This window comes from Phoenix dactylifera, chromosome 5 (assembly GCF_051530095.1).
Source record: "Phoenix dactylifera cultivar Ajwa chromosome 5, Ajwa_hap1_PhDact_Kaust_v1.1, whole genome shotgun sequence".
NCBI classification, from domain to species: Eukaryota; Viridiplantae; Streptophyta; class Magnoliopsida; order Arecales; family Arecaceae; genus Phoenix; species Phoenix dactylifera.
In genome coordinates, this window is record NC_143194.1 from 8,170,195 (window position 1) to 8,240,485 (window position 70,291).

Here is a 70,291-nt window from a genome sequence, read left to right on the forward strand (position 1 = left end):
GAGTCTATCCACAAGAGTCTTGAAAAAGAAGATCTTCTAATCCACAAAAGACTAAAAGAAGAAGATGGGAAGATCCATAAGAGACTTGAAGAAGGACTCTTCTAACCAGTACTTTAGAAGCTATCACTGGCTTAAAAATAGGCTAGGCTAGGGACTTATCAGATAACCAAAAAGTTTTCTTCCATCAAGAAAACTACTTTTAGGCATTACTAGAGATAGTTGGTAGTTATCTACCATCCAAAGTTTTCTAACTAAACCATCTATGTGGGCCACATAGAAACTAATCTAATAATTTGGGTTCCTTGGCCCGCATAAGTACCCAAAATCTACCCAGATGATGTGGAACTAAACATATGTTCGCATGGGTCCCCACAACAATACATGATAGAACATTGATCGATGAAGTAATTCAAGCATTGGGGTTCTATGATTTAGTAGCATGTCCAGACCATAGTAAAAAGAGCTACGCCAACTAAAGTATACTTTGATAGTAGATATACAAAAACTTCTATGAACTATTCTTGTATCATGTCTTGATCATAATCTTTCGGCTCTACAATTAGGTATAAAAGGTGTAGTTTGCGAATATGTCATCCTAAATTAGTCGATTTACTAGCGATATGCGGTCCACAGCTATTTTTTTTGCTGATACCATCAATTCAACCCAACAAAGCAGAGGTGAAACTGTTTGATGTATGAAGTGGCTGATAGGAGGAAGGATAGTGGGACGTGAAAATCAGCTCTTTCTATCAAGTCTTTGAGGCAGGTTGATAATATTAAGCCCTTCCTTTTGAGCATTGCTCGGGTCAAGAATAAAAAAGAAGCCCTTGTTGGTATAATTTGCCTCTAATGCTCAATAAAGACAAAGAAGGGAGTTTTTCGCCAATCCATGCATCAAACTCCTTCGCTCTCCCCACAAAGCCATCATGCGCTCTTCAATCAATTTGCCCTTCTAATTTCTTCCTCTTTTCACATGCCAACACAACCGTCCATCTTCCTGCATCAAGCGGTCCAACAGGCATTTCCTTAATCGACGGACGGAAAAATTCCCATGTGGCAGAAAAAAAAATAAATAAGTCGACCAGATTGCGATATCTTTAACTTGATTTTTCGCCGCCTTCTTTCCAAAATCTTGCGAGTGCCAGAAGACGATAGGATGGTGCCTCTGTTCTTTCCTAGGGCTTTTAGATTGCCAATTTCGCATCGTTCCGATCGGATCTCTGGGTTTTGAAGTTTTCTTCGTATGATTTCTTCGCCGGAATCATGAGAGCTCGCCTGGTGGTATTCCCGATCAGAGGGAGGAACTGGTGCTTCACCCGATCCCTGGACTCCGTCTCCGGCCCCGAATCCTCGTCGCCGCCTCCTGCATTGAAGGATCTCTGGAGAAAGATCTCCTCCCATGGCCGTCCGGTGCAGGAGAAAGCTGAGATCGTCGTCGACTTCGGAGCAGATAAAGTCCGGTTCTTGATCGATGAATTCGATGTTATTCGAGTTCCACAGGAATGATGATATTGTTATGTCGTTTCCTCTTTGATTGTTTTCAGATGAATAGAGCTTGGATTGGTCTCGAGAAGGCTCCTTCTGGGACATTCAAGAGTAAAATCCACAGGTGTGATCTTATTTCCTGTTTGATTGATGGGAAAGAAATGGTTTTCAGAATTCATTTGGAGATTTGGTTGCATTGCAGTCTGGGATTGCGGCTGTTGTCGCGAGTGAAGCCGTCTGAAATATTCCTGAAGTCAGTTTCCAAGGACATTACAAAGGTTGAAATTACTTACCCCTCGAGGTAAGGATTCTCAAGTTTTGTAGAACCGAACTTTGACCTCCTGTTTTTCTCTTTTTCCCATTATTCTAGAATCAGTTTTTTTCTGATATGCGAGTGATGATATGTTTATAAGAATGTTTGAGTGAGAGACTATTGAAATAGCTAAAAGTTCAAATGCGTGGTGCATTTGCTGGCTAAAGCAACCTATATCTGGTATCTAGTTACAGCAATGGACAATCATGCTATTGCTGCAGTGGTGCTTAAAACCATCTGTTATATGTTTTCAACAACGATCTATCATTGTGATAATGTGTAGAAAGCAATTTTTTTTTTGAGCAAAGAAAAATAGAACCAATGAGAGGAATTTATGTAGTCTACCCTAAAGTTGGCAATGCCTGCCTCTAAAGATGCTAAGAGGATCCAGAGTGAAGCAAGTCTACTTAAAGCTCCTATACAGTTATTTCTTCTCTTTGAATAATGGAACCCTTTCCATTGAAATAAATTAACTCTTTCCTTATCAAAGAGTACAAGGGAATGCAGATTTTCGGAATAACTTATAAATCATATGGCTGATGTATGAAAACTTCTCAGAACAAGCTGGAGTGAAATTCCTTTTTTCCTTTACCACAATTTAGTCATCTTATATCACTGCAATTCTCTCACATCGCTGCCTATCTCAATGCTTAGTTTCTTGTCATTAAGGGCGTGTGTGGTGTTGCTTTTTCTTTATAAGAAGAGAAGGAGAAGTTAGAAGCTAGGTTTTTTCTTGCTTCTCCAAAAAAACTCTTTTTTAACTTTGCTGCTTTTAGAAGCACTTTTCAGATAATGTTACCAAATGCTTATTTTCTGTAGGCAGTGCATTTTTTCCTAGCAGTGATGCCTCTTCATTGGCTTTGTATGCACATTTTCATCTTGCCCTTTGGCAATCATTATATTTTCTTCACCGGAGATGTAACTTTAACATTAGCTAGTCTTTCTAGAATCTCCTACAGAGACATATATGCTTATGAAAAGTTTATGAACCTTAGCTTCTGACACGACATAAATATGGATCTAATGACCTGAATGATTTAAATGAGTCTGGTTCTTGGTCAGATTTGAGAGAGAGCCAGCAGTGAGTCATCTCTTCTTTTGGTGACCAACAACTACTCACCTTTGCTATGTTGATTCTTTTCTTTGCTTGATGTTGCCTCCCTTTTGCTTTCAAATACCATTTGTGTACCTTTGATTCTTCCAACTCCACCTATAGCCTCAAACCTACAAGCCTCAGATGGCAAAGAGCCTTCAGGAAAAATGATTTGATAAATTCTAAAACATGCCTGACTTGCTTAGTATCTGCACAAGTCCAAATCTTTTTGTCTTGGTAATTTCTCAAACCACATTATTTCCTGTTAGAAATTTCCTAACTTTGTAGGGTTTGAATATCTAATGTAGCCCGTACTAGGAGTCAAGCAAATGATGAACTTAAGTGAAGGGCCATACTTGAGAATGATATCCTTTGAGAAATCTGCTAATCTTTTATCTTGATATAGCTCTGATGGAATTAAATGATCAATTCAAGTATTTAATTATCTCGTACCATGAAATATCAAAGCCATTTGAGCTCTTATGTCCAGAGGTATCTGTCTTCTAAAAGAACATGGTATATATTTGAAGCAAAAAACTGTTGCCATCTTCTACATTCAAGTCTGCTCTTTTCAATTTTATTATTACCACGCTTGAGTATTATCAGTCCCCTGCACTTTTGCAAACTTATCCAGAATATTTACTCCTATTAATTGAGAAGTCAATCGATTGAACTACTACTTGCAGCAAGGAAGTCCTAAAAATTTTGCCATGGTTTGAGACTGACTTTTCATTTGTTGTATTGCACAATATAGTTGCACGAGGTAAATTTAGATGACCTTTGTTGGCTTCAATGCGTCTCTCCCTAATCATAGTTTCTGTTAGATGCAGATTCTTTTGCTTACCTAGCAACACCATGTGTTATCTGTATCTCTCACACTCTTCATTTCCATAGATTGGATGATGTAGGACTACTTAGGGTTGGCCTACAATGGCTTGGAAGGATCTTAGGGGTGGCACCAATTGAAAAATAAGTCAACCTATTATCTTGTTTCATGTTCACAGAAATCAGGGAAAAAATGTGTCTCCTATTAATTCGGATAAAACCAGTGGACCAAAAAATTCTGATTTTGTTTGGATAATTTGTAATGACCCTCGATACAAATTTCTCAGGGTTTTAGGTGTAAAAAGAAGGTTCTCTTATTATAGTCACCGCTCAGGCCAAAGAAGTAGATTTCAGCAGAAAATGTGAATAAAGTGATAGCCAACAATCCTAGAGAGCTGCAATAAGATATCTAGAATTAAGCCTTAAATTAGATGGCCAAGGATTTAGATTTAAATATGGTATAACATATTGATCAGATTAGTCTCAAGCATGGTCGGTGAAACTATCCCGAACTGCCTGATTCGGGGCGTCTCGAGCTGTGAGAGAGAGCGAGGGAGGGAGGAAGAAGGAGAAGAAGGTGGAGGCCGGTCGGCGGAGGCCAGGGAGCCGTTGCGCAGAGGAAGCAGAGGCCGGGGAGCCGTGGAAGAAGGGCTCCACCTCCGGTCTTCTGTTTCGTTCGAAACAAGGTCTCCAAGGAGGCTCTTTTTATTTTTGTGATTTTTAATTGAAAGTCGGCAAACCCATTGCCGATTTCACATTTTTTTTAAATGCCCCTCCTCCGTGCGGTGGCTCTCCGACCCTTCGCTGGCTCTCCACTGCCCTCCCCCGGCCTCCCCCTTCTCTCTCTCTTTTCCTCTCTTCTGTTGTCCCTCTCCACTGACCTGTGCCGCCGGGCAACCAGTTCGGGGCCTGTTATCGGCATAGCAGACACTGGTCCCAAGAGATAAATAAAGAGCAGCAAATAAAGAAGAAACAATGGAAGGCCTAGAGAGATAAATCAACCACTGTGAATTTAAAAGAATAGGAGAAAGAAGAAAAGGTTAAAGAGAGAAGAATGGAAGGGTAGCCAAACCAGGCTCAAAGGATATTTTTCTATTGTTGTCAAGAGATAACCAGCATACAATACCCTCTTTTTTTTGTCCAACTACATCCCTTTCTAATGAACCCAACAAGCCCAACATATTTCCTAACTGGAGTCTTTAAATACTTATATGATAACGTGGACTTTGACAAGAAAATAAAAGCTAAATAATAGAGATCTATCAGTGTTAGTGATACTGTTGTGTTAATGGTGCCACAAACAGTAACCTTTTTTTCCCTCAAGTTTACTCCAATTACTTAAAGACTGAGATCATAGGACTCAAAGCTTGATTGAATCTAAACCATTCTTCACCTGTTCTGCTACAATCGGTTTCCTGGATGCAAATATTTGCTGGTTTCGGGACCAAAATACCTTCCCATCTTTATCGAGTGATTGGAGCCCTCCATTGCATGATCTCATAAGTTGATTCTTTCGCTTGTTACAACCTCATTGGGATGCAACAAGTGATCCTACATGCTGGTTTCGAGATCAAAATACCTTCCCATTGTTCTGATTGAGCCATTGGAACCCTCCATTGCTTGAAAACTCGATTTTCATTCCTTCCTCAGCTAATATTTTGGCCCACTACAACCTCGCTTGGCATGCAACGATCAATCCTCAGCCACTGCTGGTTCTGGGACCAAAATACCTTCCCATCATTCTGATTGTGCAATTGGAGCCCTCCACTGTGTGAAAACTTGAGTTGCCTACTCCAGAGCCGATTCTTTCACCTACTACGATCTCGTTGTCTTGCAACAAGTGATCTTCAACCAATATATATATATATATATATATATATATATATATATATATATATATATATATATATATATATATATTTTGTGCTGAAGACGGAAGTATCATACAACACGTGTACGGATACAGCCAAAAAAATAAAAGGCAAAACATCTCGGAGAGCACTCGGCAACTCTGCCTCGCCCACCACTATTCCATCACTTGAATTTTGATTTATCTACTTTGAATCAACTGCTTGAATATTTACTGCTGTCAGTCTTCTCAGGAATTTGTTAACACTTATAGTGGATCGCCACAAGGTCAATGTGTATGTGCATGACCCACAAAGAATAATATCTCCAACTCTAAAAGTATTAGTGAACTGGAGCTTCCCTAGTATTCGCACTGTTTTGTTTAGCAACAAGAGGTACGCGGACGGCTCTCCCTCCCTTTCTCTCTGTCCTTCTCCTGCTGTCTGTGGGGAAAAAAAAACTCTTAAAAGTATTGAGAAACCTTTACACTAGTGACTAGATTTCAGAAGAGAAATAGTAAGTTTGTAATGTTGATTTCATGCCTAAAGCATGGAAGCTTGAAATATTGCTACACTTGGTTTTACCTCTTGTAGAATAATATGTAAATATTCTTTACAAAGCAATCCTTATCAAATTCTATAGTATTGAGTAAATCATCCAAATCCTCTTTCCTTTCTAGGACAACTCTCAAGTTAAAATTTTGTGCATAAAGAAACTTGCATTTTGAATTTCAGATTGATGAACTGAATGGGGGGGATTTGCTTTCAGCTGCCTTCAATTTTGAGAATTTCTTATGGGAGGCAAATGTTGTTTACTTTTCTACCTTAGGAAGAGCCATGAGCCTCTTGAGACATCCCTCTTACTCCATTTGCATATCCCTATTTTTCCGACATTTGAATATCCTGTCCAACAAGTAATGGTCTTTATGTCACTTCTATTTTTCTTCTTTTAAATCATTTTCATTTTCTTTCAGTTTTAGACAATCCTGTGACTTCATACATCTTATTTTTCCCCAAAAAACTGCAGTTTAAATCCCCGTCTTGTACGGCGAAGATTACGACACATAGCTATGAGGTAATGGATTTCTTATACATTGACAATTTCCACACTTTTTGAACACTTTGCATCTCACTTGAACTCTGTTACCTTTCTTTTCATGATAACTCGGGTACCAGGGGATCTGCAATTCACAAGAGATATTTTTATAGTTCAGTTTTCTTGCTTCCATTTACAACCATTTTAGCTGTAAGTATATGAATAAGCACAGATCTTTGTCATTCAGATTCTTCTCTATCATATTTGAAGTATCCTGCAAATTCATGATAGTGTCAAGATATTATATAGGTTATGCTGTATATTTCATCATCATATTGCGGTTTTTATTACCACAAACCTTCTTCTCATATTAGTATATACTGTTAGACTTTTACAATCCATATGCTCCTCAATGCTAAGAATGTTCAACTAACTTGATTTTGATGTTAATCCATGTTTCACAAACATTTATGCATATATTTGAAGGATCTTCCCTTTTCCCTATCACCAGTATCTGTGATATGGCATTTAGAATGTGCTACTATCCAATATACCAAGAGTTGGAAGAGTTACAATTTTTAACTTTTGAGATATCTCACTGCTGAGGACCAGAGGTGTGGAAATGGATTTCGCAAGAACATGCCTTCCCAAATGTCTTGTGCATAGAAATAATAAAGAAACAGGTGGATAGTTAATTGCCAACCATTCTCACCTACTTCCTACAGGGAATTTATAAGTTTATGTTAGAAATCTCTCTAGTTTAAAGGTAATTATTGGTTCAAGCTTGTCTAAATGGTGGTCTGAGCAAAAGTTCAGATCCTTAAAGGTGCCACTGGATAATGAAAAGAGCAAAGATTTTAACCTACTCAGCTAAAGCTAGATGGAGTGTAAACCTTGTGTCCATATTCTTGACTTTTATGTGATTGTTTAGAATGCGTTATTTCCTATTTGTAATTTGCCATTTTCAGGGATCTTTCTTTTTTTCTCAGTTGTGGGCTTGCACGAGTCCATTGGGGAATTTCTATCTCTTGGAATGATTATAGTTGAAAGATTCCGATTATCAATACAATAATAGAAAAGGATTGATCTCATGCTAAGATTGTAAGTGGGTGCTGCTTATTTTGCAATTTGGAGAACAACATGGTGAGTTTTAGGTATCACTATCATTATGATAGAAAGTAAGAATCAGTAGAAATTGTTGTAATATTTAGATCCAACTGAAATCCATTTGTAAAGAACCTCAATAAAAGTGGTTGTTAGATGGGCGCTAGACTTGGAGATTACGTGAGCCAAAGTGAATCACTTGTGCTTATATTTATCAAATGGAGTATGAATCTGTAGGTCAAATGAATCATTAATTGCATTCTGTTAAAATCCCTTATATCTTTCATAAATATTTGCACGCTAGTAAATGGTTGAGATGAGGTGATGACTTGTCATTAGATAGAATTTAGAGGCTTTTCATGTGAGAGGTATGAACATTAGAATTTGAAAGTTTCCTCAAATCAAAATGGAAAAGAGGTACCTTTTCTCTATTCTTTCGTGATTGTATTTCGTATGGACTCCACTAAACCAAGTTACGGTAACATGTGTTATGCATCCTAATCTTTATGATTTGTGCAAAACAGCATTGTACTTTGTGATCCTCACTAATTCTTCAATGTCTGAATGCTTTGCCTTACAATTCTGCAATTCCAAACAACAATGAGTGCAATATGTGCATCTAAGATGATCCTCTTTTTCAGGGTTTGCAATTGGTTTTGGTTTTAAACAGGTCAAATGAAATTCATGTTTTGGCTGGTTTGTCCACAAAATATTTAAAAAATTTAATAGGAAAAGAAAATATGAGAAAAAAAATATAAACAAGTCAAAAAAAAAGTAGACATCCTTTCAAAGCACAGCATATTATTTGAAATCTGGATATCATTTTGGTGCCTTCATGTTTGAAACTGTATATGTGTCTATATATATATGAGTTGCATGCATGTGTGTATTTTGCGTAGAAAGTTTACATAACTATTTTAAATATAAAGATCGAATATAAATTTTCCACATCATCTTAAGTAATATATCATTTTATTTTTTGATGAGAATTTTACACAAAGTTTGAAATATCTATTAGGTCAAAGCTATAGGGTGGCTAAGCCTATATGAAAATATTTGCTTTTAAACAACCACAAAATGTTTCAAGTTTGATCATGGAAAAATGCTTTTAAAAATAGGAGAAAATGGAGAAATGACAAAAGATTATTGTGAATTGCTTGTGTGTAAAATAAACTTGGCCTACAACTAAGTTTTGAAATTCCAAAATTAACTCCAATATCAGATCGGTTCCTACCAAAACTGAAAATTTAAGTGTTTTGGTTAAGTTTCGACTGAAGTTCTAATGGTGCTATTCATGGTACACATACCTCACCACGGTCTGCTGTGCTGGTATCGGGCACCGTACCGGTTACCTGGCGGCACGAGTCAGTACGGGCCCGCGCTGTGCCGTCTCGGGCTTGCACCGACACAGGAGCCGGTGGAGGGCCGACTTCACTTAAAAATTATAAATTTTCTTAGCGGTTGGACCCCTGTTTCGAATGAAATAGGGACCCAGCTGCGGCCTCCGCTGGCCTCCCTGCCTCTCCCTCTCTCTCCCTCCGCCGCTCGCTCTCTCTTTTTTTCTCTTTCCTTCTCTTTCTTCCCCTCCGACGACGTCATCTCGGTCTTTTTGCCGGAGCCGTCCTAGTCCGCCGCCAGTATAGCTCAGGATGCTCTGAACCGGGCGGTTTGGGACTGTTCTGCTGACCTTATGCCTCACTTTATATGGCCTCATGTATGACCCTCAAGGAGAGCCCCACCCCGAGGTGTGAGGTGTGAAGAGCCTTAATTATGTCTATTTGAACTGAATAGTGGTTTTTCTCTTCGAGCCTTTTTTATCATGTAGTATTTTCATCATTAATATGTGAATGTTCCTTTACTTATCATACGGCAGACACACACATAAGCACAAATATTTCCAGTAAAATGCAATGGTAAATGGTTGTGTTTCTGGTTCTAATTTCATATCATCATTTTCATTCTTTCCAGGTTTTACCATTGCCAAACATACCTTTTTTCTGGATCTTGTTCCGTGCATATTCTCATTGGAGAGCTCTCAAGGTACCCTGAGCAGTCTGGTTAAATAGTGGAAATTAAATTTGCGTATATTTATGTTTTGTTTTTATAATGAAGCATGGTAGTTACTGCAACCTATTATGCAACTGCTTTGTTCTTTGTTATATCTTTGCTTAATTTAGATGGCCTGAAATGTGTAATTGTTGTTTTTTGCTATTTAACATAACAGCTCACTCATGTCTTATGTTAGCGACCTGCTGTTTTGGGGGGTTGTTTGACTGTCTGGATAAGATAAGAATGCTGTTGCATTACTTGGTAATGAGTGTTTAATATGTTTACTAGTCCAACTATACTTTGTTATCCATGTGCAATGGCCTTAACTAATATAAATTAAGAGAGATGTTCTGTAATTTTCGTTGGGTAATCTCACATTATTGGTGGTTACTGTCCCCTTATTTTTCTGAGATGTCATATATCTTCTGTAAGCTGCTAGATTGAACTTTTGATAAAGCAACTGTTGAACGTGCCTGATAACTCAGGAAGAATATGATATTGTAGGTGAAATATTGAGTTGGATACAAGGGATCAAAACTTTCAGATAGTGCACACCCTTTTTTTTCAGGTGGGGTTGTCTCTGTTATTGTTGGGTTACATTGCTTACAGACCAACTAACAAGAAAAAAGAGGGAAAAAAAGAATCTGAAGCTGTTATTTATTTGTATCTGGTTGAAGGAAAGTTTTAAGGGATTTCGAAGTTTTCTTTGGAATATACTTGATTGCTATATATAAAGAAACCACATAAGCTCCTTATATGAAAGAGATGTTGCTTTAGGTGATAGCATTGCCCTTACTCGTGTTAATTGTTTGCCAATGAGATGGCCGATAAGTTTCTGCCAGAGAGCAGATTGAGCATGATGAAAGGCATGGGCCACCTGTACTATTGCCAAAGGACTTGGGCATAATGACTCTTGTTCATGACTTTTGCATCTATTTCTTCTTACTAAAGCAATACATTTCCTAAGGAAAAATTGTGCACTTCAATTGACACTTTGTCATGTTTGGAGGCTTGGTATTGGTTTTGAGATTATAAAAACTGCAGCCTTTGGCATGTTACAATTTCAGTGATATTGTATCTTGGCATTTATGTAACCCAATTAACAGAACCATTGTTGTTCCTTTCCAATTTTTCGTTGTTCTTATCTGCTCTTAATTATTGCCAACTCTTCCACTAGTTTGTTTGTTGCTCTCTCTCATACTTATTCATATCTTCTCATACTTATTCATGTCTTGGTCTCTTCTGGACACTATTTACTTTTATGATTCAATGCTTTCTCTGTTATTCTTTTCTTACAGTTGTCTTTTTTTATTATTATTTTCAGGGAAGTGAGAGGCTCCTATTACTAGTTTCGGACTGTTCAAGGTCATGGAGTTTGCTTAGGGGCAATGGGAAGGAAAATGGGTCTATGAAGGATTCCAATTGTAGTCCAGACAATGAGGATTCCAATTGTAGTCCAGACAATGCTCCTGAGTCTCCATGGGTGAGCATGCCCTTTTCATTTCATATTCATCAATGCAACCTTGCCCTCTCTTGTTAATAAACTAAGAACTGAGTCAAAGTGATTGTTTAAAGAAGCTTGTGGAAAAATGGTACTTCTATCATTCCTGAGGGCCAATATCCGGTTTTCCTTAAAAACTTCTTCCTCCTTTTTTTCTTTAGGCAAATTTATTTCCAACATTTCATTCAGTTTTTAATTGGTGAAAATATTTGGATTTATGAATTCATTAGTTTTCCATCTGCGGATTATTGGGGACTGAGAAATTTGCAAATTCTGTGTCATTTTGGACTTTGATTCATCTGACAATTATGTGGCTACTTGCAAAGGCTAGGTAATTGGGGCTAAGTGCTACTCAAAGAAACTAAGTTCACAAAGCTTATTTTTCTTTATTTTGACCTAAGTAACTTGAAATCATCTTGGACCCAAGACCTTAATATTATGAAACTTAACTGATTACTTGATGAGATACATATATCCCAGAATTACTCAGATATTAAAAAATTTAAAGAGTTCAATGTATTTCTATTTTAAAACTGCTCTCAGTTTCTCGAGTAAAAATTTTTTTCTGGACCTCGGGAATGTTATAGTTGTGCTGCCACCTTAGCCAAAATCTCTGTCAAGGTTTATAGTTGTTTGTTTACGTAGTTATGAAGTCTCTTGGTAGTTTAACCAACCTTTTAAATTTGTTGATTGCAAGACATGTTAGCAATATTTTGGAGAAAAAAAAACAGCAGGATATAGCTATGTTTTAAGGACATCATTAAAGTCCGAGAGCCTCACCACACATGCTGCATCATGTTAATCTAATACCAACAAATCTTATAATTTCAGATTTTCCCACACAAGTATGCACTTTTTAAAAAAACAAATTTTGCAAAAACAGCTCACTTTTTCTTCATTGTAGCAGCTTCAGGCTACTTTTTTTTCACAGGAGCGGCTCAGTTTTAAAATTTTTGGCCTCCTTTGCCCCTTGTGTTAGTGGATACAGGCAGCCGACATGTTTGATGCACATGAGTAACAATAATATTAAGCAGAAAAAAACCAATAGAGAGGGAGAAGGAGTAACAAAACCATGCTCGCTCTCTCTCTCTCTCTCTCTGGAATTCCCAGCATCTAGGCATTCAAGAATCCTAATTTCTAGAATTTTTTATTTAATTTTTTTTTTAAATATTTCTTTCTTTCTCCTCTCATGTTATTAGTGTAGAAAGGCAGTCACCTGATATGTTTAGGCAGTAGCCAATATACATATTTTCATAATGCATGCTTCAGGCTACTTTTCCTTTTTTCAGAAAAATGTTCCAGTTTTAAAATTTTTGGTCACATTTGCACCTTTTGTTAGTTGATACACTCAAGTGGCATATTCAAGGAGTAGTGAATATACATATCTCCATAGCGCATGCACATACTTTCTATACTGAATGCACATAATTGTTGAGAGCGCAATGCATATTCGTGGGCTAGTGCATATTCGTGGGCTAGTGCATCCTTGGCATCGGGGGCAAAAGCATCGAAAAGTCCCACAATTGGTCTTGTCAAGGGCATGCTTGGTTAGCTTGAAAGTGCTAAAAGTCATTTTTATAAAATGAACTTTCAACACGGAATCATTTGATGGGGAAAGTGGAATCCAAAAGTCACTTTGAGGGCTAAAGTGACTTTTGGCCACTTTAATTACCAACAATATTATTATATTAGAATATATAATATCTTTATTTTTATCTTATATTATAAATTTTATTAATTATAAATTTGCTATTAATAATTATTATGAATTACATTATTCATATTTGTTTTTATTCTCATTATTTTTGTTATATTATACTGAGAATCATCAATGATACTTTTATATTAAATTCTTATGATATATATTACTAGTTTAAAATATTATAACAGTTTGTTATTGTATTATATTATATAATTATTATATTATAACAATTAAATTATTACAAATTATTATACTATTATTAATTATATTATTAGTAATTATTTTTATTTTAATAATAATTAGTTTTTGAACTGTTATTATATTACTTATACATTGGGAAAAATAATAATAAAATAACATTGTTTTATAGGTTTTTTGCATACATATCCTCCTAAATATTAAAATTTGCATCAATATCTTTCCAAAATTGATATTTGCATATATACCTTTATAAAATATTTGTTTTGTGTGTATGCTCTTCATTTTTTTTTTATATATACTCATACCATCTAACGCTGTTAAGAAATCAGCGGTTTAAAATTAAAAATAACTGAAATACCCTTAATGGGTAGATATGCAAAAAGAAATATTTGATAAGGGTATATATGCAAATAACACTTTGCGAGGGTATTTATGTAGTTTCATATATTTAGAAGGGTTTACATGCAAAAAAATCTAATTTTATTTTTTTCTATTTCAACCTGTTTTAATACTCGGATTTGTCTAATGCCTGTTCCTCAATATTTTTCATGAAAATATTATTTTAAAAAAAGATTGGTTCAACAATTAGATAACAAAAAGAGTTATGGAAGTTTCTTTTTTTGGTTGAAAATGGAAGTTCTTTCACTAATCATGGGATTATTCTACTTTATTCTTTATTTATAACAACTATTATATCTTATTTCATCGAAACATAGCTTATAATATTTATCGTTATAGATGCATATATGAAGACATACATTAGAATATAGAAAATGATTAGAATCTCTTAAAGACACATGATAGATTGCAATGATCAAGTTTTCTTGCTATTGCTATGCTCATGGGTGGAAGAACGATATCAATCATCCCCTTCAGACTTATTAACAATCTTCGCGGCCATGTAATAGAATGTCGCCCCTTACGTTGTGTACCTTAAGCCACTTTTCTTTGGAGCTTCAATTTTCTGGAAGAAGAAAAGATCTAGTATATGGGGCCCATCTTGTCACAGTAATTTTAAATTAGCCACCAGCCTGTATATGAGAAATTTTCCAACTCTAAAAGATAAACATTGCAAATCTCATACACTAAAAGATAAATATTGCAAATCTCTCACAACACTTTTCTTTAAATAATTCATAAAACTAAAAGCAGGACATGACCATCTTTATGTAAAAAAGATACAATGAAGGGTTGTCTATGGTAGAGAAGGGAGTCGAGGGATGGTTTGATTCCGGACAGAGAAGTGAAAGAGAGGGTCGAGAAAGATTGAAAAATTTCTCAAAGGAGTTAGGGATATTAGCAAGGTCCGCCGTACCGGTACCGGTCGGCGTACCGGTGGCGGTCCGGACCGGTACGAAACCAGTCCCATACCGGTCCATACCGGTGGCGTACCAGTCCGAACCGGTCCCGTGCCGGTCCGAACCGGTCCCTGCCGGTTCTTCAACAATAAACTACCGGTACCGGATTCCACGTTGATCCGGTACCGGTCCCAGGCCGGACTGGTACGTACTGGTATGGCAGACCATGGATATTAGTTTTCAGTGAGACCTGTTAACCTGTTACCTGCTTCAGAAATAAAAAAAAAACTTTCATAATTTTAATTAATTTTTAATTTAAATAAATATGATTTTGGCTGATTACGTTAGCTGAGTGGCTATGTCAAAGGTATTCATACAAAGATTGTGTTTGTGAGGGCATGCACGTAAATATCAATTTAGAGGGTATTCATACAAATTTCAATATTTAGAAGGCTATTTATGCAAAAATCTAAAGATTTTTTTGTGTGTATACTTTCCTAAATATATAAAATTGCATGAATATCCTCCAAACTTGCCATTTGCATGTATACCCTTATAAACATTTCTTTTTGCATGTTTACTTATTAATGGTATTTTAGTCATCTCAATTTTAAATCGCTAACTTCTTAATGGCGTTAGATGGTATCAGTGCATACACACATAAAAAAAAGAAGAGTATACATACAAAATAAGTATTTGATGAAGATATACATGCAAATATCAATTTTGGGAGGGTATTCATGCAAATTTCAATATTTAGGAGGGTATGTACGCAAAAACCCTTGTTTTATTCAGTCAGCACATGATTACATTCATATGTGATATATTAAATAATATTATTTAAATATCTATAAAATAAATCATAACAAAATAAAAATATTCTATATGTGCTAGTAGTGACTTTTTTTATCAGATAACCAAACACCCAAAGTGATAAGTGCAGTTCAGTAATCGTCACTTTGTCGACAAACTAAACAGCAAAAGTGCCCACTTTTTCAAAGTGTACTTTCAGAAAGTAGCAAGTGCCTAAAAGTCACTTTTGCTTCGCTTACATAACCAAACATGTCCTAAAGAGAAGTGAGCTAAATCTACAAAATCAAAACTAGGCTGGACCTTTTCCTTATGATTCCCTTCTAAAAATGTTATTCAGTTATCTTTTATTAATTCTTTTTAGTGCCCTGTCCGTAATATTTAAAGATTCCGAAGAATTTCTTTAGTTTTATTAAGAATTCTCAGTTAACAAATTTTTATGAGGTTTTTTTTTTTGGGATCAAAGCATCTTGATCTTTATGTGCAATTTTGCAATGCACCTAATTTCTGTTAAAACACACATGCATGCATATAAAATAGCCAGTGTTTTAGAATCTAAAGCTTTATAGCTTTGTTGAATGCACTTCATTTTGAAAGAACATATGAAATATGGAAATAACACACATATAAAGTTACCTGGCATTTGTGCTGTCTCCTTGATGTAGATTTCTGAAAAAACACAATATTGAATTTTATTGTTGATTTTACTTTGGTTCGTTTATTTGACATGAGAGTGTAAGTCTGTTAGCTCTTATCTGTCTCCCTGTTTTGATTAAATATGTTCTTCTTTGCAAAAGGTTTTAAAGCCTTCTGATGACCTCGAGAGACTTGTTCAGAGAGATCCTGAGGATGGTGTCAGTTGTTGCACAATCTCCAGCATCTGCAAGGAATATGATCTGGACAAGAAGGATGTATTAAAGTTCAAGGAGTTTCTGTAGTTTGTTTCTCAGACACACTGAAGCTGAACCCAAGTTTGAGCCTACATGTTTAGTTGCCTAACACCTAACACCTATTCCATCGAAGACCAAGCCAACGACGTGATAGGACCAAGAGAGTCGGTATAGAAGATGCATGTGCTGGGACAGGCTCAATGATGAAATTTTGATTACATGAAAATGTTCATTGTAGTTGTAAGATCAAATAAGACAGTTACTTTTCTTTTCTTTTCTTAATTTTTCCCTTTATTCATACTTTTTAGTTTAGAAACTATTGGGAGGTTCTGCAAAATATTTTCTTCTTGTAATAAACCTTTTTCTAAAACATTTCATTGGGAAGTGATTAAATTTCATGATCTTTTTGTAGGCAATGAGCATCACTTTTTTGCTTGTGGCACTTAACAATTAATACCAGGTAATCCTTGATTGAGGTCAAAGTTGAAAAAAGCAATAAAATGGCACTCCATGGACTTGCAGAGTGCTGCCTTGTAGTTACCATGGAGAAAATATCTGACGATATATAAATTACATCAAATGGTTTTGAAATATTCCAGCTATGACATGCAAGTGTACAATTTCATGGGTGTTGTTGCACGTTTGACAAAATTGTGGCATAACAAATTCAAACTGTCATATCATACTAATTGTACGATAAGTTCTCCAAAGAAAAATTGTTAGAAGTGATCCTTTCTTTTTTGTTTTTTTGTTTTTTTTAAATGTTCAGAGGCACATCAATTCGTCTAGCCAATGGCAGCTGTAGTGTATCTCTCCAGAAGTGACTGAATATTTCTCTTGGGACAGAAGACACATTTACTTTCTTCAAGAGAACTGTAACGCTTTATTTTCACATGCTATTCTGTTTTGGTAGCAAAAAGTATATTCCATTTTGAAGCCTTCAGAATTAATTGGTTCATGCCTTTTTATCAAGGATAATACGGACTAATTTCTCATGGTGAGACTTCGGCCTTTTTTTAGATTTATGCTCATGCTTGAGGTGTAAAAATAAAGCGGTCCTTTTCTGCTGTCTTGAGAAAAGAGGATCTGGGGCTTATTATGGCTGCTTCGTTGCATAACCTGAACTTGACTAAATTAGGCTCGATATATTAATAAATCTTTTGAACCCAATAATCCAATTGAATGATCAAGTCAGACCTAGATTATAGTTAAGCAATCTTATCAGTATACTTTGTATAACTACAAAGTTATTATATAATTGGTTGATATGGTCTATTGTCATCTTTAAAATCATATTTCTAAGTTATAATGCGAACTCTAGAGTGTTACGGTGTTACTCCATCCGCAAATTCTGAAATAAGAATACGTTTGGGGCATCCTGTAGCCCATCACCTGAAGCCACCATTGACGACAGCAGCCAGCATCCACCGCCTTAACTCACCCGCGCACCGGCATCTTCTCAAAGTTTGGGAACGGACGCTAGTCCCCACAAAATAACCCGCCCCAAGCCATCAATCGGGTCGGACGTTTGAATCCTACCGAGACTTCGGGATCGACACGACACCCTAAACCGACCCGTTTGTAGTACGTCTTTCAAAACGCAGGCTCCTTCACCATGGTACAGTTGGAACGGGGCTAAGTTTGACGAAAATGACCCAAGTTCGAAACATGTGGGCATCGATCAAATATGAAAATCAAATACCTTCTATCCGATTTGTCCGATGAAGTTGCTATTCGGTAAGCCGGTACCGAAATGGCGCTAGATGATGTACTCACATATGGACCCATGGGTCGGAAAGGGCATGCGGAAATTTGCGACCCACATCGAACATTTTCTAGTAGAAGGAGGACCAATGGAAGCTGCTATGCGGATGGGTTAGTCCCAAGATTTTTTTTCAAAAAAAAAAAAAAAAAAAAAAAAAAGAGGGGGGCAGGCTCCTCGACTCCTCTCCCCGGCCCTCTCGCCATCCATCTCCAGCTGAGCTCGTGCTCTGGTTGGATTCCAAATTTCTCTTTCGCGATTCAGAGCTCCGGATTAGTTTCCTCATGGGAACCCGCGCGCTTCCCAACCTCAGATCATCCCTCCCCTCTCCTCCTCCACCGGCGCCATCCCCTCTCAGAAACGACCGGTGGAGGATCTCTCCATTCCCCTCCTCAACAAGGCCTTCAAGTACACCCCCACCCCCCCTTCTCTCTTTGTGGGTGTATGTATGTGTGACGGCATTTGAAATATTTATGAGTCTTTGCACTCGCAGGACGTCTTCCCCCTATCAATTGTGCTGTCCGCTTCCGCCCCTGCATCGACATCCACAAGGTTTTTCTCATCTGCTTTCGCTGCTCGTCCTACTGATCATCTTTGACCCGCTTATTGTAACTATAAGGCTGGACTTGTCATCAGGGGAAGGTGAAGCAGATAGTTGGCTCCACACTCCGAGACTCGACGGAGGATGCCTCTTTGATTACCAATTTCGAATCCGACAAGTCACCGGAGGAATTCGCAAGCTTGTACAAGCAGGACGGGCTGATTGGCGGTCATGTCATAATGCTCGGCGCCGATGCTGCAAGCCAATCTGCAGCCAGACAAGCATTGCGAGCTTATCCCGGTAACTTGCTCTTAAAGTTGAGATGTTTTCTTCCTCACGTTCCATTTGTTTAGCCAGCTTCTTCTTTCTTTTTTTTCTTCTTTCATCGATTGCAAGGGATCGCTAAGTGTTAGTAGAATGTCTCACTTCGTACAAGATTGATATCTGTTGTTTTGTTATGCACCTTATTCGTTAAATAGTGTCAAATTGATCCATGGACCCTTGTAGTAACACAGCTTAATCCGATTAAATGTTGATCTTCTGTTAAGTGTTGTAGAGATTGTCATCACTCTCTGATTGTGGTCTTTATTCGTTCTTTCCTATCTTCAAGTTAACAGGGAATTCGAGATAAAATTGATGGTTTATGTCCTCTTGCGATAAGCTATAGCTACTGAATCCAGAAAATAGAACTAATTGCTCAGGGGAGCCATTAATGGCAATTTCTCATGTATATATGTTTATCTCTAGTTTCTATTAAAACGTGAATGTATAATGTTGCTGGGTTTGGTATGTGTCTGTAATACTTTTGAACTTACATATTGTACTCTACCATTTTAATTCTCACTGTGAGGTATTGTAACTTCAGGTGGTTTGCAAGTCGGGGGTGGGATCAACTCGGAGAATGCCATGAGTTATCTCGAAGAAGGGGCTAGTCATGTGATTGTAACATCGGTATATGGTTTATGTAACTTTGACATCATAGTCATCATTTTCATGTACAATGATATTAATCTTATCTTTTGTATCTTTCTCTTTTTTTTGGTCCTTATGAGAGTGTCAAGCTTAATCGCTTAAAGAGTGTGTCAACCTAGGGTTAATAGAAACGACACCTCATCAATTTATATTCTTGTCATGTAGTTTAATCACAGTAAAGGCAAAGAAAAACCTTATTTGTGTTCGAATCTTTATCTGTTGTGTAACATATATACTGATCAAAATTAAACAAAGTTGGAAAAATCAATCTTGAGACCCTGATTCCTAGCAAATGAATTAGAATATAAAGCCTGTTGATATGGAAGGATATGTTCCTTAATTTTTGTAGTGATTTCCATTGTTCATCCACATATCATGAGTTGATGTATCATTTAATAATTTGTTTTGACATCAGGCTGGTGGTCTTTTTGAAATATCTTAATATGACATCATCTATTGTTTATGTTGCAGTATGTTTTCAGTGATGGACAAATGGACCTTGAACGGCTTAAACATCTTGTTCATATGATTGGAAAGCAAAGGCTCATCTTGGATCTTAGTTGTAGAAAGAAGGTAATGTACAAGATTTACATTTGGCGCATGATATTTGTAATGGATTTTATCCCTTTGTTACTTATTGCCCACTTTTTTGCATGCATGAATCATTTGAACTTGGTGGTATAAATTTAATAGCAAGCTGTGTGATCCGTCAGTTGCATCTAGAACTTGACTTGTGCAAGGTTTTTAAGTAATTTTGTTTCTTATCTTTCTTGTTGGATGTGGCACCATAGGTTCAAGTATAAAGGTGCAGATAGGGGCCTCTAAACTCTGAGATTTCATGATCAGGAGTCAATCCTCCTTTTTGTCTGGTCAATTTCTTCTGCTCTGATTGACCATGCCTCCAACAGTCACTTCCATGCACCGTCATTTGATTGCTTTATCATTGCATATGCATCATTCTTCATTTGGAGCTTCTATTAATGAGGTTGATTGTAGGTGTTCATAGAATCAAAATATCATCTTTGATGGTTTCTTGTTACATAGACACCAAAATTAAATGATGTATTGTTTTTCAACCAAGTTCCATCTATTTACTGAAGTTAGCTTCTGAGTACGGTTTATGCTTTAACTAAATGGACACTTTCTGAAGCAAAATTGATTCTTTGGCTAAAATAATTGAGAACAAAAAACACAGAGGAAATCAGGAAAAATAGTAAAGAGACCCGTAACACTAATTATGTACAAAATGTGTCATCTGACTGGTGAATTAGGTTGCTATTTGTATATCCTTCTGATAATGCATCAATTAGTCTTTTCAGTACTGACAAGACAGTCTTGTTATTGTGTTCATGATTCGAAAATTGTCATTTTTCTTTGCAATTTATCTGCAGCACTCATGAGGAGTAGCTCATAGAAATTGATCTTTTTTTGTCTATTTATTGTTTTACATTCTTGTCACACTCCTAATACCTGTTATGAGAGGGCTAAATAGTATATCTTTTAGCAGAAATGCTTCCACTATAAACAACTAGTTATGAGTAGGTTTAATGGAGGCCCTTTTTCCCAGAGTGAATACCTTTAGTTGCTGCATGTGTCAGTTTTTAGCTCATCTCTGGTGTGCAGAAAGGGAAGTATGCTATTGTCACTGATAGATGGCAAAAGTTCAGCGATGTGTTTCTAGATGAGCAGACTTTGGAATTTCTTGCCACCTACGCAGATGAATTTTTAGTTCATGGAGTTGATGTTGAGGGAAAAAGGTGATTCTCTCCTCCTTTTGTTTCTTTTTCTTACCATGAAGTTATTTATTTGTTTAGGGTAAAAATTTTTCTGTTAAATGGCTTTTGCTCTTGACGACTCCTGTTATGCGGTGATTTGTCTGGGAACTGTTAGGTAAAAGCCAAAGTACTTATTTAGATGTTGTCGTTTCTGATGACAGTGCTATGTGCCCAACCTTGTTAACACAATTCTCAATATTTTAAAATGACTGCACACAGCTGATGGGTGGCTGGGGGATTGCCAGCACCTAGCCAGGTGTGTAAATGAGTGTCCAGAACCCAGGTGGTCAAAGATAATATATAAAAAATATACAGGAGAAACCTAAATAAATAATTAGAATTTGACAAATTAAAAGATATTATATCAGCAGGAGGTATCAACTTGGAAACATTTCATACTAATTTAATAATCAATTCATTTTCCATTGTCAAATGCAATGCGAAACATTCAGGCGGGAGCCTAGGTGGGAAGTCTAGGCAGCCAAAATGTCCAACTTTTAGACTGCTAACTGGTCCTCAAAAGAATGGTCTTTAAGGTAGTTTTTTGTTTGGTTGCTTTGAATACTTATTTTTCTCTAATACAACACCGATCAAGGGCTGTATGTGCTGGCCTCTCTTTACTTCCATCAAGGTTTCTGTATGTATATTTTAGTTCTTGGATCTCTCCACCTAGACATTCAATTTTAGTTGCACTGACCCACCTGCAATAGATTTCAATCACTTTGATGAAACTTACTAGTTTTATTAATTCACTCATTTTTTTAACTCTGTTCTTCTAACATTAACCACATGCTCACCTCAGTATTCTCACCTCTACTATGCAAGCATAATGTTTGTACCTTTGTATAGCTCAACATTTTGGCCATACAGCATATATGCTGTCATTTGAACTTAATGCTTTCATATCAATTAGTGTGGCCATTGTCTCATTTCCATTTCTTTTCCCACAAAAATCACTTTTTCCAATTCTTTTTTATTTCAATTTAGTTCCTTTTGTTTCTTATATTTCCTTAAGATATTTTAGCATCCACATGTTCTTGTCTAGTCAGTGAAAAAATATGTGATTTATACATAATGGGAACCATGGGGCCTCATGCAGATTACTTGTAAATGCATTTATTCAAGTTTAAAGAGATTGACTGCTTGAGGTTGATCATTCATATCAGTGGAGTCAAGAGTCACCAGTCTCTCCACAACCAGTTTCACATGCTATTTTACTTTCTCCTTCATCTGTTTGATGTTTTCCTTGCAACTTTCTACTATGTCATCCTTCTTTCAAGCCCAACATATTACTCTTTTAGAAGATCAACATATGCTCTGTTCAAAATAAAAGGAACTGATAGTCCCTTTTTTCAGTCCATTTTTCTACGACCCTCTTCCATTACTTAATATATGCCTGTATTTGTGTGTGAGAAAAAACCAGTGCAATTTTACATTTGCTTCTTTTTAAGATCAGTATAATACAAGTGCAATAATTGGAAACATTTCTTATTTCAAAATGCTGTTGAAAACACTGCCTAACCAAACCAACTTAGTTGCTCACATAAAATGGCATACCTCTTATGGTATTCAATTTGGTCGCTGTACTTCTTGCTTTTTCTTGTTTTTTCAATTATTAGCTTTCTTCATCTTGGTCATGCAAAGTGACCTGTGAACCACATTTGCTTTCTGCTTTTTTTTTTTTTTTGCTTTTTTGCCTCGTTAACCACTTTCGCCATGATATTCCTCTTCAATATGTCTTGGAAATATCCTCTTGACTCTTATTGGAACTGGCATGAGGCATTGGTATTCTATGGTAACCATGCTAAAACGGTAGTGGTAGCTTTTCTTTAAATATTCATCACTTTTGATACCAATTGTCCTTATTGTTATTGCATTGAAGTAATCCATCTTGCTTATTTGCCTTTACCTCATTATTAATTATTCTTTTCCTCAAAACTAGCATCCAACCTCTTAAAATAACATGAACAGCTCCACTCTTAGATTTTCTTACTACTGTTTCACATCTTATTATGCTCTTCAGTATTGAAGCCTTATATGTTTCCTTGTGTATTTGTGTCAGATTGACAGTTCCTCTAATTCATTTCTTTGAGACCTCAGCATGTTACTATTGGTTTCTTATACATGTCTTTTTAGAGTTTCCAAAAACTTTTGGTTCAACTTTGAATACAAATACAATTTTTTCATCTAAAGTCCACATTATGTACAGTGCCTTGACTAACTTGTATGTTCTTGACCACTAACAAGTGCCTCCTTTTTCCTCCTTAAATGCCAGTGCATATTCTTGAGCTTCTTCTGGTCTCTTTCTTTCATCTTTCTTTTCCCCTTTTCTTTATTGTATATTCTTGGTTTATGTATGCATAGGTAAACTGCTATTTTGCAAATTGTTTTGTCTCTTTTTTCCTTTTTTGCCTACTAATTTGCAGTCCTCATGAGGATTATGATAAACTCCCTAGTCAGTATCTTAAGCTATCAGTAGCAATAGCAATACCAATACCAATTGCATGCTTCAATTTTTTTACTTTTAGAGGTACGTATCCAAGTTAAACGTACCCTGCACTCTGCCATAAAGGCCTCTCAAGCCTGAGCTGTTGACAATAAGAGAAGCATCAGAATTCAGATATCAAATCTGATTATTCCTTAGAATCATCAGGAAGGACATTGGCATTAGTAGTTTGTTTTTTAGCCTCTTCCATATTACAAGCAGGATTGGCACCATTGGCGTCATTAATTGTGTTAATTTCCTTCTTTCACCCGAGAGGCTTTTTTGCGGAATTCTGGTCACCAATTGCCCATGCCTTCTCCTCATAAGAAGCTTCTTGAGAGTCTTTCTTCTCTTCTGACGGACATGGTGATTCAAGGGAGCTCTTTTTTTGATCTTTCATTTTGTTTTTATATAGGTAAAAGGCTCTCCGAAACTTGCATCTTTTGTTGTGGAAAGGAACATGCTCAGGGCATAAAATGTGCCCTCTTTTCTCACTCTGGTATCTTCTGTACTGTTCTGGGCTTCTAATTTTAGATGTATTGGTGCACCAGTTATATCCATTTTCCCCAATCGGACCTGCACTTTTTGCAGAAATCTGGATTGGCAATATTAAAACCTGGTAAGATATTTGGCACAAAAATTGCTGTTATCATTAATTTGGCATTTTATAAGGGCCAGGTGACTTCTTATTTCACGATACTGAATATAAATTGTAATAATTCACTCATAGGGAACACTAAACTAGTAGCTTAATATAAATTGTAATAATTCACACATAGGAAACACCAAACTAGTAGCTTAAATGAGCTAGTACTGGTTTTAGGTAGAAATCTTCATTTTTTACTTATACTAATCATCCTTGTTTTCTAATTCATTCTTTGAATCACCATTAAAAGTGATCATTTCTTTGTCTAAACCTGTCATAGACTCGAGTTTGTAAAGATCGTAATCTAACTCTGTGATTGACAATCACTTATGTAAGTTAAATTGGACTGTCGAGGATACCTTGAAATCTATTACATAGGTCTTGCATCCTAATTTACCATATTGTGTCTTATTGCAGGCTAGGAATTGATGAGGAGCTTGTGGCACTGCTTGGGTGCAAATCACCGGTATGTGACACCTCATTATGTTAGGTTCTCCATATTTATAGTTTAACTTAGTTTGGAGAACAAAACAGTTTGCTCCTTGACAAGCCATCAGATGCATTGCTTCGAACTATGGCTATTCTTTAAAATTTTTAACATAATCTCTTGAACTGACAATCAATTTTTTATCTGATTGCACAATTCTATGCAAAAATTTTATAACTTGCATAGTATTCTTGCAAATGGAGCTGTTATCTTGGAACATATCATATAGAGATCACTAAACAACTTGTCAGATGAAATTGGTTTGGTAGATAGTTCTTACTGCCAAACTCAGTTTTCATGTGGATCAGCTGGATGCCAATTTAGTAAAAATCTGAATATCATTCATTGCAAAAGTAGTTGTTCAATCTACTAGAAGTTAGTTTAGTAAGTTGCAAGCTGTTGCATGAGAATGACTCTGATCTAGTATATGGTCATTGGTGCATCTGATTGATTGCCATTTGTGATGTCTCAGATTCATCTGTTCGTAGAAAGTTTGATCTTTGAAGCCGTAAGTTGAGCATAACAGAAATGGGTTATCTTGCTCTCTCAGATTCCAGTAACTTATGCTGGCGGGGTCACAACAATAGCTGACCTGGAGAGGATAAAGACCGCAGGCAAGGAACACGTGGATGTAACAGTTGGAAGTGCCCTAGATATATTTGGAGGTGATCTGGCATATAAAGAGGTGGTAGCTTGGCATGACAAACAAGTAACGATCAACCGGTGACTTTCAGGAGATGGAATGGAGGATTAGTTGCTGGTGACTTTATTTGTCCACAAGAATTTAATGATTTTTCTTGTGGTGGATAAATTATTATCTATAGCTCTGTGATGCAAGCTGTTCCATAAAACATCCTATATTATTCTAATGTCCACCTCTGTAAGGCTGTAAAACTCGAGTTAGTTGAGAGGCAGGCAATTCAAAAGTGGTTTAATGCAATAACCCTTAATCTTGTGGAACTCATCTTGCTCGTTGCTTTGATCAGCACCAATGGATGTCAAATGGATAAATTTACACTGTAGTGTTTTTATCTAATGTTAGTGCAAATTCTAGATGTGCATAATGCAACTCTCAGGACTTCTTGATGCACGGATTTCAGGTACGGATTGCAGGTGCTTGATATTTATATATTTGTTGAAGTTTGATTATCACTAGTATTGCTCCACCTAACCTGAAGAAACCTTCTTAGGATGCACATTGCTGCCATGAACTCATATTGTCTAGCATTGTAGATGCTTATCCAACACTGGATCATTTAAAAGTTGAGACTAGAATATTTAAATTTTTCTTATTTTCTTCGACACTGGATGCATCTCTTTTTTATGAATATCTAAAGAGACAAAATTCCTAGCAAATATATGTATATATCAATTGGAAAGTGAGTAAATTAGATGAGTCATTAATTATTCTTCTTTATTTATATAAATAAAGAGAGTAAAATTTACTATATATGATAGTCTCACAAGATGACTCAATCCCTGAGCAACACCACCATGTGCTCTGGTTAGATACTGAATGCGACTGCATTGAACGCTTTTTTTCGGGTTTTTTAGAAACCTTCTTCTCTCATTTTTCAAAGAAACATAATGTTAATATGAACTGTGGCTTGCCCTGGTGGTCAGTAACCTAAGGCCTGGAATTTATTTTGGAGAAACTAAGGACATATGGAGAGTGAAAGTAAAACAATATCCATCTCTACTACTAGATTTCACTCTGGGAAACTAATGCATATTGGGAGAAAAATCTATGTTAAACATTTTTCTATTTTTTGGATACTCTTCTTTAGCATAGGTTTAGTATTTTTGCTATATAAAATAAAAGGAAGAAAAGCATATCAAGCAAAACAGGGACTATATTAAGCAAAGCTGATGTGTAACCTCTTTACAATTTGAAATGATAGCCACCTAGATTATGAACGATAGCCGATATATGTATACTGTTTAACAGTTTAGATGTACAAACTATTGTTTTTCTTAAAATAATATGTATCTTTATGCAAGTGATATACATTTTGATATAATGATAGTAAGTTTGTGAAAGTGATATTTTCTGAGAATTTTCTACTCCTGGTAGAAAAAAAAAATGTAGCATTTGGACTACTGTACCTTCTCATAATTTACTAACTTTCATTCTTTCAGTCAAATTCAAGGGCATGTCCAGCAAATGGGTTTCTGAAGATGGCATGCTTTAGTTCAACGGGTGCCTATAGCCTCATTCCTCAATGCAGCACTAAAGCAACTAGATGGATCATATAGGCTTAGAATCATACTGTACTTTAGCTACATTGTGATTGATGCCAAAAGGGGAAAGGAGGATGAAACACCAGGAACAATGCTTTTTTTTTTTCACCTAGGGAAAAATTGCAACATTAAGAATTCTTGAATGAACCCAGGGCTGTCCAAGTATCATTTGGTGAATTATAATTCTTGCCTACTATTACCTTCAAGAAGGCAACATCCATTTATCTACATTTACTCAGAAATTAATGAGAAAAAAAAAGTAGCTACTTGATTATTTTAGATATCAAGTTCCTTTGTTATAAATACTATTTTTCTTGTCCTCCAAACTACCTTGTATTCAATCAATCTAGCTATCCTAGGAAGATCAATCATTCAATGAGTTGTAATTTAGGCCTGTTGTCCACTAGAGGTTACCTACAAGTAGCTTGAGAGTCGGAATCTCTATCATCAAACAAATTTGCTACTAATTATTTTTATATAAAAAAAAAGTATGCTGGTAAATTTTCTGCATTGTGTCGTATCAGCCCTTTTGTTTCTACAGCAAAAAACATGGCCTCTTACACCAAATCATTTCTAATCTCGTTGTTATTCTTCGACAAGATTAAGTTGAGCAATCAAACAGTACAGATACATCCTTCTTCAGTTCCGTTCTGGACAAAGCCAGACTATATCATCTTCAATGAGTTGGTTCGAACAAATCAAAACTATGTTTATAACCTAACAAGAGTAGATCCCCTGTGGTTACCAGAACTAGCTCTTCAGTATTATGCTGTAAGGAATTAATTTGTTTTTTTAAATCAAATTTTAAATTTTTTATTGATCCATTTATGCGTGGATTCATTCTTAATTATCACTTGCATTCCTATAGTGCTGTAATTTCCTGCAATCTTCTCTAAAATATATGTTTCTTTTTGGGTAAACAAGATATCTCGTTTTCAATCTATTTATAAAGCAATAGCATGCAAAATAATCAATTGATGTGGTCCAAAAAAGAAACTGAAAACTAGGGATTGTAAAATCTGAGCCAGAGCTCGAAGTAGAAGCATTGTAATTGTAGGACTTAACTCATTGGGCAAGCCAAGTGCAGAAACTAGGGATGCATCCTCTTAATTTTCTCCTTTCGCTTCCCTATAGATGGTGGTGCAGACAGATTTTTCCCATTTCATTGCTTTAGTTCATTAATTCTTGTTGGTTGATGCCTTTTTAAAACAGAACTTTCAGGGATGCTTGCGTTGCATCGCCGGCACCTCCCACAACACTGCAGCAACAATAACCTAGTAATATGAACCATAACAAGAGAAACCAAAAAAAAAGGTAGAATCTAGCAATATGAACCATAACAAGAGAAACAATAAAAGAAATTACCTCTGATCGTCCGCAATCATTTCTCTAACATTTATTAATTTATTATTCTTCATTGTGGCGGATCCAAATGGGATAGAAACAAAGAGAGCTCAGGTGGTATCTATGTTGGATGTCCATAAGGATTAGTCTAAGAAAATGAAGTTGAAGCATAGTTACAGAAATTTCATAGAAGTAGCTATATTAATAAGTTTGGGTTGTACTAATGCAAGCTCAAATATATGATCAAGATGCTCTATATCTGTTTCTTTATGATTAGTAAATGAATTTGATCAGATTTTATCTTGCTTCATGAAAGAATATTGTTATCACGGGCTTCGTGCTATTGTGGACAACAACCTACAGTAGCACGACCGTCATGGGCCGGATTTGGAGCGTGACAAATCATGTTTGAATCCGGATCGTGACAGACCTGACCTAACCCAAATATTGACTTGACTTAAAAAACTAACCTAACCCGACTATTTTGTAAGGCCCCGCCTTGTTGTCCAAACTCACTCCATGACAAGGTCCAATCAAACTGCTATCTCTTTCTCTCCACATGTTGCTAACATCAGACTTCTAATATCCATTTGCTGCCTACCTAGGCTGGTGTATCATAAATAGGATCGCAAATATTAATCTGACCTAAAAAAAAAGACCCAACTCGGCAATATTGTAAGGCCCCGCCCTTTGGCCCGGCCCATTACTGAAATATTCCCAAACAAAACAAAAAACAATTAAGATGACCTAAAAAAACACTGACCCAACCCGACTATACTTGAATGGCCCGGCCATCACTGAAACAGACCCAAACGAACAAAAAAGAATTTAGATGCAAGAGGACTCTCGATGGGAGTTCCCCTCTTCTTCCCAAATCCGACGGAAAAGGAGTTCTCTTCCCTCTCATAATCCCACTTCTGATTCTCGATCAATCTCCGGAGATAAGCACGAAGTTTCCCTGATTTCTGTCGAGATTTCTCAACAAACCACCTTCGATTTGCGTCGTCGGCACAAGGTAATCAACCCCGCCTCTTTTTTGTATTTATTCTAGACTTCCTCGGCTGTCATCAATGAATTCATCGACGTGATTTTCGCCGGCGGGTCGCCGTATTCGGATGAAGACCTAATGCTCTGTTTTCGTCTCCCTTGTTCTATTTTTTTTTCTTCCATCTCCTTCACGGTGATTCGAGGCCGTGCTCCTTTCTGGAGCTTCGGACAAGCTTCTGGGAAGCTCTACTACCATAGCCGAGCTTCGATCAATGGCCGGTGAGCCGGAATACCTAACTCTCCTTATTTTGGGCCGACCTAGCGTCGGTTTTTCTCTTCTTTTTCTCCACTGCCGGCCGACGTGGGTGTTGATGCCATCGTGGTTATCGCCGGAGGCCGGACATCGGGCCGCCGCCAGCCGCCGACTGCCGGGGCTGCATCCATTCCGATCAGTTTGGTTATTTAATATGAACTGAGGTTATTATGATAAAATTTTCAGGCCTAGCATATTCTCTAGGCCCTGTTCCAGGAAGTGTGCGGTGTGTCACATGTTTGACCCGGGTGCTAGGTTCGGAGCGTGATAATATTTGCATTAGATTTGAGTCAAGATTTTATTAGTTAGAATCGAGTATGGGTTAAAACTTTAACCTGACTTGGATCATGAGGGTGGAGAGTCAAAGTAATTTAGGTTGGCCGAGTTAAGTTCTTGATAACAATTTTTGAGTAATTAGTCTTTTCTTGATACTAGTTGATTAAATCATTTTGCAAAATAACTAGTAAGAATTGTAAATACTAAATTTGATAATCAACATGAATTTAAGAGGTATTGACTCTTAAAAAATATATTTAGGATCAAATTAGTGGCCTAAAAAGACCTATGTGCAGGTATAGATCAAAAAATCTTGATCAAAAGCCAGATTCGCCGTACCGATATCGGACCCCATACCGGTGCCGTATTAGTATAGACGTACCGAATGTCGGTACAGTATGGTATGCAGTACACCAGGCATACCGACACTGGCATACCGGTACCGGTACCCACCGATGCCGGTACGGTACGTCCGGTACCGACTGATATCAACCGGTACTGTATACCATGATCAAAAGGGTCAAGAGGTCTCAACTGGAAGTCGAATTGGATTGAGCATGGTCAAGAATCCAACCCGACCCATTGCCACCCTTAGTCATGGTCATAGGCAACAAAAATTCCATCATCATGTCACCTTGAGCAATAATAACTTGTGAGATTTTTTGTTTTAGATTTTTTTTTTAATTATTTAAAGAATTAGCAGAGAGATCTATTATAGAATTAGAGAGTTGAAAATCAAATACAGATGGCCCTTTGTTTTGAATGGAAGAGAGGAAGGAAATGAGAGTTACAGAAGAAAGTTTCGTTTTATCTCCCAAATATATGAGATTAGTTTTTTCTTTTTGAAAAATAGAGTTGATAGGTATATGGTGGAGATTGGAATATGGGATTTCCATTTCTGTATTTGGGCAAGAATGTTTTTTTTTTTTTTTGTTATGATAAAACTGCTTTGAAGTTTAAGAGTGAGAACTCTTTACAAGAAGAAAGAGCAAGGGGAGGGACCAGAGAATGGAAACCAGAGCTTTTACCTTAATTTTTTTTTTAAAAATTATCCTAACTAAGAATTCTACTATGTTCAATTGCTCATGAAGATATTGCATGGCTTTTCAAAAAGAGATAGGATCATGGAGTGTTCGATGAAGATGGAATTTTCTTTTCTGTTGAGTTAAAAAAGTGGAAGTAGGGCTTTTCTTTTTTTTTCTGATATATATTGAGAACACCCTCAATTAATTAATTTCAAGAAGATCGCTTAATTATTAATTGACAACTCATCAAGCCACATTAGCTGTCCCATATTTCTGTTATTTAAAGATATAAATAATAGTTTCTAATATTTATTAATTTATTATTTTAATAAAATATATGTGCATGAAATGGGTTGTATTTATATATTGAATATATAAAGTTAGCTCCAAAAGACCCCATAATTCACTAGGTGGACAACTAATCATCTCATGTGTAAAACAATAATAATAATAATCTATACAATACATTAAAGGAAAGCCGATGGTGTCCCAAAACGATAAATGCCAGAAAGGGGTTTGCTTAGGTGTCGGCATCAAAGGATTCTGTGTGTGGTCATCCATCTATTTGATTCGGAGTTTAGAAAGAGTCCGATGCTGTGATGTTCCACTGTAGGAGAGAGTCCTCGTTCCCTCACACACAAAAAAAAAAAAAAGAAAAAAAGGAAAAAAAGGAGAGACTTTTCCGTGAAAAAAAAATTTAGACAAATAGCAGAAAAATTAAAAGGAATTAAAATGCGCCAGGCTCCGAACCTCACGAGTTAAAAAAGGGGTAAATAAGTATAAAACCAGTCTGCCGACTTCTGGGCTGGTTTGGTTTCTTGTGGACCAAGGCCTGAAATATGGAATATAGCAAATAGGCTATGAACACAAGCCGAGGGAAAGAGGTCTCGCCGCCATTGCTTTTTGCCGCCATGGCTCCATAACTTGAAGAGGAGAAGAATGAGAGGAACCCTCGCCCACTCGACGAGGGCAATATCGCCCTTCTCAAAGCCTACACATGCCTGCCCCACCCCCTCCAGTCTCCCCTCGAATCGTCGTCTTCAGATCCAAATCAGTCGGCCTGGAACCCTAGATTTTTTTTCTTTTTGTCCTTTTTAATTTTCCTAGTATTGTTCTATAGAGGTAGAAATCGAGCATTTCTTTGGAAATCCTGTAAAAATTGAAACTTTATCTGTGGCGTATAATTTTTCCAGTATTTCCTTTTCAATTCTTGCTTATAATGCCTCTGGCTGCTCAAATCTTTACTGATTTTGGTCTAAGTTCGGTTCGATTTGCTATCCTATTTTTTGAATCTTTTGTTCCCCTTTGTTGCACGGATTTTGTTGTTGGGATATGGGTTGAATATATTTCATGGATCTGCAATATCATCAATTGAAAATTGAATTGTTGTGTTGTTCTTTGATGACAGGGTCTAGGACCTTATTGAGCTAGTATCACGAAAGTAGAGAAGGAAATTAAGGAGATGACGAAGAAAGTCAATGATCTTTGTGGTAGATGGTGGTGATATATATGTTAGAGCATGCTTTCTTATATTATTTTTTAGCTTTAGTTCCATAATTTTGGAGATCATACACATTAGAGTACGTTGAAGGAAATGTAGAAATTGTGCAACAACCCTAGTCCCTAATCTTTGATTGGCAATACTTAGAATAGTAATTATCAGACCAAGGTTTTCAATGTCTAGATTGTTTGTTTTGTTTTGGAAGCCATGCAAATCTTCTAGGATGGATGCTTTATTTGTATTATTTTTTAAAACTATAAACATGCACCTCTTTTGCCTTTAAATATGATAATTCCTTTTGGTTGAACAAGACACAACATGTCGAAGTCCAGAGTTATTTATTTAAGCTGCTAATGTTTCTACTGATTGTATCAGACTGTAAATCCCTAGCAATGCTCTCATAGTTTTCTAAATTGCCGCTAACCTGATTATTGAACTAGTTTTAGAAAATATTCTTCTTGTTTATCAATACTTTGATGGCTATCATTCTTGAATATAGGATCAGAAAGTGATTGGGTTGTAATTATTTGACCAAATTTGAAGAAAATAAAGGTATAAAGAGATACAAATCAAGTCCATAAACAGTAAAGGTGTCAATTCTCAAGTTGCAGAGCCAAATATATAACTACAAGAAAAACATGAAGATCCAGCATGCCTAAGGGAATTGTCCCTGTTATCAAAGCTATAGCCGCCAACTATTTTGCAAGAACTTTGCTGGATAAATCTCATATTCTCACTTTCTAAATACGGACGAGATCCAAATTCTTTTAGCAAAACTATTTTGTATATGATAACTCATATAATACCCATCACTTACAAAATGTGATAGTAAGGCTAGTTGAAAGTTTCACCAGGCTCTTTCTTCTTTCCTGCCAAGGATTTTGTATATGATAACTCATTATTACAAATTCTTTATGTAATAATGGGTTCCTAGATTTTCTTACCTTTAATAGGCCCAAGTATTGGTCATTCCATTGTCCTTTCTGAAAATTTCCCCATTGGGCTGTTTCTGTTCCCAAGTTTCTTTCAGCGAATCTTCCTCTTTTCCTTCTTGACAGTTTTTTTGGTACAACTAAGCATTTAAAATGATTTAAACCTCCGTTGCCTCTCTAAAACAAGATCCAGAAACATGTAGAAAAAGGGGATGCATAACTGCATGCATACTTGATCATGTACAAGAGTGATGAGCATGTAAAGAAACAACACAGTTCAAAAAAAGGGAAGAAGAAACTAATAAACATAAGGAGGGTGTAGCAGTACAATCAGAAGATATATGGTGGAAGCCCTTCATAAATATTAAAATTGAGGTAATTTAATCTATATTGCCAATGTTTTCCATCCTCGTGTACCTATATATGAAGGCATTGCAAAAACCCTTAAAAACCTAACCTCATGTATCAACCATTGCTTCTAAAACCAAGGTTCAAAGCTGGGTCCCAATTTTCGTTTTAGCCAAACATTTGGCAATCTTGTTATTTTGGCTCTTGTTCCGATTATTTTGATTGAAACTGATGGAAGATGGAGAACTGTAAAATAGAATTAATAAAGATAATAAATAAATAGCAGATAAATTAAGTCAAGAAAATAAAATGGTAATCATTTTAAGGAATTCTTCTGCATGATGTAATATTAAAACCATGCGAGAGTGTAATATATCATACTACTACTTGTTGGTACTTTAATATATGAAATGCCTATGAAGTTTAAGTGATAGGATAGCAAACTCATGTAAAAAGGTTTTACTTTTTTTTAAATATCTTCCAATGTACCATTGCTATGCTTATAAATCTTCTCAAACCTCATAAAGTCTAAGTTTAATGTAAAGAAAATGCTGTCCGGCATTTGCAAAAATATAGAAATATAAGACAATTAGCATAGATAATTTTGTAGACTTAATATGGCTTTGTATGTTAGTTTTAGCATAAAATCCAAAACCATTTCTGGTACTGGACTAATTCCAACCAAACTGAAGCATTCCATATTTGTTTTTGGAGTTTTGATCAAAACCTTAAACCATGTTGTCAACTATCCTATTCTCCGGAGTTCTAACTTAATCAAACAAAAAAATGACTAGATCATATTGTTTTTAAGAAGCAACTTTGGCAATTGAACCTTCCATATTGGAAACATATCCCCATTTTCTTGGAGAAATTCCTAGGTTAAAGTTATCATTTGAAATGAAAAGTATGACCGCAAAGGTAATTGTCACCTAGGCTGAAATTAAGAGCCAAGACTTAAAGTGGGTTTTGTCATCATAGACATATTGTGTAGAACATGGATCATTAGATGTAAAACTTGATAGAATTTGAATAAGGTAAGTGGAGTGAAATGCAGTTGTTATTGCTAAATACTGCTTGTTCTAGGCTTTTTAGTGAAAATTAAATTTAAAATTAAATGGCTGGATTTTTGCATGGCCGGTGTGATACCCAGGAAAAAAAAAAAAAGAGAGGGGTGGACGGGCCGGCCCGAAAAGACCGGGCCCATCCACCATTTACGATCGTGCCTAGGGCACGATCGTGGGAGGAGAAACACCACAAAAAAAAAGGGAGGGGGAGAGCGGCGGCGGCGGCGGCAGCGTCCGGGGAGAGGTTGGTCGCCGGAGAGGAGACAAGCGTCGAGATCCGGCCGGCCGCGGAGGAAGACCACTTCCCTTCGCCGAAGATTCCGACGGGTGAAGAAGCGTGGATCCGAGGGGAGTGCTCACGGTTCCTCCTCCGATTTCTCGCCGGAAGGCCGCTGGAGTATCCCCCACCGGACCGAGGTAAGCACGGTGCTTTCCTCTTGTGTTTATTTCTCTGGATTTTGGGTGGAGATGGTGGGATTTCGGCCGGCGGATCGTCGGGGAAGAGTCCGAAACAGGGTACCCCTGTTTCGGCATCTCTCCCCCGGATTTTTGGCCGCCGCCGGCTGCCGGAATGGCCGAGATGCATGGCGGGAAGGGGGTTGATCGGATCTGTGTGAGGGTTGGAGATGAGTTCCTAGGTTTGTTGTGGATGGGGATGGTGGACCGAGGGCTTCCTCTCGTGGTTCCACCCTCTTCTTCTCTCCCTCTCGTCGGTTCGCCGCCGGCCGACAACGACGGCTACTTGGGTTGCCGTCGAGTGGGGGGGGGGAGAGGCCGAGCCACCATGAGGAAGGCCTTCGGCTTATGATGGGAGAAGAAAAGGGTGGATCTTCGGTGGGAAAGAAGAAGAAGAGGGGGGCTCTTTCGGGTGTTGGGAAGGAAAAAAAAATGAAGAAGAGGGACCTCCTCTTCTCTCTTTCTTTTGGCCGACTACCATCGCCGGCGACTGCAGCAGAGGCGGCCGGCGATGGTTCGGCCAGTGGTGGCCGAGGGTCGGGAGGGTGGTAGCCGAGGATTGGGCAGGTGGCGGCTGCTGCCCTTAGGCCAAGAAATGGAGAAGGGGAGATGTATTCCCAACCATGAAGAGAGAGGAATCTCATCCATTCTTTTGGTCTCTTTAACGGGACCGATCATCGTCGCGGCGTGGCTGCGGCCACGGCTGTCGACGACGTAGGCTGGTGGTACGGAGTGGGAGTCGGGCCACCCCGACTGCCCTAGATCTGGAGGGATTGAGATGTTTGGGGACCTGGTGATGGACCCCATAGTAGATGTGAATTATGGTTTAGAATATTTAAATATTAAATAATTTAGTTGTGATTTATAATTGATGTTGTAGAGGAAGAGTCAGCGGTGCCAGGAGATTTTGATCAGGGGACTCAGCACCACAGCGAGTAGGTTGTGACTTGGATCTGTGATTGAGTCAGTCTACAATTTCTGTAAGAATCCCTACATCTGAGCACTTCTATACAAATATTTGATTTATCGTTGGATTTATTTCATAATTATGTTGTTATTGTTTTATGAGTTGATGCGATATCTATGAGGCGAATTTATATCAACATATTTTCATAATTATGTTGTTATTGTTTTATGAGCTGATACGAAACCTTTGAGGCGTGCATTGTGTTTATAATGAAAATATTGAGATAAATTCATTTGGAAAGAAATAACATATTTTTGAGAATTTATGAAAATATGTGATGTGATCAAATTGTGATTAAACATGTAAAACTAGACATGTAATGTGGGTTGGACTAACCTTGTCATGAGATAGCCTCTACGAGCTTATGCGTAGGATAGCTGCCACGAGCTGATGCGTGGGATAGCCTCCACGGGCTTACGCGTGGGATAGCCTCTACGAGCTTATGCGTGGGATAGCCTCCACGGGCTTACGCGTGGGATAGCCTCTACGAGCTTATGCGTAGGATAGCCTCCACGGGCTTACGCGTGGGATAGCTGCCACGAGCTTATACGTGGGATTTGTGCAGTCTTGGACTGGGTCATGATCTTGGTTAGTCCAACGCCAGAAATGAAAAGTCTGAAAACTTGGGAATCAGAGTAATACGGAAATGGATCACATAATGTGAAAAATGATTTATGTATATGAAATAGTTATTTACATATTTGTTGTTTGTTGAGCCTAAAAAGGATTTGTGTATATGTACTGATTATATACACTTGTTGTTTGTTGAGCTTTTGGAAAGATGAAATGACATTTATTGATGTTTTGATAAAATGATATTATTTTGATGTTTTGATCATTTTATCATAATTACTGTGTGTGGCTGTTGGGATTCTTACTGGGCTAGAAAAGCTCATACTATTCTTACTTTCTTTTTCAGAGGCACTGGATTTGTAGAGTCCATCGGGTGGGACGAGAAATGAGATCAGCATGGAGTCTGACTGCTAGATAGATAGAAATTAATTTATCTTTTGCTTATGGACATTTGAATTTATGTAATCATTCAGTACATTTTAGTTGGATTTGATTGAATTACATTAATCTTTGATTTTGGCATATATGTGAATATTGTACCTTTTAGGCCTTGCATGATCTTTAGGGTACTGCTCTAGGGCTCATGCGGCCGGTCGCGTGCCGGACCCGGGAGTTGGGTTCGGGGCGTGACAGCCGGTGTTTAAAGAAGCAACTATTTTTTTCTATTTGTAAGAGTGTGAAAGGGATGAATTCATTTAAATGGGCTTTTCAGAATCGTGCACCATCATATATGAGAAAATATCCCTATTTTTAGGTCTCTAATGCCTGTTTTCTTCAATCAAATGTCAGGAATCAAAGAGTCTGACACTGGTTTAGCCGCACCAAGCCAGTGGGATTTAGTTTCTGATAAGCAAATGATGCAAGAAGAGCAACATCTATAGGTATATCTTTTTAATCTTTTATTAAACAGATATCTGAAGATATGTGTTTGTGCATCACCTACACACACACACACATGCACGCATAGCGAGAGAGATGCTGGCATGCACACACTGATACATGTTAATTTTTAGCTTGATGTTTGCTCTTTCAGATTATTCAAATTCTAAGTTAGATTTTCATCTCTTGAAAGGCCGCTAGGTGTACGGAGATTGTAAATCCAAACACAAAAGATGCTAAATATGTGATAAATGTAAAGCAAATTGCCAAGGTATATTCTCTGATTTTAATTGAAATTCTTGATTGCATAGGTCTGATTTATTCTATAGAACCTCAATTGAGAAGACTGAAGTTGATTTCTTCGCTGTGTACAGTTTGTGGTTGGCTTGGGTGACAAAGTCTCTCCAACTGATATTGAGGAAGGCATGCGTGTAGGGTAAGGCTATAGATTTGTTCACTTGATAGCTCCTTAGCACTTACTGGAGAATTGTTTACCCAATTTATTTATAGCTAGTTTTAGTTGAGGAACATTATTAATCCTTTATATCTGTCTGTAATATATTATTATTTGACTATTTTTAGTTGGATTCTCCACAAGAAATTTTAAAAAAAAATCACTTGCCCATCGAAACAGATAATCTCATTTCCTCTCACTTACAGAGGCCGTAATGAGCCCCACATGTGTGGAAGAGAACGCAATCTTTGGCATTACAGGAGGTAGGCGCTCTCTAGTCTAGGAAATATTGTCCTTCTTTTCCAGAGCTTGGTGCTGAATCTTGGTCCCCATATATGGAATTTTCTTTGGAGTTGCACATGGTGATTTTGATGTCTTAAAGGGGAAGCAAGTTATTTAAGAGGAAGATTCTAGCAATGATTTACTTAATTAAATCCACATAAAAGATTGGATGATAAACAGGAGGTGATTGTAGTAGAAGTCAATTATGTAGATTTGCAGACATATTTTGATAATGCGACAAGGCAGGAATAAATCGCAAACAGAAACAAAAAGAAAGAAAAGTATTCTACTATGATACAGTTGTGCTGTTCAAAAGAAGTGCCAAGACAATACATAGAACCACAATAAGATTTAAAAAAGAGGATATTTCAGCATACAAAGTGGAAAATTGGAAAGAAGATAAAGACTTAAACTATTAAAATTATGTAACTTATGTTTTTTCCATTCTTTTGTTTTTTCTGTTTTGTGTTTAGGGTGTTCAAATTTTGAAGCTACTTAGGCTTTTTTCTTAATAAGGGACATGCTATGGAGATTTGTTTAAAGGATAATTTGATACATCAGCTTTTTCAAAAGTTGAGTTGGAGGCTTTTGGTTTCAACACTGCGAGGGAAGTTTTTCCTGCCATAATTCATGTGCAATTAGCAGTTGGTATTTTATGGCACCATTTTTTAGATTGGAGTAAAGTTTAGAAGGTTGAAATTGATGCATCACGTGGTAATGGTGCCTGATGGTGGTTATAATGTTACCTACTTCTGTGATGTCCTTACACTCGTTAGTGATGGAGACCATATATTTTAAATATTAGACTAAGTTAATTTGCAGATAAAAATCTTGTTTATGATCATGTAATATCTAGAGATAACTTTGTGATACTTTTTGGGTCTTGCTAGTTTGTTTAGGTCTAACTCCTATATGATCGCAACTATGTTGTTGTCTAGCCTTCACAGCTTGCACATTGCAGGACTTAAATTGGGGGGATTAACTTGTCCTTCTTTAATTTTTGGATTTAAATATCATAAACAACTTGATATGAGTGCGATCAGAACTCTGCATTCGGGCACGTACTTGGGGGAAGTAATACCAGGATGGATGGCCGACTCCCTAAGAAGTCCTTGTATTGCACTGATTTCAAAAATTTTCCCAAAAATTAGGATGCACAGATTGTAGGTGCTTGATATTTATATATTTGTGGAAGTTTGATTATCACTAGTATTGCTCCAACTAACCTGAAGGAACCTTCTTAGGATGGACATTGCTGCCTCGAACTCGCATCTTCTAACATTATAGATGCTCATGCTGTTGAATAAAGTTGAGACTATACTATTTAAATTTTTCTTATTTTTGTTCAACATTGGATGCATCTATTTTTTATGAATATCTCAAGATAGATAAAAAATCTAGCGAATATATGCATATATCAATTGGAAAGAGAGTAATTTAGATGAGCCATTAATTATTCATCTTTATTTATTTAAATAAAGAGAGTAAAATATACTATATATAATGGTCTCACGAGATGACTCATCCCCCAAGCAACACCACCATGTGCTTCGGTTGGATTCTGAGTGCGGCTGCATTGAATGCTTTTCTTTTTGTTTCTTAGAGACTTTCTTCTCTGATTTTTCAAAGAAACATGATGTTAATGTGAACTGCGGCTTGCCCCAATGGTTAGCAACCTGAGGTCTGGATTTTTTTTTGGGAGAAACTGGGGACATATGGAGAGCGGAAGTAGAACAATATCCATCTCAACTACTAAGTTTCACTCTAGGAAACCAATGCATACTGGGAGACTAGATGCTCAGAAAAATCTATGGTAACCATTTTCCATTTTTCCCTGAACTTTCTAGCGTAGACTTAAGAAAGGGTAGGAGATCAAAGAGATGGCCAAAAGGATGATTTAGTCAAAAACAAAAATCCAAATCCCTCTCCTTTGTGTGTGTTGGGGGGGGGGGGATGTACTTGTGGGTGCCGTGAATTTGAATGGATGGTGGCAGAGAATTTGGATTGATTGGTAGAGATTAAGATTCTGGAGAGTTCTAATAATCATAGTGTTTAAAATGATATCAAGTATCATGATAAGATAGGCTCCAAGATGCTAACATGGATTGTTGTAAAGGATGGTTTAGATTAGTTCTAAGAAAACACACCTTAATCCAATGGTTGAATTCAAATTTAAAAGGAGGACCTGGCTGGATTTATGAATTCTATAATTGGAACAAAATTTGGTTGCACTTGGAGGCTCAGATAAACTTATCAATTGGTCAATTTTAGGGTGTAAAATTTCCATTGAGCTGAAATTTTAGGATAGTGAAGAAGATTTACAAAGGAACGGATTTACTAGGTTTGGAGCTAGTTTGACTCTTTTGACCAAAAAATAGAATAACATGAGTGGGCCTACCTCCCTTATCTGAAAAAGCCTAAAATAATTGTATAATAAAAAAATAACTATTTAATTGTTCACATTATTGTTCACCACAAACAAAGTTAATACTTTTAGTTGATATAAAAATTTGAATTTAAATAAATTTGTTCTGCTCATGCGAATATCAAATAATAGGCACCATTCTTTTAGGTGATATAAAAGTTTGAATTCATATAAATATCATTTCTCTATTCATGCATACCTCATATAATAAGCATCATTCTTGCCATAAAATAGTTATTATAGCAAAATAACAATTGGATAACATCTATTACTTAAATTTCTCGTATTCATCACATGTCCAGATTATCTCCCGTCGATAGTCTAAGTCTAGCAAAATAAAATTATAGAATTTATTAGATTAATAATTACAGAGTCGGATTCTAATTTAAAAACACCCGATATCAATCCATATCTAAACAAATTAGGTCAAGATATCATGAGGTCGGGTACGGATCTTCGAACAAACACCAGCCTAAAAACCTAATCATTCCAAGATTCAAACTCAGTGGTTTCTAGTAAGACCCACCCCACGGTGATTTGCTCGATTGCTTCCCCCTCGCGCTCGCCGGGCGGCCTCCTCTGCTTCCCCTCCGGCCAATATCCCCACTGCCGGTGAGCGTCGCTTTTCCACGCGCCACCGCCGGCAAGTGCCCCTCTTCCCTTCCCCTATCACCTCATCGCCTCGCCGGATTCGAAACTCGAATTCGAGGAGGAAGCGATTTAGGTTTGGTCTCCTCGTCGTCTTTTTGCTAACTTGCCCAAGAGGAGATGCCATCATTTCCTAACGATGTCTCCTCTCAGAGCTAGAAGAGCGGCAGAAAGCTCGCTAGGGAGACCACAAAGACTAGCAAGCTCTAGCGAGGATGAAATTTCTTTTATATTGTATAAGTCTTGAATCTGTTGAAGAATTCCTTCTACCTCGTCTTTGTTTATTTATAGTATAAATGAAAAAAAAGAGAAAAATTTTATTTCTTGTGCTATGAGCTGTTGTTAATGGACACATTCGGTTTCCACTTCAGGAGACAATGGATTTTAGAGCAGAGAAAATCATTGCCTATTGCATCAGGTATCTTCTTTGTCTTGAAATTTACACAAGAGGAAAAAGGGAGCTTTTTTTTGTTGGGGGATTCATTCACTTGGATTTTGCTTCTTTTAGCTAATTGACTTGCTAATAATTTTGTTCTAATTGTTGGTTGTTTCAGTTGAGAGGAGGATCGGGGATGAAGTGAAGAAGAATGACACTGTAATAATTGTTGGGGAAACTGGAAGCGGAAAGACCACCCGTGAGTTTTGTTTCGTCTTATCCTTCTCATATGCTATAGTACATATTTTTGTCTTTTTACGGTTCACATGCTAATTTTCTTTTATCATATGTGGATTTTTCACTTTGCAAAGACTAAAGACTAACAATTTCTTTGCAAAACATATTATCTACAACATGGTGAGTACATCTAGTGTCCTATGAGAATGAAAATTGTAAGCATCTTGAGAGAAGTGAGCTGTTCTATGCTAATGTTATAACCCCACACATTTTGCATCACTATATGATCACACCTATTAGTTAGGTTGTACTTTCCAATTTGCATCGTGAACCATCTCTGACTAACATGGTATTGAACATGAAATTGTGGAGGAAAACTTCAATAAATTAGGCACAATATCCATGACCGGGACATGCTAAATCTTTTTTTTTTCTTTCTGAAATACACACTTTCATAATAAACTTTTAAACCTCCCCATCCCCCCCTTCCCTCCCCTAAACTCATTTTAATTTAGCAACTTCTGGTATTCTCTTCCATTGTATTCTGCATGATGGATGAAAAAATTGCTTGTATGAGAACTCTTGACATGTTTTCTCATTTATTGCCAAATTCTTTTATTATTATTATTATTATTATTAACAAGCTTGTAGAAGTTCATGCTTGCTTCCATAATTATTGCAGAATTGCCACAGTTTTTATATAATACTGGATTTTGCAAAGATGGAAAAGTTATTGGCATCACTCAACCACGGCGGGTTGCAGCTGTCACTGTTGCTAAACGTGTGGCGGAAGAATGTAATGTTGAATTAGGACACAAGGTTGGGTATTCAATTAGATTTGAAGATGTCACATCCAGCTCTACAAGGATTAAGTACATGACAGATGGATTGCTATTAAGGTAATCATGCTTGTGAACCTTTTAATATAGATGTGCGCATGACTTTTAGACTTGATAGTTCGCTATAAATTAGTTCTTGCTACTGTTTTTATTCAACTGTCATATAAGCACGTTCCTCGTCTCAGTAAAAGTAATGAGTATTAAAGTACACTTTCTATTGAAAAAGAAAACTTTATCCAAGTAATGACCTTAGCTAGTGTGGCTTCTAATTCTGGGTAGATGGTGGGAAGTTTCTTTGATGAGGAATGTAACGAAATTGTTTTAATCCCATTTTAGGAAGATACGTTTTGCAACCTGGGTTTATGATGTCGGTCCAATCACTTCAGTTGCCACAGAAAACCTGCATTCCGGATGAAACAAGATATAATAAATGAATAAAGATGGAAAAAGAATTGTTCCTTCCTAATAATACTTTGTTTTCTTGGTTGATAAAAAACTAGTTAGGATTAGTCATCTGATCCTCCCCTGGATTTGAGCTTTTCTTTCATGGGCAGATTGGTTTTTCACGTGTCAACGTACAACTATACTTAGAAAGTGCAGAAATTGGGGTATTGTTTTGTTGATATTAAGTACCTTCAGTTGAGCAATGTTGGGATGTCTAGCTCTTTTTTCTTTTAATTTTTTGAGGCATGATCCTTTCTCTTTTATAGATAATTCATATTCACAGATAAACTACGCATATTTGACAACTTACTCTCAGAAAGTTCGAGATAGGTTTAGCTTAATTGTAATGATTATAGCAGGAATCTTCTACCTAGAACAAATTTCATTCTTCATAATTTTCTCAGAATTTCAAACCTGCAGCCACTTCCTAAGCAATTTCTTTCTCCAAGTGTTTTTAGCATACCCAGCACCCACACTCATTTATGCTCCTGACCTTGCTCCCAATTCTGGCGACTAAGTCCAGCAATAACATTTCAACATACAATGATCTAATAAATTCATTTTCTGGGGAAACTTTCTTTGCAAATACCCCATCCTATCCTATTGGAAAGACTTTTAAGATAATTGAAGGACAAGGAAATGTATTCTATGGGATTTAACAAAATCTGTATGTTGGTGATGGCAAGCCTCATTGCAATCATTTCAATTTGACAATGTTAAAGATATTATTTCCTTAAAAGGGAAAGAGACGCCATTATTTTGATTTTGAATTTTTTTGTCGAATTCAATTTTTTCAGCAGTTCAGAATGGAAAGATATTAGATAAATTATCGTGAGAAGATACTGGTGAAATGTGAATTCGTGAAATATTTGAACATCAAACCTGAACTTGTCTAATCTAGCTCTAAATTTTATCAGTTGTTATGGTGCCGCCATAATCAGCAAACACATAATATTTGTTGTCTAATCTAACAGTAAGTCTCCATTTCATGTTAGTGAGTGAATATATGTAACAATTCTAATGATAGTTTTTACAATCAGCTGTCTAGTGATGTGCCCAATAGACTACCGATGGTGCATCACAAGCTGTTCCAGAAGGTAGTCATCATATTTACAAACTTAACTACCTAACAACTGCCTCTGCAAGGTACCAAAATAGATGTTCAAAAGCCCTTCTGTGCTGAACTGGCACACAGCTCACTGCTAGGTGCTCATATTTTTAGCTTTCTGCTTAACCTGAAACAAGATAACTGTGGCTCCATCAAGCATGATCTAATTTGTTTCACTTTGGATGCAGTAAGTACATCAACTTATTTAACGATTTAGCCATCTTTCTTTTGTGGGTGTTAAACTGGCCCATTTCACTAATTGATCTGCTAGATTATTCCTATGAGTTAATTAATTTGTCTTCTATAAAGAATATTTGGATCTGGTTTGACATATTTTGAGTCATTTTTTTATATGGTGATTTGGACAAGTTCCAGGTTTTTCATGTTAATATTTTGAACTTTTTCTTACTTTTTTTTTTTTGCCAAAACAGCTGGCAAATTTGACTTATTTGACTTGGTTGCTCATGACATGTTTTCCATTTTTATCTAAGGATTATATTTCATTTCCTGTGTGCATCAATTTTTTACATTTTTCTTGGATGCGTACATCAATTTATTAACATGATAGTTCCCCTTTTTCTAATTTATATATATATAAATGATTCTGTCAGCTAATATTTGTGTCATTTATCAACAGGGAAGCACTGCTGGATCCATATCTATCTAGATATAGTGTCATCATTGTCGACGAAGCTCATGAAAGAACAGTCCATACTGATGTGTTATTGGGGTTGTTAAAAAATGTGCAGTTTGTAAGATCACGTTCTACTATCAAGCAGCATAATTTTGACAACAAATCTGAGGTGTCTAATAAAGAAGATAAGTCTCAATGCTTCAGTACTTTAAGAGCATGTCAGGGTGCAAAATTCACCTCCCTAAAGTTGATAATAATGTCTGCTAGTTTGGACGCAAGGGGTTTTTCTGAGTACTTTGGCGGTGCAAAAGCTGTACACATTCAAGGAAGGCAGTACCCTGTGGATATACTGTATACATATCAACCTGAGCCAGATTATATAGATGCCACCCTAATTACTATTTTTCAGGTAATTAATTTACATTTAGCCATATCATCATGTTTCTTTCTCGAATTAGACCATCATTGGCGTCCTACATATAATCAATATCTAGGACTTTGAAATGTTACAAGGAATATGAAATTGGTTGAGGTGTCTCCAATATTGGTTGGGTTTTGTAGGTTTTCGGATGTTGGTTTATTTATAGCTTTATCAGTGATTAAATTCTTTTTTAGATCTTGCCTCCCAAGAGGACAACAAAAAAAAACCACGGAAAAGGTTCTCTAATTGGGAGATGACATGTTTTAATACTTCATGCTATACTTTGATTATATGTAAAAACTGAGCCGCTTCATTCACTCAGTTTGGCTTTGCATCCTTATTGAGTCCAGGATAATATCTTTTTTATTTGCAGATCCATCTAGAGGAGGGTCCTGGAGATATTCTTGCATTTTTGACTGGGCAAGAGGAGATTGAAGCAGTAGAGAGGCTTGTTCATGAGCGCATTCACCAGCTACCTAAAGGCAGTCAAAAACTCATAACTGTACTTATGTACTCATCTCTTCCTTCAGATCTGCAAATGAATGCCTTCAAGCCAGCCCCTTATGGTTGTCGCAAGGTAAACCTGATATTTTTCATCCTTATTGATCCAAAAAAATGTATGGTGTTCATCAATCTGTTTACTTATTTATCACTCTGTAAAATGATGACAAATTGATTATTGACTACTCAAAATTATAAAATTTTATTGTTAACCTTACAGCATTATCTTTTTCCCACACTTGTTCTTGCTTGGCTCCTAACAACTCGATGCATTTAATCTAACTTATTGCAAAAACCATGCATGGTAGCTTCTGTGAATCAACTCTCTGGTGCAAGAGGCAGGATTGAATGATTCATTGTCAGTTTATTGTAGTATAGTGACCGTGTATATAAGTAGTAGGTTTAGTGTCTTGTTTTCATACTGTGAATCATTCCTCATCATTAAACATGCCACAAGTCTATTGGTTGTGCATTGATGCAGCAGTTAATAATGTTATATGTTACTTCTGCATCCAGTGAGAATGCATTACATGCGTTATGTGATTTTGGAAGAGGCAAAGAATTGTAAATTTAGCCTGTTTCAGTAACTTGAGTCAAAATTAATTTACTATATCTTGTTTGAAGTTGTGATTTTTCCAGATAGACCTTTAACTTGATCACTTTCTAACTTAAAATGGTATCTACATATATTGAATTATCATGCACCTATCCTGGTGCTGATAGGTCTTTTTTCTCAATGGATTATGTAGGTCATACTAGCAACAAATATTGCGGAGACTTCTGTTACAATACCCGGCATCAAGTATGTTATAGACCCAGGACTGGTGAAAGCTCGTTCATACAACCCAGTAACAGGGATGGAGTCATTGATCATCATTCCAACCTCAAAAGCACAGGCTCTTCAAAGGAGGTAAGAATATTGGTATGCTTACTGATCTGTGTTGGTTGTCAGAATTTTTATTAGATAACTTTGACTAATCTTTATGCCTTTGGTTCCAGACTGTTATGCCTACTGTTTGTTTCATTTGATAAGTTATTTCTTGGAAGTCATTTATTTATTAAATGAGCATGATGACACATGTTTTTGTAATAATTATAGTGACTGTTACCTCATAAATGTCGATATCCATGTCTTTTAGCTGATAACTCTATATAGGATAAATTTGATCAAGATCACAACCTGTGACTTGACAAATGCTCTGAACTAGGATAAACATAGAGAATAGTTGCTATATTCTTAAAGACAAAAAGAACATATTAATTAGGGAAAAAATATAGTGACACCCTTCAACTTTGGGTGAGAAACACTTCGACACCAAAAGTTTAAAATTTTTTAATTAACCCCTAAAAGTTATTTTTTTGTGTCAATGTGGTCTTGCCATCCATCTCCATTAAGAAGTGTCATGTATTAGTTATCACACACGGTCATCATGTGATAATTTTAAAATACGCTATTTTTGAAAAATCCTCCTCCCCTTCCTCTCTTCCTCCACCCCTTTCCATTCACTCCTCTCTCTGTGGAATGCCATGATTGTTGCTGCGATCATCCGGTGCCCACCATGCTAGTGATGCACGTGGCCGCCACCGCCCTCTCCATGGACAGCTTGTGCCACCAGTGGTCCCTTGGCTCAGACCGCTTCCTTGGCCTTTTCACCCATCCCCTGTAGCCAATAGGATCGTGCCCACTGCCTCCATCACCTACAATATCTTTTGGATCGGGGCTAACCATCTCCGACCCCAACATGCTCCCCCATGAATCCCTCCCCGCTCCTCTCTAGAGGGTCCAGAAGCCCCAACACTGCCCCCTTTCCTTCAAGCTCAAATTCGTCTATTGCATGATTGCATGGATCTGAGGGGGTTATCATCGATCGTCGAGAATAGAAGAAGAGGGATGAGAGAGAGAGATGAGAATTAAAAGGGAAGAGGACGGGGAGGAATGTGGAGAGAATAATCAAGGAGGGTGAAGAATGAGGACAAGATTTACATGGCAACCAGATGGAAGAGCTGCCCAATTCGATTAAGAAAATGAAACTTCTAAGGTGGAAATGGACAGGAGGAACATGTAGAGGAGAATCAGGGAGGGCGAAGGTCGAGGATGAGGATGAGATTTACATGGCAACCAGATGAACAAGCTACCCAATTCGATTAAAAAAATGAAACTTCTAAGGTATCTCGACATTTCATCAGCCTGGATTGAAACACTGCCTGAGTCAATGAGCAACCTTCATAACTTGCTGTGTTTATACCTAAGTGTTTTTATCTTCAGATGCTTCGCGAATTCCTAGGCAGGCTTCATAACTTGCAGGTTCTATACCTAATAGCTTGTAAGTTTCAGACATTGCCCTTATCCATCATGGATGAGCAAGGCAATAGCAGATTTAGCGGCATTGCAGAGCTAGGACACCTAAACCTAACATCGGAATCTGGTGTCCCATGAAGGAAAAGAATCTAGTAACAGATGCCCACAAAGTAAAGTTAAAGGAGAAGAAAAACCTATGGTCTCTAACCTTGTCATGGAAGAGTTATCATTTAGAGGTGGTGGAAGCTTACTGGAGGGTCTTGTAACCCCTCAGAATTTGGAGGTCTTGGACATAGATGGTTACATGGGCACCAAGATTTCTAACTGGATGACGAACAAGATAGAATCATGGCTCCCATATCTGGTCCACTTAATATTAAGCAATATTCATGTATGTGATTATCTTCCACCAGTCAGACGGCTAGTAGCTGTTCAGTCTCTTGAGCTAAGATACATGAGCAGAGTCATGTACATGGATACCGAATGTAATGTTAGTTGCAACAGATTGACAACATACCCTTCATTGAAGGAACTCCGTTTTGAGAATATTCCCGATTTAGAGGAGTAGCCAACTATAGTTATGGTGGATAATGGTGGGGAAAGACATGAAGTAATCATGCTAACTTCTCTTAATACTTTGACAGATCTGGATGTCCCAAGCTGAAACTAAAGCCATGTATGCCGATATCCATTGTGGACATGTGGGTGTGCGATAGCAGTGAGATGTTGTCATTGAGATGGCAAATGTGCCCATCATCCTTGGTGTCATAATCTTTGCTTCTTAGGAGACTGTGGTAAGTACTATGGCGTATCATCTGATGGAAGGAGCTGCAATACCATACCAAACTTGAGGACTTGTTAATTGAATCTTGTGATGAGCTGATTAATGTACCAGAGAGCATGCAAACACCTAACTTCACTTTGATCATTGAAGAGAGTAGCCTGCACCAATTTGGCCAACCTGCTAGAATGGCTGGGAGACCTTACATCATTGGAAACATTAGTGATCTCATGCTGCCCAAGCTGACGAGATTGCCTCAGGGCCTGGAACGCCTCATTTCCCTTAAAGAGCTAATGGTCAGCTATTGCAGCTCCACGAAAAAATAATCGAGGTCAAGGCATGGGAGGAGAGGGTCAGGCTGGCAGAATTCTCGGTGATGGGAATAAGTTGAATAAATTCTGGCATTATAGTGGATTAACAATAAGAGGATTTTCATCTTTTGAACTAGTCCATTAACGATGTTAGGGGCCAGATGAACGGTTGGATCACATTGACACAAAAAATAAAAACTCTTGGGGGTTAATTGAAAGTTTTTAAACTTTTGGGATCAAAATGTTTCTCGCTCGAAGTTAAAGGAGTGTTGCTGTATTTTGGCCTATTTTGTTGTTCAAGTACTTGAATCTTTTTTTTTCTCCCTTCCATAACTATCAAATATCTCTATCTTAATTTGAATCTTGACTCTGCTAGTTGATGAATCATTATGAATCCCACTTGGCTTACGACTTGATATCACAGATTACTTAAGTGGCCTGTGATTGTACCATTTTTCTAACAAATTTCCATTGATTTAAAACTTGATGTTGGTACGTATCAACATTGCATCCATAGTAGTTTTCTTTTCTTCGTGAAGATATGACCAGTCTTATGTATTTGGACATTTTATAAAGAAAACTGTAAAGAAAGAACATGCAGTTTTTTTTATAGTACCTTTTGGTGCTGAAAACAACAAAAAGCTATATTTTTCTTTATTAATCTGATTTCTTTAGTACATCTTTTTTTTATTTATGATACATACCATATGATTTGAATGACAAGTATAGCAACTTGAATAATTCTTTGCCTTTGATGAAAGTTAGTATCTCATTGAATCGCATGTTTGTATGCCTATGTTGTACATCGTTTCTAACTGCAGTTCAATGTAGTTTTGGTGTAAATTATAATTTTACCTGATTTGTTATAACAAGACTTTATCCATGTCAAACGCAGTGGTCGCGCTGGACGAGAGGGCCCAAGGAAATGCTTCCGATTGTACCCAGAAAGTGAATTTGGTAAACTTATGGATTCGACTGTTCCAGAGATAAAGAGGTGCAACCTCTCAAATGTTGTGCTACAACTGAAAGCCCTAGGTGTTGATGATATTATAGGGTTTGATTTCATGGAAAAGCCTTCAAGGTAAAATCTGATATTCTTCTTTGATATTACATGTTTCTTAAGGCATGGTTTTGAAATATAGAAAATATAACTAGATTCTAGTAAGCTTGCCTAGTAATCTCTATGCAAACAGGACATGTGCCTTCACCCGGTGAGAGCACATTCAGTTTGCTAATAATAATTGACGAACAATTCCAGACTTTAAAAGGATTTTGGCCTTTCTTCCGAATGTGGAGATACGGTATTTGTTCCATGGACTTTGAGTGTTGGTCCACATGGCATGGCATAGCTTTACATGCATGGTTCACAGCGAGCCAGTGCCTCACTGGCATGCAGCACTAGCACAGTACGGGCTGCCTGCTGGGGCTTGCCATGCTGTTTGTACTCGTGCATGCCAAGCATTGGCATCGAACAGTATGCACCAAACCAATGCCAGTCCAGCATGCCGCCTGCATATGATACTTAAATCCTTGGTCCGTTCAGAAAAAAGCTTATCTTTGTATCTTTCATTACATTTGTTTCTTTATTGGTATGGAACTCAAATCCTAACAATTACCAATAGTCTATTCAACCATTGCTTGCAACTAAATTGATGGACTTATAAAAGTCAAGTAATTTTTGAGGACACATGGTAGTGGAATTAGTTTCAAAGTTTTTACTTATTTAGACTGTTTTTTGAGTCTCAATTGATATCAGAATTTTGGTTTGTTTCATTTCTCCGTTACACTGGAAATCATTTAATGTGTAGATAATTTTATATGTACTTCTTTCTTCAAAATTATTAGCATCGTGTTTTAACTATCAAGATTTCATTGTCTGATTTACTGAAATTGCCCTTTTATTTATTTTAGTAATGACTTTCATTTTCCCTCAACAAAAATATATACATGACTTTCATGACTGTTGACAGGATGGCTATTGTGAAATCTTTGGAGCAATTACTCCTCCTAGGGGCTTTAACTGATGATTATAGTCTATCAGATCCAATTGGTCATCAGATGGCTCGGCTACCATTGGACCCTATGTATTCGAAGGCGCTGATCTTGGCTAGTCAATTCAAGTGCATGGAAGAAATGCTGATAGTGGTTGCGATGCTTTCAGTGGAATCTATTTTTTATTTTCCTCGCGAGAAGATGGAAGAGGTATGCATTTGGCATTTCTTGCATTTTGCAATTTATCAAAAGATTTGCTTGATATAGTGTATAACATCATGCATTTTTCTGAATTTTTATATAAAACAGGATGTTAAAATTTCTTCTTGTATAAAAGTTCTGCTTTTCTCCATTTTCCTTTTTTAGTTACATAAAACACAAAATGTTACATATGGATGGTACAATAGATCCTGGTCTTGATTTTATAAAACCTTGTAAGAAATCATAACTTAAATTATATAAAATAAAATATGTATAATTCAGGGGGTGTATACGAATTCAAATTTCTTAGTTATTAAATATCTTTCATTTCAAGATTTTATGCAGACAATTTATATGGAAAAGGGGTGTGCCTAGTGGTCAATTAGGCTTGGTGGTTTGTTATGCATTAACTTTGGCATTTTATACTAACAACTGGAGTATGTCATGGACAAACCAAAAGTCACCCTGGCTCAACAAGAGAAAAAACCCAATTATATTGCTGCATGTATTTTTTATCCCCAAATGCTAACTGACCAACCTATAACTTTTCCAAGCCTACGTGTTTAGCTTGGTTACAGTTATCAGCTTACTGTTTCATGAAAGCTTGTTCACACCATGCACATAATATATGGCTTTATGTACCGAACTGTAGCTCCCCATAGTGGATGCACCCTCCTGTTCTGGTAGGGAACCAATATAATATAGGAGCTCGATACAGTATTGTGTCCATACTTGATATGGGTACCGAGTTGATATGGATGCCAACTTGATATGGGTGCCAACTTGGTAGCTTTACCATATGCGGTTACGATGCTGTACCCTACTGGTAAAGTACTAGCACAGGAGCCATTACCAAGGCGTAATACTTCTAGCCATTACTTTTGGACTGCACCTGTTCGTGAAGGTGATTATATCTATTTATTCCGTTCTCTGTGACTACATAGGTCCGTAATTCAATTGTCCTATGTTTGTAAAAAATGAAAATCCATATTATGTCAACTATAGAAGTATCGCGCTACTCTGGCGGTAAGTAAATCTAGCATAGAGAAAATCTGATAAAACATGTAAACTAGTATTGTACATTGAAAATGTTTATGCCAACAATTTTCTTCTCCATCCTAATAAACTTTCATTGCATTATCTATTCTGTTATAGAAAACAATATTCCCCTCATATCCATATACCACATCATGTCTCACCCTTTTTTGCATAACAGACCCTCACAGATGATAGTTTGTAATGTTTCATATTTGATGGCACCCAGATACATCCTCATAAACTTTAATGCAAATGTAAGATGCTCAATTTTAATATTAAAAGATCAAATTATATTTTATATTAAAACCCTTATATCTGATAAACTGCAGATAAATTATTATTCTCTTCACTTCTCTTTCCACATGGTAAGTGCAAATCGTGTTAGATAACTGAAGGAAAGAGACTAAATAACTGGTTAATTACTGCTATTTCATGCAATCTTCTCTGAGGTAACCATGCTGAGTATCGCCCATTGTCTTGGTTTTCTGTTTAGGCAAAAGCTGCAAGGAAGAAATTTTCAAGCCCCGAAGGGGACCATATATCCCTGGTGAATGTATATTGGGCTTCTGCAGAATGCTTAGAGAAGAGCAGAACAGCAAATAGTAAAGAAAAAAAATTTGAAAAAGCTCTAAGGAAATGGTGCAGGGAGAACTTCATCAATTACCGGTCTCTAAGACATGCACAAGATGTTCACAGGTTAGCTGTACTTACCTCATTCACATATTAATATTTTGAGTTCTTATTTTTGATACATAACAAAGCTGATGTGCAACCTCTTTACAATTTGAAATGATAGCCTCTTAGATTATGAAGTTGCAATTTCATTCCGATAGCCAATATATGTATACTGTTTAATTGTTCAGATGTGCAAACTGTTGTATTTCTTAAAATAATTTGCATTTTTATGCAAGTGATATACATTTTGATATCATCACAAGAAGTTTGTGAAAGCGATATTTTTGAGAATTTTCTACTCCTGCTAGGAAAAAAAATTGTAGCATTTGGACTAATGTACCTTCTCATAATTTACCAATTTTCATTCTTGCAGTCAAATTCAAGGGCATATCCAGCAAATGGGTCTATCTCTATCATCATGTGGAGATGACATGCTTCAGTTCCGCAGATGCCTTACAGCCTCATTCTTCCTCAATGCAGCACTGAAGCAACCAGATGGATCATACAGGTTTAGAATCATACTGTACTTTAGCTACACTGCAATTGATTCCAAAAGAAAAAAAAAAGGATGCAACACCAGGACAATGTGGTCTTTTCTTTTTTCTGATATTTTTGACGGTTTCATGACCAAGAACCGAGGGCAAGGGGCACCTAGGGAAGAATTGCGACATTAAGAAATCTTGAATGAATCCAGGCCTGCCCAAGTATCATTTGGTGAATTATAATTCTTGCCCATTGGTACCTTCAAGAAGGCAACATCTATCTATCTACATTTTCTCAAAAATTAATCAGGAAAAAAATAATTAGCTACTTGATTATTTTAGATATCAAGTTCCTTTGTTATAAATGCTATTCTTCTTGTCCTCCGAACTACCATTATTCAATCAATCTAGCTGTCCTAGGAAGATCAATCATTCAATGAGTTGTAATTTATGCCTGTTGTCTACTAATTCAAGTAGCTTCAGACTCGGAATTTCTGTTGTTAAATAAATTTGCTATTAATTATTTTTATGACAAAAGATATGATGCTAAATCTTCTGCATTGTGTCATATCAACCCTTTTGTTTCTAGAGCAAAGAACATGACCTCTTGCGCACCAAATCATTTCTAATCTTGTTATTCTTTGACAGGGCTATGTGGAGCAGTCAAACTGTACAGATACATCCTTCTTCAGTTCTGTTCCGGACAAAGTCACAGTGTATCATCTTCAATGAGTTGGTTCGAACAAATCAAAACTATGTTCGTAACTTAACAAGAGTAGATCCCCTGTGGTTACCAGAACTAGCTCCTCAGTATTATGCTGTAGAAAATTAATGTTTTTTTGTGTCAAATTATAAATTTTTGATTGATCCATTTATGTGTAGATCCATTCTTAATTATCTCTTGTATCATGCTTTGCAGTAATTTCTTGCAATCTTCTCGAAAATATGTGTTCGTTTCAATCTATTTATAGAGCAATAGGATGCAAAATAACAAATTGATATAGTACAAAAAAGAAACTGGAAATTAGGGATGGTAAAAGGCGAGGCAGAGCTCCAAGTCGAAGCATTGTAATTGTAGGATTTAACCCATTGGGCAAGCTAAGTGCAGAAATTGGGGATGCATTCACTTAAATCTTCTTCTTTTCCGTAATCAAGCCTTTGAAGATGGATATAAAGGCATTGGACGTTGCTTCCCTATAGATGGTGGTGCATACAGATTTTCTTCATTTCATTGCTTCAGTTCATTAGTTCTTATTTGTAACTTTCAATGATGCATACGTTATGATAGCGGAAAAAATGGATCGTCCAGCCTATAATTAAAAGGTCGTCCAGTTTTGGCTCAGTAAACACCAACGATAGATGGTCAAATCTTTACTTCGGTTCAGGGCCAGCTCGTCCTCGGAACTCTACCGAAAGCTCGGGGTACCTTCAGACAATTGCCGATCTGTCCCGACCGGGCTCAGGGCGTTGACCTCAATGATACGCTCCGACTCTCGAGCTCGGGGTGCTTCACCGAGTACATCTCGGGATCCGGGAGGCTAAGCTACTTCCAGCATCCGTCAAGCCGACCTCGTCAAACGCATGACACGACTGCTTAACGAGCTCGGCCTCGCCAATGACCACACTCATGTGCGGGCCTACACCCACCTACGTGGCTGTATTCCACCACACTATCGTGTCATGTCTCCATAACCGTCCAACAGCAATGACACCTTGACTACTCCGGTCATACCCTGCCGTGACTGTCAACATCCTACTGTTCTCAAGAACGGGCCGTACCGCATGTCACCAGCCAGTCTGAGCTGCGCGCCATCCGGCTGAGAGCCACACTCCATGATGAGGGCTGACAGTACCTCCGCCACCTAAGCCACTCCACCGAGACTATAAATAGTTCGGTCAGGTAATTTCTAAGGGACCTTTGGTTGGACCAAATTTACCCACTCTAATTTGATCGTCGGAGGGCCCTCATCAGAAATACCGATGAGGCTTTATGCAGGTCCACGGCCGTCGCACAGGAGATAGCTCCCGTCTTCCCTTTTCCAGCACCGGCGGCTTCTTCGGCTCCACCGGCGTGGTCACCCTCAGGCCAGATTCGAACCACAACACGTTGCATCATCGGCACCTCCTGCAACATTGCAACAAGAACAATCTATCAATATGAACCATAACAAGGATGTGTGTGTGGCCATGCCGTAACAAGGGCAACCAAAAAATGATTTACCTCAAACCATCCGCATTTTCTGTCACTCCTAGCACATCATAATTTTTGAATTATGATGTGGACGTTGGATGATTGAATTAGATGGAGGTATTTTTCTTTTTGATGTTTCATATAAGCAATTGTTTTATTAAGTTTTTTGAAATAAGTGGTCCCATCATTATTTTGGAATAAAAAAAGGGAAACCACAGTCAAAAAGACTCTTCTGCAAATAAACAAAAGTTAAAATTTGACCACGAAAATTCAAACTGAGCTAGCTTTGGCCAAATCGATTCATTTAATAAATCTGCAATGTGAGGGGCATATATAATAAATGCATGATGCATCACTTCTCCATATATTACGATAACCTTCTCTTACCCTGATCAATGCCTAACTCGTGTTGATGTTGCTGATGCTGATGCTGTTTCTATTCAAACCCATCTCCCTTTTGGCTCCCTCTTGTTAGTCTTAGTCATTGTTAATCTTTGCTTTTTAAATAAAGAAGGTGGAGAAGCTGTCATGCTCTCATCAACTGCTTCAACCTTAGAAGTCATCAGCTTGCCGCCTGTTGCCGCTGAAATTGGACTGAGGTCAGCACGTAGCTCTAATGACCTAGGGAATCAACTAGAGACAAGTTGAGCAGGCGGAATGAGGCATGGGGGGTGGATCTCTTTCTTGTGTGGCCTGTAAAAAGTCTACTTGTTGGAGAGTTTTCGGCGAATGACCCTTCAATAACTCAGTCAGAATCGAGAAGCAACAGTGTGGAAGGGAGAAAATTTAGCAGAGTGAGGGCTTTATGACAAAAGTTGTGTGCGTATTGCATACCTCAAGTTCTCGGGTTGTTCCTCTTGTATAGGGGAGCTAACTTTGATGTTACTTGGGCCGACGTAGAATGCAATGATGGCCAGAAAATGGTCGGTCGCACGACCGAGGTGGGGGCACCAATCTGTGTAGGCGACGTGCGGTATAGATCTGAAGCAGAGCATGGTATTGCCCCGATTGCAGGCTACCAAGGCTGTCAATTGTTAGGGCAGTCAATCCTTGTTGACTCGTGCTAATTAGCTCCTCGGCCGGGGCCGAGGTAACTCACTTCGGTTGGTCCGTTGCTCGGCTGGGGCTGAGGTTGTTCTCTTTGGCTTACATCCGAGGTCAAAGAGAATATCTAGTCCATGGTCGCCATTACTTGTCCCCCACTTCTGAGGTCGAACTATATTCTAGTTCGGGCGGCGGAAGTCATGTCGTCATCTCGATCAAAGACCAAGCTTTTGTCAAGGAGCTTTGAATGCATCGGTGACGAAGGAGATGATGGAGACGGTGACGAAGGATGAAGTTGTTTTTCTTTTCGCTCAAGTAAATCGGGCTCAGTGTACTTTTTGTTGTCAGTGTAAAGGTTCACAACTTAATGAAAACAAAGAATTTTTCAAGTACCTAGCTTCAGTTTTTGTCCTTACTGTTTGCTTTTTGTTTGAGTCCAGGTTGTCGCCCCAAGCTTTGACCTTTTGTTGTAGCTTTTTTTACTTGGTTTTTGCCAAGATCAATGTATATGCAAAAAGGCAATGAAAATAAAGAATTTTTTTGAAGTACCTGACTTCAGTTTTCATCCTTCTTGTTTACTTTTGCTTAAGTTTAGGTCGTTGTTCGAGCTTCAACCTTTTGTTGTAGTCCTTTTTGGCTCGGTTTCTGACTTCGACCTGTCTTGGGCTCCTCGATCGATTTTTTCGGAGTTTTGAGGAGGTCGACACCTCCGTTCATTTCTGGAGTATGCTCCGAGAGACATCTTTGGGGTTGGTTACTAGAGAAAATTTGAGTAGGCCCGGTCTTCAGGAGGTCGACACCTTCATTCATCTCCGAAGTATTCTCCCAGAGGCATCTCTAGGGTTGCATACCAAAGGAAATTCAAGTGGGCTCGGTCTTCGAGGGTTGGCGCATCCATTCATCTCCAGAGTATGCTCCTAGAAGCATCTCTGGGGTTGCCAACTAGAGAAAATTCAAGTAAGTTCGATGTTTCGCTTGGGCCATTTTCGACCTAGAGGGGTCGGTTGGCATGCCAAGCTTTTGGCGCGGCGACCTGTTTTCCTACTCGTGCCATTCCCGATCGGAAGAAGTCGGTTGACTCATTGAACCTTCGGCGCAGTGGCAGGTTCTCCTGCTTGGTCTATTCTCGATCTGAAGAGGTCAAGCGTTCGGTGTAGCGGACGGTTCTCTTGCTCGGGCCATTTTCGACCTGAAGAAGTTGATTGACTTGTTGAGCCTTCGATGCGGCGGCCGGTTCTCCTACTCGGGCCATTTTCGACCTAAAAAAGTCAGTTGACTCATCGACCATTACCTGACCATCATTGCATGCCACGTCAAGCTAACGTCAAAATGAGCTCCTCTATATAAAGGGGCAGCTCGGAAGACCTCGAGTATGCATGCAATATTACTCATAAAGCCTACACTCTATTAAAATTCTTTTTCTTCCATATTGTTACATTTCGATTTCAACTTAGCCATTGGAGGGTCCCTCGTCGGAAACTCTTCAGCAAGCGAACTTTTTGCAGGCCACATACGGAGGAGAATCACCCTCTACCACTACAGGGAAAGTCGGTTTTACCGACGCCTTTTTGCCGACGCTTTTTACAAGCGTCGGCAATTTTCGGTCTAACATCTAAATGTGGCGACGCTTGTAAAAAGCGTCGGCAAAAAACGACGCTAATACGTGTTGGTGTAATCGCAGGCCTAAGACGACGCTAAAAAGCGTCGTCGGAAGCCAACGACCCAAAATTTATTGCGTGTCCAACGAGCCCCACCTCCCCCTTCGTCCTTTCCGTCTATAATATCTTCTTCGAGAAGCTATAGTCCACAGAGAGAAAGAGAGAGAGAGAGAGAGAGAATGGAGCTCCAAAACCTTCGCAATGGCGACCCTTCGAGCTCCGAGCTCGCAGAACCCAACCATGGCGAACGCCACCTCGACCCTCCCCTCTCCCCCCTGCGCTTCCCCTCGGACGATGTCGACAGCTCCTGCTCCACTCCCTACGTCAGCGCCCCCTCCAGCCCCGGCCGCGGCGGCGTCGCCGGTGGTTACTTCTTTAGCGCCCCCACCAGCCCCATGCACTTCATCCTCTCCTCCGCCGGTGGCGGCGGAGGCCGCTTCCCTTCCGACTCCCCCGACGCCTCCGTCGCCGGCTCCTTCGAGTTCGAATTCTCCGCCCGATTCCCCTCTGCCGCCGCCTTCACCACCGGATCCATGACCTCCGCCGACGAGCTCTTCCTTAACGGCCAGATCCGCCCCCTGAAGCTCTGCTCCCACCTCCAGCGGCCCCAGGTCCTCGCCCCCCTCCTCGATCTCAACGAAGAAGAAGACGACGACGATGAATCCGAGCGTCACCCGCCGGAAATGGCCGCGAGGGGGCGGGATCTGAAGCTCCGGAGCCGATCGATTCGCCGGAGGGCCAGATCCCATTCCCCGCTTCGGAACGCGCCACTCCATTGGCAAATGGAGGTCGAAGAACGAGAAGATAGAGCGAAAGATGTAGAGCCGGTTCCAGATCCGAAGCAGATCGAGGCGGAGGCGGCCACTCTATCCGTCTCGGCTTCGTCCTTCCGGTCCTCCTCCACGTCCTCCTCCTCCTCCTCTGGAAGAACCTCCAAGAAGTGGGTCTTCCTCAAAGATCTCCTCTATAGAAGCAAGAGCGAGGGAAGAGAGAGAGGAAACACCAAAGAGAAGTTCTGGCACTCGATCTCTTTCTTGCCTTACCGCCAGGGCCTGCTCGGCTGCCTGGGCTTCACTTCCCGCAGCTATGGCGCCATTAACGGCAGCGCCCGTACCCTTCACCCCGTCTCTTCCAAGTAAGCCACGCCGTCTCGCTTCAATGGCAACGAGAGGGCATCTGTGGGATCTGAGGGATGCGAGCGATGAAGCAGGCGGAGAGGAAATTGGGGAGGAATCGAGGCTCTGATTCAAAATATTTTTTAAAATATTTTTTTTTAAAAAAAATGTTTATAACGACGCTTTAAAGCGTCGGCGAAACCCAAAACTGGTTTGGCCTTTCCCGACACTTTAAAGCGTCGGCGAATGTTGTTTTTGCCGACGCGTTTATTAGCGTCGGGAAATCCCTGTTTTTACCGACGCTTTCTCTTAGCGTCGGCAAAAACCGGACCCACGCCCACCTGCCCGATGTCTGACCCACGCTTCGGGGTGCGTGGGCTGGAAATTCGCCGACGCTTAAAAGCGTCGGTACAGACTAAAAAAACCGTCGGGAGATATCCTTTCTTTTGTAGTGTACACCTCGGTCAGCCTGCTCAGCTTCATTTTCAGCATACCTCAGGGTTGTTCGAGCTACCGCCAAATCAACAGTTGCATAATGGAAACCCACAACATTCCTCTTTTTGCAGGGTTAAAATTGTTGCCGCCGAAAAAAAGAAGACCTTGCTCTTCTTTCTTTTTCTCCACCTTAATGTGGAAAGCAGTGTAGGTTACAACATATTACAACTGCAATATACAACTAAATGGATGATGGAGCATGCAGTTTAGATCCCATACGCCTCGGCGAATCTTTCTCTTCTCTAAATCAGGAAATTGATGCCAAACGCCAGCACTTTATGTAAATAGAAATTTATGTAAATAACAAAGCATTAGATCTAGACTCTCTCTTTGACGGTTTTCTTGGTCAACTTTGATCGTCTGGAAAAGCATTTCAGAAATTGAGTTCTTTCAGATATGCGTTTAGTAGAAAAATCAAAATAACATAGAAAAAAAATTCAAAATTCAGTTTTTCGTTACCTTTTCATTTCTTTTCCATATCGTGTCGAATAACCAAATTGGCTCATCAATAAACGGTAACGAGGCTAATTCTTTAATAAAGCCTGGAGAGTCGATCATAGACGGGTCTTCTTTGGCTCCGCATCTCACGGCTCTACAACCTTGCGACCGTCGCCGTGTTCTTCGGTCCAACGTTGTGCAACTTCCGTTACACGTAACATCTTACGCCAAACATGACCATGTTTTCTTGCGCCAAATATTTTTATATAAACACAACATCCCACCTTCCGACGGCACTTTTGTCGTGCTCGGATTTTGAACTCCAATGTCGCCAATTGCGACCCCGGCGCGGAAGCAAGCCATGACTGGCGGAAGAATAGCCAAGTTCCCAAGCGTATCCACTAGTAGGTGTTGGAACGAAGACTTCAAGCATTCTTCCAAATGATTGGATCCGAGTTTGAGGTAGGGTCATAGCCTCATAGGTTAACTTAGAAAGACACAATGCCTAAACTTTGGAAAATGCAAATTGGAGTAATAGAAATATTATAATTACCCTCTCCAAGTATCTTTAAGATCGGATCCAACACCAATACTAGTAGTTATGCATGTTCTTATAAGTGATGTGGCAAGAGGTTATCATGAATATATTTAATAAATATATTTATACAAAGAGCAATTCTATGCCCACTTAGAAAAATCACTTGAAAAAGTCGTTTAGGTATTTCCACCAATCACTTTGTTTCATTTAATGGCATGCTTCATAAATGAAAACCTATCATACAGCCAAGAGAGCTGGTGACCGCAAACCTTTTTTTTATGTAACGAAAAAAAGCTACCTAGTCACCTAAAACTTCTTATTTGGAGATGAGATAACTTATATATAGCTGGTGGTTAGATATGATTTAATGTATATATAGCTAAAAAATAAGAGCTTGAGACAAATTTATATGATGAGGAGAGTATGTTAACCATAATGAGAAACTTAAATTCCTACAATCAATTTTTCAAGGATAGCCTCGATTGTTGTATGTCTCAAGGTCTTTCTTCTACCATTTCTCCCTTTTTTTCACTTTAAATTCTTATTAAATAAGGTTTTACCCAATTAATAATATACCCAAGCCATGCTTCAAGGCTGATGGATTTTTCATGCCTTGACCTTACTTGACTAAAATCCAATTTCTCTAGGCATTCGACAAAGTCCAAGTTCGTATACCTATAATGCAAGTGTGTACACAAATATAAATCATATATATACCCCCTTTTCGGATGTTTCTCTACTCACACTTACATTTTACATGAAAGCAAAGATGATGCAATATATCGCAGCCATAATCATCAAGCATGGTCTCATCTAACCCCGCAGGCGATCTCATGTTGGAAGACTTCTTGATGTTGTTCAAATAAAACTGGAGATCGACATGTTAATCTTCATAAATATAGAACTTGGCATTCCACTAGATACGACGTCATTTCATCTCCTATTATATTTAATGGGACCTTGTACGTAGCATCTGTGTTCAATAGTCTCACATGATAACAGTGAGACAAAATGAGGATTAAAAACGAATAGTCAGAGAGTATTAAAAGACAAAAGAATTTCAAGAAAAAGAAAAGTCTGGACTTATAAAAAATTTCAAAACAGGAAAAGGAAAGACAAATCTACTTTGCTTGATGAAAGCTTTTTGGACACTTACGTGGCTTAGTTTCTCTCAGAATAGCTTCAACCAGTTTCCTGGCAAATGAATTGAAGGGTGCAAAAGATCCTCAGCAAGCAATTGTCTGCTCCCAATGTTCAAAGTTGAAGTATAGACTATAGACTTGTTTTGCCAAGTTTCAAGAGGCCAATTTCTACGCGGCAACGACTTGGACCAGTTTGCCGTTGTTCAAGAATCCTTGATAGAGACTGCGATTCTATACATAAATAAGAAACCAATTAGTCCTCTTAAGATATTGACTTGGTTTTCCCAATGACTTGGTTTTCCCAATGGCGGCTTTTTTGACCCCAAAGGTGCCGAGACTAGTGGAGGCTAATTTCCTTATTCCGGAAAGCGAAACAAAAAGGCCCTTCTTCGGCTCCGCGCATTTCCGGTCTGGTGCCCGTGCCTACTCTTGTGGGTTAAATTTAACATGTGAGAAGCCTTTACAGCGGACATAAAAAGAATTCTTACTCCCCTGTGCTACGGAGAGTTTGGTATTACCCTACTAATTTCAAAAGCCTCGCTCATTGCATCCTTCACCACCATTTTACTAGAGCTGTCTCAAGGCACATCTCCATCACTACAGGTACTACAACTCAGAATCATGCACAATCTTACCTATTATAGTATATACGATATTGGATATCACAGCTGCCATATATTGAATATGCAATCTTGATATATCAGCTTAGATCAATCTCCAAAAATCATTGGATCTAATTATAATATTCATTTAGTATTTATATCAAATTATATAATTTTGCAATTGTATTATACTATATCTCGTCCCCAGTATCTTTTTCATAATTATGAAATTTTATTGTTGTATTCTACTATATATGGGGGCTCAACTTATATATAAAGCACATCAGTGCTATGAACAGCACAAACAATTCAAATCATATTTCCAATACAAATTTCTCATGGTATCAGAGCGGGGTTTTTTTTGATCAGTCAATCCCTCTTTCTTATTCTCCTATCATTCTCTTGGAGTTTGTTTTCCTTGGCTCTCTGTGCTTTATTTGATAATCATGGCCTCTTCTACTGTTATTTCCAATCCTAGTGTTGATATAATGTCACTGTTCTTTCTCCACCACTCAAATAACCCAGGCATGATCATAGTCTCTCAAGTTCTCACTAGTGACAATTATTCTTTATGGAGGTGTGCCATAAACATTGCTCTCTTAGCCAAAAATAAAATTGGCTTTATTGATGACTCGCTTGAGAAGCCTGATAAAAGTTCAGCAACACTTGATGCATGGCAACATTGCAACATAATGGCCAACTCGTTAATTCATTAAACTACCTATTGGAGATGCAGTTCAAATAACCCAAAAAGGGACTATCAAAATGTCTCCTTCTCTTGAGTTAAAAAATCTTCTTTTCATACCCACTTTAAATTTAAATTTACTATCCGTTAGTAAGGTTACTAAAAATACATAATTGTGTTGTCATCTTTTTTTTCTAACTTTTGTGATTTTCAGGACCTGTAAATGAGGAAGCTAATTGGTCTGGGTAAAGAAAATTAAGGATGGTCTTTACTACTACAAGGGTCCAGTTTTTTCTACTTCTATAGCTTATTGTACACTGTTGAGTCTTTGGCATAATCGTTTAGGTCATCCGTCAACTCCAAGATTAAATATTTTAGTCCAAGATAATTCTATTCCTATTTCTACTTTCAAAATAAAATAGATTCATGTATTGTTTGCCCTCTAGCCAAACAAACTAGAATTTTTTTCCTACAAGTACTTTTGTTACTTTCTTCATTTTTGAACTTATTCATATTGATATTTGGAGAGGTTATTTTATTCCATCTCATATTGAGGTACATTATTTTTTAACAATTGTGGATGACTGTTCACGTTGCACATGGATTTTTCTCATGGGATTCAAACATGAAATATTATATTTACTTACTTAAGAAATTTATTGCCCTTGTAGACAACCAATTTTTTCATAAAATTAAAATGGTTAGAAGTAATAATAGGATGGAATTCATGGATTATCAATTGCAAACTTATCTTGATTCTTTAGAAATTATTCATCAAACATTTTGTATTGGCATGCCACAGCAAAATGGTGTAGTTGGGCACAAACATAGACAACTCCTTAAAGTAGCCCAAGTATTATGTTTTCAAGCCAACATAACAATCCAATTTTAGGATGAGCATGTTTTAATTGCTGCTTATCTTATTAACTGACTTTCTTCTTCTATTTGAGGTGATAAATCTCCTCATGAAATGCTTTTGGATAAAAAACCCTCTTACCATCATTAACATATCTTTGGATGTCTTTGTTTTGCTCATATCCAAGCCAAAAATAAATTTGGACCTCATTCACGTAAGTGCGTTTTTGTAGGATATCCTTATGGCAAAAAAGGTTACCATGTGTATGACCTACTTGAGAAACAAATATTCACTAGTAAGGAAGTTATTTTTCATGAATCGGTTTTTTCATTTGCCAACACATCTGACATTACTTCTTCTTTCCAATCACCAATTCTTCCTCACATTACTGATAATGGTGATGGACCCATCCTCTCTACTTCTTCAATTGAATTTCCATCATCACCTACTCGACCTTCTTCCACTTCTAATTAAGATTTCATCGAACCAGTTGATCTTTCTAAAACATTCATCATTCCACCTCCAAAATGCTCCACAAGGATTCGGCCCCCTTTAATGACTTCTAGATTTTCAGTGCTCTCAAGTTTCATCCTTTTCTTGCCCGTACCAAAACAATCTCGTGACAGGTATTAAGTATCCACTCCAAAATTATCTTTTCTTTGATAAATTCTCTAGCTCTCACCATGTTTTTCTAGCTTCTATTTTCTCTTCTCATGAACCTAGGTTCTTTTCCTCAGCAATAAAATATGCTCACTAGCGTGATGTTATGGCTGATGAAATTAAGGCTTTAGAGTTTAATCACACTTGAATCGTGATTTCACTTCCACCAGGCAAATATGCCATTTGATGCAAATGGGTATATAAGATCAAATACAAGTCCAATGATAGTATTAAATGATATAAAGCAAGGCTTGTTGCTAAAGGTTACACTTAAGTTGAAGGTCTAGATTACTATAAAACATTTGCTCCTATTACCAAATTGGTCATGGTTCGTTGTCTTATTGCCATTGCAACCGCCAAATAGTGGCATTTGTACCAGCTTGATGTCAATAATGTCTTCCTCCATGGTGCTTTACATAAAGAAGTTTACATGCAATTGCTACCAGATTTTTCTCAAAAGAGGGGGAGCAAGGAGAACAGTTAGTCTGTTGCCTCAACAAATTCTTATATCGTCTTAAACAAGCCTTCCGTAATTGGTTTTCTAAATTCTTCACTGCACTACTTCAGGTTGGTTTTACTCAATTAAGCCAATTATTCACTTTTTACACTCAAATCCAAGGGCAACATCACCATTGTGCTTGTTTATGTTGATGATATACTTGTCACTAGCAAGAAACTTTCTTCCATTGCTTCCACTAAATCTTTTCTTCAAGATCAATTTCAAATTAAAGATCTTGGCACACTTAAATACTTCCTGAGCATTAAAGTTGCATGCTCCAGTAAAGAGATTTTTCTCTCTCAACAGAAATATGCATTAGATATTCTTGAAAATGTAGCTGTTCTAGGTGTTAAACCAACACACACTTCGATGGAACAAAATTTAAAGTTATCACCAAATGTTGGAGAACCTCTGCATGATCCTAGACCATACATATACTTGATAGGTTGTTTGATCTATCTCACAATTACTCATCCAGACATTCCCTTTGTTGTTAATCTTCTTAGTCAATTTATGCAGGCACCACACCAACCCCATATGGATCCTGCTCTTCGAGTCTTAAGATACCTCAAATCACACCCTAAGTTTGGTATCATTATGTTTGCTTCAAACAATTTTCATCTTAGTGGTTATTGTGATGCTAATTGGGTGACTTATTTTACTACTCGCCGTTCTATTACAGGTTATTGCAACTTTCTTGGTGATAGTCCTATCTCATGGAGCACAAAAAAATAAAGTATTGTCTCTCGCTCCACCGTTGAAGCTGAGTATCGATCAATGATCTCTACCACTTACGAATTAGTCTGGCTCAAAAATCTACTCTTTGACTTAACTGTTCACCACCCTCAACCTATGTCCTTTATTGTGATAACCAAGCAGCACTTCATATTGCCGTCAATCCTATATTTCATGAGCGGATAAAACATACGAAATAGATTGTCATATCATTCAGAAAAAAATTATAAGCAGGCACAATCCAGGACAAGTTTCTTTAAAGTGACAACCAACAATGTGTGGTACACTGAAAAGAGTAATTGAGCACGGAATTGCATGAGGAGTTAAAATCAGCTTACAAGTGATGAACGAGAATATTAAGAATCGTGCGAGGTTTAGATCCACATAGAATAATTAATGGAAGATAGATGGATTGATATAAATAATTGATCCAAAACTTAATAGCTTAAGTTTTAAGTTGAATTGGGTTTTAATGTGGGCATCCAGTCCTTTTCTGGGTTGGACTTAAGCTCTCCATCTCTCTAACATACTCTGCGGACCTTAACATATTCAACTAATCCTTCTCCGATGTCTTCTACGTTTATTTGGGTCATTGATTGAACAAAGAATCTTACTTGAGAATACTTTTATGATGTTATCTAAATGAATCAAGAGATACATCCACGAGTATCAAGTTTAGTTTCATGATAAACATGATAACCAGAATATGAAGAGGCCGATAAGCCATGTACCAAAAAACTGACAACTTATATAAACCCACATAAATCTTCTATCCTAACTATTTAGATCTTACCTTCGACCTTTCGTCACTACCATGTGCTCCATCAAAGCATCAAAATGGAAGTATTTAAAATTATAGAAAAATAATCAAAATGACACATGCACGTGTCCCACGTTCTTATGGGCCCCATTATAAGACATCAAGATGGGGTGAAAGTATAATATAATAAGGCCAACATACTCGTAGTCTTCATCGAGGGGTTAATGTTACAATTTAACCCCTGGATGGGCATAAACCAAGAACTCGAGTCAATGCCACGACGAGTCCAAGTCTACCCGGCTTTGGATGCCGTACCCATGCAGGGAGGCGTTTTACCTAGTGTTGGGCAACGGGCCGTGCCGGGCCGGCCCGGCCCAGGCCCACCGGGCCCAAGGAATAAACGGGCCGTGCCTGGCCCGGCCCGCTTATGAAGCGGGCCGTGCCGGGCACGGCCCGTCCAGCACGGAACGCCAGCCCGGCCCGGCCCCAGGCCCGTCTATTGGCGGGCCGGGCCGGGCACGGCACGCCACGGGCCGTGCCAGGCACGGCCCGTAACGGGCGCAAACGGGCCGTGCCAGGCACGGCCCGCAACGGCTCCAGACGGGCCGTGCCTGGCACGGCCCGTCTGGAGAGGGGGGAGGAAAATAGCCGTTTCCAACGGCTATTTTTGGGAAAAAGACCCTTTTACCCCTCTCAACAGTCCAATAACGGCTGAATTGAGGGGTATTTTGGGAAAAAAAATTTTTGGGCTTCTATAAATAGTCCATTCCTCCCTCATTCTCACCACACCAAACCAACTATTCTCTCCTTCTCTACTGCTATTATTTCTCTCTTCTAAAGTGCTCTTCTAGCAATTTAATTTTTAGTTTGTTCAAGTGCTACACAAGAGGAGGTTCCTGTTGAGAAGAGAAGGTTGCTTCTGTTGAGAGCACAAGAGGAAGCTCGGAATCTCGGCTCTGCCTCTGCCCTCCGACCCTCTACTCAATTCCTCCTTGCGGTTAGTTTTTATTTTTTGAATTAATCATAGATATGTCATCTTTTGAGGAAAGTCAGTTTGGCATTCCTCCTGTTTCTGAGGGAGAAGAAACTAATCCCCAACCCCATGTTCCTAGTTCCTTAGAACTGGTGAACCGAGTGAAGATCAAACCTCTTCTCGTAAGAGGACTAGTGCTGTATGGAATGAATTTGATAGAGTTATGGTTGATGGAGTCTGGAAAGCTAGATGTAAAAAATGTGCCAAACTTTATAGTTGTAGTAGTAGTGGGGGAACAGGGCATTTAAAAAGACATCAAGAGAGTCATAGGATGCATGATTCTCATACTCAAACTCAAAGTACCCTTAATATACAAGGGGGATTACTTGTAGGTAATTTTGCATATAATCATGAAAATCAAAGAAAAGCACTTGTAAAATGGATAGTTAAGGATGAATTACCTTTTAGTTTATGTGAATCTTTTAATTTTGAAGAATATGTTCAATTAAACCTACAACCTGCTTACAAAAGAACTAGTAGGCGTGCATTTAGAAGAGTAGCTATGACTAACTTTTTAGCAATGAAACAAAATTTAATTGAAACACTTTCTACTTTAAATGTAAAAATTTCATTAACTTCTGATATTTGGTCAGCATCTGTAGGTAGTAATTGTTTTATTGCCATTACTGCTCATTATATTGATAATGATTGGCAATTAAATAAACGTATTCTTGCTTTTCGTGCTTTTGATTTTCCACATTTTGGGCAACAAATTTCAAATATCATTTATCAAACTGCATGTTCATATAATATTAATGATAAAATTATGTCTATTACTTTTGATAATGCATCTAATAATAATTCTGCTGTTGCATTATTAAAAGACTCAATGTATCCCATGTTAGATGGAAATTTATTGCATATTAGATGTGCATGTCATATCTTAAATCTTTCTGTTCAAGCTGGCATGGGCATGATTCAAGATGTGATTTCAAAAATTAGAAATGCAGTTTCTTTTATTCATGCTTCAAGATCAAGACTTCAAGAATTTAAGGAATTATGCATAAATCATGGTAAACGTTTTAAAAAATTTAAACTTGATGTAATTACTTGTTGGAACTCCACATATAGCATGATACATGATGCATACCCATATAAAAACTTATTAAGTGCATATATTAATGATCGTGGATTAGGCTTTACATTGTCTGAAACTGATTGGAATAAAGGAAAAATTTTGGAAGATTTTTTGCTTAGTTTTTATAATGCTACCAATGTTCTTTCTGGTATTTATTATCCAACTTCATGTTCATTTTTACAACAAGCATATATAATTAGTCAAAAATTTGCAGAACATAGATATGATGATGTTTTAATGCCTATTATTGACCTAATGGAATCTAAATGGAATGAGTATTGGGACAAGATATGTCCTATGCATAACTTAGCTGCTGTATTTGATCCTAGAGTTAAATTAAATGGCGTGCTAATTTTACTTGATGCATACTCTGAAAATATGAATCAAGATTCTGAATCTGCTAAAGATGAGGTAAAACAACTTCTTTATGATATTTATGCTATATATGATGAAAAAATTCGTGGATCTAGAACACAAATACAAACCTCTATTTCTTCTTCTAGTAGTTCTCGTTCATCATCTATTTTTTCATTCATTGCACAGAGAAGACACACACATGCTTCAAGTTCCTCTTCATCTTCTTCATCTTTAAGTAGTGAACTAGAATTTTATTTACGAAATGATCTTCATTCTGCATATGATGAAAATCAAATAGAGAATCTAGATATATTATCTTAGTGGAAGAGTGTTAGAAATCAATATCCTGTTATGTCTGCAATTGCACGCGATATTTTAGCTGTGCCGATGTCCACGGTAGCATCGGAATCCGCTTTTAGTGCAGGTCGGCGTGTTCTTGACGAAAAGAGAAGTAGGATGACAGGCGAAACGGTGGAGATGCTTCTCTGCTTCAAAGATTGGTTGGATGCTGAGGCAAGACTTCAAGATA

General features: G+C 37.8%; 4 protein-coding genes across 31 annotated transcripts; all 4 read left to right on the plus strand.

Moving 5' to 3' along the window:
• The first annotated feature begins 923 nt into the window (after positions 1-923).
• Positions 924-16,567, plus strand: LOC103701666 (K+-H+ exchange-like protein). Of its 2 annotated transcripts, XM_088721550.2 has the most exons (9): positions 924-1,455; positions 1,545-1,609; positions 1,688-1,786; positions 5,819-5,959; positions 6,591-6,638; positions 6,740-6,809; positions 9,672-9,743; positions 11,077-11,235; positions 16,062-16,567. In XM_088721550.2, exons 1-9 carry the CDS (start codon positions 1,264-1,266, stop codon positions 16,200-16,202), a joined length of 987 nt encoding a protein of 328 aa, XP_088577676.1. In that variant the 5' UTR covers positions 924-1,263; the 3' UTR covers positions 16,203-16,567. The 2 variants fall into 2 exon arrangements, with proteins under 2 accessions (XP_088577676.1, XP_038972261.1); XM_039116333.3 differs by lacking the exon at positions 5,819-5,959 and having other exon boundaries at positions 939-1,455.
• Positions 16,568-18,078: 1,511 nt separating this feature from the next.
• LOC103701667 (1-(5-phosphoribosyl)-5-[(5-phosphoribosylamino)methylideneamino] imidazole-4-carboxamide isomerase HISN3, chloroplastic-like) lies at positions 18,079-25,786 on the plus strand. The gene is made up of 8 exons (XM_008783818.5): positions 18,079-18,324; positions 18,410-18,468; positions 18,553-18,757; positions 19,323-19,408; positions 19,901-20,002; positions 21,053-21,186; positions 24,753-24,801; positions 25,373-25,786. Exons 1-8 carry the CDS (start codon positions 18,201-18,203, stop codon positions 25,547-25,549), a joined length of 936 nt encoding a protein of 311 aa, XP_008782040.3. The 5' UTR covers positions 18,079-18,200; the 3' UTR covers positions 25,550-25,786.
• Positions 25,787-31,800: 6,014 nt separating this feature from the next.
• On the plus strand, positions 31,801-54,820 carry LOC103698743 (pre-mRNA-splicing factor ATP-dependent RNA helicase DEAH10). 27 transcript variants are annotated; one of them, XM_088721562.2, is made up of 17 exons: positions 35,037-35,270; positions 36,190-36,289; positions 37,196-37,310; positions 37,639-37,730; positions 37,922-37,999; positions 38,103-38,164; positions 41,909-41,955; positions 42,092-42,172; positions 42,833-43,049; positions 45,179-45,584; positions 45,970-46,173; positions 46,847-47,007; positions 50,384-50,569; positions 51,459-51,690; positions 53,213-53,415; positions 53,768-53,902; positions 54,525-54,820. In XM_088721562.2, exons 6-17 carry the CDS (start codon positions 38,154-38,156, stop codon positions 54,706-54,708), a joined length of 2,067 nt encoding a protein of 688 aa, XP_088577688.1. In that variant the 5' UTR covers positions 35,037-35,270; positions 36,190-36,289; positions 37,196-37,310; positions 37,639-37,730; positions 37,922-37,999; positions 38,103-38,153; the 3' UTR covers positions 54,709-54,820. The 27 variants fall into 27 exon arrangements, with proteins under 27 accessions (XP_088577679.1, XP_088577684.1, XP_088577678.1 ...); XM_088721558.1 differs by lacking the exons at positions 35,037-35,270; positions 36,190-36,289 and adding an exon at positions 31,821-32,498; XM_088721561.1 differs by lacking the exons at positions 35,037-35,270; positions 36,190-36,289 and adding an exon at positions 31,829-32,062.
• A 4,128-nt stretch (positions 54,821-58,948) lies between these two features.
• On the plus strand, positions 58,949-60,332 carry LOC103717669 (uncharacterized). Its single transcript, XM_088703818.2, has one exon. The coding sequence runs from the start codon at positions 58,949-58,951 to the stop codon at positions 59,906-59,908; it is 960 nt and encodes a 319-aa protein (XP_088559944.2). The 3' UTR covers positions 59,909-60,332.
• The last annotated feature ends 9,959 nt before the right edge of the window (positions 60,333-70,291 follow it).

Bases quoted from the DNA above. Each gene is read 5' to 3' on its own strand.
- LOC103701666 (XM_088721550.2), top strand. From the start codon at position 1,264: ATGAGAGCTCGCCTGGTGGTATTCCCGATCAGAGGGAGGAACTGGTGC. The intron at 1,610-1,687 runs GTGTGATCTTAT...GTTGCATTGCAG, and splicing joins TTCAAGAGTAAAATCCACAG to TCTGGGATTGCGGCTGTTGT. The intron at 6,639-6,739 runs GTAATGGATTTC...CTCGGGTACCAG, and splicing joins TTACGACACATAGCTATGAG to GGGATCTGCAATTCACAAGA.
- LOC103717669 (XM_088703818.2), top strand. From the start codon at position 58,949: ATGGAGCTCCAAAACCTTCGCAATGGCGACCCTTCGAGCTCCGAGCTC.
- LOC103701667 (XM_008783818.5), top strand. From the start codon at position 18,201: ATGGGAACCCGCGCGCTTCCCAACCTCAGATCATCCCTCCCCTCTCCT. The intron at 18,469-18,552 runs GTTTTTCTCATC...ACTTGTCATCAG, and splicing joins CCTGCATCGACATCCACAAG to GGGAAGGTGAAGCAGATAGT. The intron at 20,003-21,052 runs GTAATGTACAAG...TCTGGTGTGCAG, and splicing joins ATCTTAGTTGTAGAAAGAAG to AAAGGGAAGTATGCTATTGT.
- LOC103698743 (XM_088721551.2), top strand. From the start codon at position 38,408: ATGTGTGGAAGAGAACGCAATCTTTGGCATTACAGGAG. The intron at 38,446-41,908 runs GTAGGCGCTCTC...TTTCCACTTCAG, and splicing joins AATCTTTGGCATTACAGGAG to GAGACAATGGATTTTAGAGC. The intron at 47,008-50,383 runs GTAAGAATATTG...TGTCAAACGCAG, and splicing joins GCACAGGCTCTTCAAAGGAG to TGGTCGCGCTGGACGAGAGG.